The following is a 72,089-nucleotide window of genomic DNA, read 5'->3' on the forward strand; positions in this document are numbered from 1 at the left end:
TACATATTTTTGGAAATACTATTGTTGGTCAATTTATTGGCATAAACCAAACTTTCACATATTATAGTAATCTAAACCTTCATTTTAAGTAATTCAACTTTTAACATTTTATTAGATCATAAGAACAACTCAATGCTTAGTGCAGCAAAGCTATAAAGTTGATTTGACATTGTAGATTTATTAACTAGCTTTGATTCTCATTCTTATTTCTTCTTGGAAACATTGCTTCCAAACAATTTCAAATGTATCTACTGTAAAACACAAAACATGAATCGAAACCTTCATTCCTTTCAACAGTAAACTGAATTTCATAAATGACTTATAACAATTTCATCTTCTCGAATACAATTAGGCATTAATCATACGGATCTAACCTATAGGTCTCATTTAACATTATTAAACCATATAAACCTACACATAATGATCAGTTAGCACCACATACCAACAACATGTTTGAGATTTGCATTATACCTCCTACTAGAATCGGAAATAGGGAGAACTAGGGAGATTTCGACAATTTTATTGGGAACAACCCTGTTTCAATTTTCTTGAATTCAAAACGTTTGAAAAGCCTCTTAGGGAAAGGAATCCAAGATAGAAAACCCATACCTTACTGTACAATTGAATCTATGAAGATCACCTCCTACTTTGCACGATAAGTCTTGAAGATCTGCCTTGAATCGCCTATGAAGAACTTTCTTACGTTTGTTACTATTTTTGGAGTCGTGAGGTTTCTACTGATTAATCGTGAGTCTAAGTATTAGGAACTTATATTGACTAATTCAACTTAGGAAAATCAACTTAAATAAATAAATAAATTATCTAATTACCAAAACGCCGCTCCTAAATTGACTAAAAATAGGAGAGTATTTGACTTAGCCAAATTTTAAATTTTCCTAAGTGTTTCGATTTTGACTAGGATTTTTAATTAATTAATTAAGTTGCTAATTTAATTAATAAAGTGACCTAGGGTTAATACTAAATTAAATTAACCCTAAGTTACTAGGACCGTAACCAACCTCTTTGGACCATCCTAGGTTAGGTACTAGGATGTTTCTTTAGTTAGTTACCCGGCTACTTTCACCCGGTTAGGTTATTGGATTTTGGGTATACTAGTTAGTTTATTTTGGTTAGTCCTAGGTTTTTTTAGCTACTTAGGTAAGATATTTAGAGCCTAGGACTTCTTATCATGCTAGGCCCCATGTGGCTTCACATGCACGCGCGCCTGCCCCCTAACCGCCCTAACCGAATTCGATTGGGGCTTGGTCGCTTGGTCTCTTGCACATGTTTTGCTGCACATTTCTTGTCCAAGGACCCTCACTATGTCCTTGGGTACTTCTTAATCTACATGATCATGTGCTATGGTACCTAGGCTTGACACTTGAATGCCTCGTACTTAATATGTACAACTAAGATTAGCATAGGTTCTTCATTGCATTTACAATTCTTAAACAAGCTTCAATTGAAGTATTTTAACATCAAATTATATCTATGTTATTGGCTAACACTCTTAAGCCAATATTCTCTAATATGCCCAACTCAATATTGGGCGTTGAGATGCCTATGTACCTTAATACATATTCTTAAAAACCTTTTCACTAAACAAGTACATTTTGGAATGTTACACTTGCCAATGGGACCAGTGCTACAGATGGTGGAGTAGACCAGGAGGAACTGTGTGCTCTACTAGCGGCATTGGCGGACTCGGTCGGGTGGTATCAGTAGGCTCTGACCCTTGGTCTAACTCTACCGTGTCCATCAAGTTCTCATTTATAGGCTATAACTCAACCATGGCCCCTCTCCGCGGTGCCGCTACATTGGCCTCATCCCTAATGAGACCTATATCAATAGTGCCACCCGGAGTTTGGAGTGTATCACAGTGCCAAATGGGCACTCCGGCATTCCTACATAGATGGAAGATCAGACACGCAAATGGTTAAGTAGTGGAAGATTTGAAAGCCCTCTCATGTATCACCGTGATCAACAGCTTTGCAAAGTTTATCTCCAAATCTGCCACCAAGGATTCTACCAGCACCGCTCTATCCCAAGTAAGAATATTATCTCCAATTGTCATAAATAGGAGGTGGCGGACTAACAACAAGAATAACTTGTCTATGAAAGTGAGGTTGGCCTTTTTGATCATCCCTTTGGGGTCAAACACCCAATCAGCCCCCTCACTGTCAAGCCACCTCTTACCTGCCTCTCTATGCTCCATGGTCCTCTGAAACTGGACACTTTTGACCATCTCCCACTTGTAATCAAACTCCACAGTCAAGGGGACACGATTAATATCCGTGGCGGTGCCATACATGAAACGACGAATGGCGATCAAAGAAATATCCACCCAGCAGCCCCAAACTAGCACTGTGGTGAGCGGGTCCTATTTGGTGGGTATCGCTCACCTATTCAAGGAACCTTTTAGATTCGTCACATAGGAGTAGTAGAACTCTCGAACAATTTCTTTGCTTTACGTCCCTAGACTCCTAGCCATCCACTCGAGCCTGTGGCGGGTGAACAATCTCTGCTTATCTGGGACTGTGTGAAAACTCCCTATAAGAATTTTACGCTCCACCATCACCAGCGGGTCATCACCCCCTTTTCATTTAGCACCTTGGCGTCCTTATAGACCTGATACTGACAATCTACGCACCACCGATTTGTTTCCTGTTTAACTAGTGTAGGGATATCTACCTGGAGTGCCGGAGCAGACTTTGAGCTTGTAGCCTCATCAGACGAGACTCGGCGGGCAGGTTCCTCTGATTGAGTGGCTCTATGTTATATGGAACCGTAGGTAGTGGTCTCATTCAACCCCGAAGAGTGGGTAGACTCGGAATCTGATGCAGACCAAGACGGTGTGCCGGTAAGTGTGCGCTCCTCATAAGACTGAAAGGCAGTGACTACGCCAGAAACCACCTTCTAGGGGTACCCCAAGTGACTCATGCAGCTGGTGTAGGGGTGTTCGTGCTTGTGGGGATATACTCATGATCCCTCTCATCTTGGAAGTGCCAATCATCTCATGGGATGGTGCCACAGACTTGGACCATACCCTGGAATAAATATGTCCGGCTTGGGGACCATATGTACCTGCAAAGAAGTTGTTAGTCTCATAGAAATCTTACTGTACACTCGAAACAAACAAAACAAAGAAAGGAGTCAAAAAGCACCTCATTGAGGGGAACTATCGACGGGCTGTCGATAGGGTCCGTCGTTACACACATGGAATCTATACTGCTTACTTCTTCAGACCTCTCAGTTCGATACAACAGACATGCAGAATGTCCAATCGATTAATCTCTAAACCGTAGTCCGCTTCCGTCGTCTAGCACTTAGAATAATTTTTAAAATCTATTACAACAGGGTCTCTGAATGAAATGACAGACATAAAGAATAGCCCGTCGATAAATCTACAGACCGTAGTCCACTTTAGTCGTCTAAGGCTTAAACAAATTAAGGATGAGTCGATCGATGGACCCCATAAACGGCCCGTCGATCCATCGACAGTCTGTCGACAGGGTCTCCTGCTGTTGGCCTGAGATAATTTTCAGGCCTTCTTTCCAATTTCCCATTTTTACACCTCTAAAGACCCACACAATTTTACCCAACACATAACAACAATCAAAAGATAGTTACTTCATTCATAGGATTTCAATTTCACAAGATTCATGCTTTAATTCATTGATGCTACAAAACCCTCAGTCAGAAAGCCTATCATTACTATCATAAACAAATTTTAAAAAGATTACGCCACAAACCACTCACTTTCTATCATTCTAAGGGACATTTTGTACTAGTTTCAACAAGCAAAAGCAACCAATTTGTGTCCCTAAGTCAAGACCCACTTTCTAATTTTTGTTTCCAACCGTGTATAAATAAGAAATCATAAATAAAAGGGATCAAAATACATGATAATCGTAGTGGATTGATTTGGGAGGGTGATCCTTGCAAGAACCTACGTTCCCGAGTTGAACACCGATTGGAGAAATCAATGGGAACAACTGGGAATTTTTCGAAATAAGAGGGTTTTGGGAATTTGGGGGATTTGGGAACTTTGAAGGAATCTAGATATTATGGAAGAAAGAAATATGATGTTTGATGAAAAGGGAAGGAAATAAGGGAGGAGAAATTGTTGGGTAAGAATTTGAAAAGATTTTGGAGGTTAATGAATGATTTTAACTTTTAATATTACCGAGAGGTTGGGTCGGGTCACTAGAAATTTGGACCAATGAAACCCTGTCGACGGTCTATATGTTAGTCACACCATCTACTGGACCGTCGATTGCAACAAGACTTAGAAAAATTTTGATACATATTTGGGATCTAAGAATGCCATTGACTGTCCGTCGATTAAACAGCGGTCCGTCAATGAGGTCTTGCCTTTTCGAAATTCCTCCATCTCTTTGGCACTTATCACATGACTTGGCAAACTCATGAGCATTTTGGTGAATGTTGGACAATAGTACCCACACTGCAAAATCTTATTGGCAATCCAGATACCGCTATGGTGCCCACCCACAAGCGAGGAGTGACATGCCTAAAAAACACTTAACATCTCAACTTCCGATACACAACGGTGACTAAGCCCATGAGCACAACTCTGTTATAAGTAAGGCTCATCCCAAAAAAAAATCACATCATACATGAACTTCTTCCTCTGATTGAAGGACAAGTCTGATGGGACAATATCACTAGCCACATAATTTGCAAAATAGGCGAACCATGGAATCGAATGATGAGAAGCGGCCAATACATGTTCATAAGGTAAGGTATCATCAATTTCACCCTTTTCACCCAATTCTCCCATAGCTTCATCCTCTAATCTAGACAGGAGATCATCAACTTGATTTTCGGTCCCTTTTCTATTTTTTACCTCAAAATCAAATTATTGCAATAATAGCACCCATCTAATCAATCGTGGCTTCACATCCTTGTTTGCCATCAAGTATCTTAAAGCGGAGAGGTCAGTATGCACTATGACCCTTATGCCAAGAAAATAGAAGTGACATTTTTCGAACGCAAATACCACCGCAAGAAGCTCTTGTTCAGTCCCAGTATAGTTCTTTTGGACATTCAGCGCCATGCTTGCATTATAAATGGGGTGAAGTATTTTATCCCTTCTCTTTCCCAATACCACGCCAAGAGCAACCCACTAGCATCACACATCGCCTCAAATGTCTCACTCCAATCTGGGGAAATAATAATGAGCGCGGACACCAACTTCTCCTTCAACTCTCCAAATGATTTCAGACAAGATTCATCAAAATAGAATGTTATTAAACTTAAGTAATGTTATTAAGGTTAATATTAAAGCCACTTCCTCGGCAGCGGCTTAATTTGATAAGCTCAAACTACATGTCCCTAAAGAAGTATAAGTGGTCGTATCAAGTAAAAAAGCCAACTATTAGGTTGGGGTCGATCCCACGAGAATAATGGTTTAGACTTAACTTTAATGTACAATTACTTCTATTTAGTCAAGTTCTATCCAAAAGAAACAAGTAACTAAATGTGGGGTTTTTTTAAACAAACTTCACTAATATCTCTAAGTAAATCAAGTAACAGGATAAAAGATTTAGTTTTGATCAAGTTGTGAGAGAAACTAGGGCATATGTGTTCCCTATAGGTTCATAACGTCGTATTCCTAGCTATAACAATTCTTCCATAGTATTTTTCATGCAAAGTGATAAGTTAGGTATCTCTAATTCCTTGGTCCGGCATTTAGAGAATTTCACCCCGTACCTTGGTCTGCCTACTGTGTATTACTTCATATTAAGAATTATATTCGATGTATGGCTTAGTTATTACTTTGCATCAATCCAGACTAGCCTATTTGACAGTATCCCACTAAATCTATGTTGATAATTCTTTTCTAATTAACTACCTCCTTGGTTCGGCGAGTAGAAACAAGGCGAGTTCTAATGTGTGCACTCGTTAAAAAGACTTCTAAATTAATGAATTATCAATACATGCAATAAACTATTTGAGAATTGTTATTAAGCTATGTTTACTTTGTTAATCACCCATGGTTCCCACAACCCTACTTGTGGATTTAGTTACCCATGCATATAAGAACACAATTCATAGTTTTTAAACAATAAAACATGAACTTACTTTGACAATTCAAAGAAAATGCAGAAAATCAACTTCAAATAACAAGATAACACTTGAAAACCAAATTCGGAAATTGAATTATTGCAAAAGTTGCAAAACCCAATCTCTAAACACAAAGTAAGAACAATAACAATAATGTCACCCCAAAATGAGGTTTTACACCCTATTTATATGAAACATTATCCTAAATTAAAATGAATTAAAGTAAGGAAAGTTGTCCAAACATGCGACTGTAATTGACGATCCCTATAGATGGACCGTCTATGAAATGACGGACCGCTGGCTGCCTTCTTCAGTCTAGAATGACAATAATATTTCGTCCTTGATATGGCATCATCTCTGAATCAATCGGCAGACCAATTGCACGATTTGTCGATGCATTTGCGAGTCGTCGATGCCTTCTGTTGCTCCATCCATAGAATTTGTCCAACTTCGGGTACTGGGACTATCTCTGATTTCATCGACGGACCATTAATCATCCCCATGGTCCCACACTTGTCATATTTTCCCGAGTTTATCCAATGGACTGACCTTTAATCTACGGTCACCATCTACACACCATCGATGGAATGATGGACCGTCGATGGCCTTCGTGGGTCGCTTGTGCACTTTATTTCAGTTACCTTCTTCATCTTATTTCTGGACATCTTTCCTACAAAATAAACATAAAAACATGTTAAAACTACTATAAAAAGGCTCTAGACACTCACAACTCTTAAAAAAAGCATTGAAAACACCATGAAACCACGATACATCACTAAGCTACACAAATATGTAATTATGGACTGCCACTTTGTACTATATATCTCTTTTATCTGTTTTACCTTTTAATCATGTATACATATTTAGTAAATTTTTCTGAGTAAGCAGTTGTCACGTGACACCCCGTGACTATTCTTAAATCCGCCCCTGCCCATACTACGTGGTCGATCTGATCGCCACTCTGTAGATACTATCTGTCCATACTCCATATAATATGGATCAAAACGTTACCTTTAGTTGCTGAAGAATAAGTATATTTGTAACCTTTCAGATTTCTCCACTATAACTCATCACTACCAAGAATGATAGGAAAAACCAAAGAATCATATCTATTTTGAGGGCAAGGGTGTCCATATGGGCTTTACTTACCAAGTCTGTTGGTATGTATTATGAAACGCCATCTGTTCATATGCATTATGAAACGCTAAAATAATTTTAGAAGTATGTATATGATATGTAAGAATATATTTAAAAATTTGTTTTATGTGTTATGGTGTTGTATAGGCTGATTGTTATACTGTTGAAAATTCATTGATATCTATTTGAAGATTTCCTTGGTTGGCACAATTTGATGTAGAAGGTGCAAAATTAATGACAACGAAAAAAATTACTATAATTTGCTTAGTTGATTGTTCCACTAATACATGGGGTTTTCTTGTATTTAGAGTCTTATTTAATTGTTGGTACATTTAGGATATTTTGAGAATTTTTTTCAAATACGGTTTTCCTGTAGTCATTAGGATTCTTCTCTTAGAAGTTCTTTTATTTGTGTCTTAGGAATATATGGCAGTTAGAATCTAAACCATGAATGATATCATTAATTCAGGATGATTTAGAGAATATGGTATTGTGTTTAATGATTCCCTTCAATATGGTGGGGATTGATTGCTATATCTAGTTGAGTGTAGATTACTGATTATAGAACTGGCATTTCTTGATTTGTTTTGTCTTGGACAGAAGTATCAACATCAGTTTTCATTTGGTTTTGTACATTAACAATGTTGGATATGAAATTATATTCCTTATAAGCCAAGTGAGTTGGAGATTATGTGATAATGCTTTTGTTAATTTGATGTGATAATGAATGATCTTGCCAAAACTTGTGGGGATCGGATCTCAATATCTGGTAAAACTTATATATGTGTAGTCAGTCTGTATAGTGCAAAGTAAACATATTTTGATTCTGATTAACTGAGAAATGAAGTTACTTTTCAAGTTTACTATTGAGAAATTTATTATTCACATTATGCAGATCTTATCATGTCTTAACATTGTGAATTATTGGCAAGTGTCTGGTTTCTTCTCTTTTCAGAAAAAGAAAAATGATGTTCAAAGTTGTTAGCAATAGCATCTGTGTTTTGTTGTGGATGTCTAAGCATTTGCTTTTGTTTTGTAGGGAGATGATCCAGCACCGATCATACACCCTGAAAGTTGATGTTTATAGTTTTGACATTACTCTGTGGGAGCTCATAACAGGGTTTCTTCCTTATCGGAGCATGACTGCTGTCCAAGCTGCTTTTGTTGTTGTCAACAAAGGCGCTCGTCCAAAAATCCTGAATGATTGATTGCATGTCTTATCTGAAATCATGACATGCTGTTGGGATTCGGATCCCTATAAGCGACCAACTTTCTCTCAGGTAGTTAAGATGCTTGAGGCGGCTGAGACAGAAATGATGACTAATGTCAGAAGGGCACGTTTACAGTGTTTTCCTCATCCTACAGATTCTGGGAAAGTTTTAATTTTAGGCAAAAGATGTTGAATAGAAAAACTGATTTTGAGTCTGCCATGTGTCTCTGTCCGGCACAATCTCATTTCAGATAGAAAAAGGGTTATAGTTATTAGAAAAAAGTAAACATTTCTCTGTTGTATTTTGTTTCTTTCATTAAACTGTGGATTTAGAAAGCGACTTGTTGTTAATACAGGATATCTGATGTACATCTATGCATGTCAGCTTTTTTTCTACATTTGCTGAATTTGTTCAAAGTTATATCAGGTTCAGAATTATATGAAATGCTCATCTACGCCTGCAGCCTCGTTTTTTGTGTTTGACTCTGGTAGTTGTATTAGTGCATAAAAATTGTCTTGTGTTGCAGTAAGGCACTTCTAAGCCTCTGGTAATTGTGCAAATTTGTAGTATTTGCTTTATTGAAGTGATGGTAACTTTTCAGATTGTATTGGATTGATTTCGGGGACCATAACTTCCTCAAACACTTTTTGAAGGATGTATAGCTATTTTTCAGCCCTTGTTCTAGAGTGTAAATTTTCACAAGTTAAGGATACTATTTGTGGAGTTCCGCTTGTGGTATTTGAAACTCCAGGACAATGACTATTTTACAATTACAAGGGTTAGAAAGTTCCTCTTATCCTACTTTCTTATCCTTCGATCTTATTATCTTCGGACATCTATTCTTCTTCTATTTTTTTGCTTCGGTTATTGTTATTTGTTGTGACTATGATTTATTTGAGTGAAAGTTCTATAGGGAACAATCTCTCTATTTTCACAATGCAGTGATAAGGTTGTGTACGTACCACCCTTATTAGACTGTGAATTTTTTGTGGGTATGTTGAAGGATTGGAAAATAGTTGTTTTTACCCCAAACTAATATATAAATCTCCAGTTTAGAATGAAATCTCAGGATATGCTTAGGTAGAACATTTTTGTTTGAAGAATATTGAAGTGGATAAAATAACTTGGAACTTTAAGATTTTTTATTCGTGGGTTGGTATCCAACTTTTTCAAAAATGGTTGAAAATAAATAATACTCATATTACCCATTTAAAGGTGGGTAGTTAAATAAAAAAAAGGAGTAAAAATAATGTTCATTCAAAAAAAATGATAAGGGGTGGGGTGGTAAAAAAGGTTTTTTTTAAAAAAAAAAATAGTTTTTTTTTACATTTTTTTGAGATGAAGGGGGGGGGGGGTAGGGGGTAGAGGTTGATAAAAGAAATTCTTTTTTACTTTTTGGGAGGGACAGGGGGTGGGTAGGAGGTGGGGTGGTAAAAGAGATTTCTAATTTCTTTTTTAAAAAAATAAATGGAATGGGGGGGGGGGGGGGAGCATATGGGGGCTGGTAGGGAAAGGGTGGATTGTCAGGAAGGGTGAAAAACAAACTTCTTAAGAAAAGGGTCAAATATGCTCTTAAATTATTCGAAAAGATCTAGAGATACCCCGTTTAAAGTTTGGCTCACTCATGCCCTCATTGTCCAGCTTTTCGCCCAGATATGCCCTTATGGGCGTTAGTTTATATGTTGGGCATATCCAACTCATTTTTCATTTCTTTAAATGCCACATAAAATTGTCATGTAATTTTTACCCAACAACATGGCATTTAATTGAAAATGGAAAGTGATTCGGACCTATAAACACCTAAACTAACCCATAAATCAACCCCCCCCCCCCCCCCGCCCTTTTAAATGAACTATCTGTCTCCTTTTTAACATTTTTTTTAATTTTTATCGGTAAATCCCGAAAATAAGTAATTGATTGATAAAAAATAGAAAAAATATATAAGAAATTAATGCCAAAAATTCACAAATAAATATAGTAACCTTAAATTCAATAATTTTTCAAAAAAATCGGTAAATCCCGAAAATGAGTAACTGATTAATAAAAATATGAAAAGTATGAAAAAAAATATAAAATTAATGTCAAAGTTCAAAAATAAATACAGTAATAAGTTCAACATTTTTTTTAATTTTATTTTTTCGACCAATTCCGAAAATGATCAATTTATTAATTAAAAAGGGAAATATGAAGAAAAAAATACAAAATTTATGCCAAAAATTCACAAATAAGTATAGTAACCTTAAATTCAAATAAAAATTCCAGTAAATCTCAAAAATGAGCAAATGATTATTAAGAAAATAGAAAAATATGAAAAAAACTATTAAATTAACGTCAAAGAATCACAAATGAATATAGTAACCTAAATTCAATAAATTCAGCAATTTTTTTATTTTATTATTTTTCATATTTTCCTATATTTTATTAAACAATTACTCATTTTTTGGGATTTACCTGAAAAAATAAAAATTGTTGAAATTGTTGAATTTAAGGTTACTATATACATTTGTGAATTTTGGCGTAAATGTTCTATTTTTTTCAAATTTAGTTTTATTTTTTATCACTCCCTCCGTCCCATTTTGACACCATCACATTTCCTTATATGGTAAATATTTTACGATACAATTCTTCTTTTACCCTTGTTGGTTCCATTTAATTTTAAGCATAGTACTCTAATACATTTATGAGGAGAGAGAAAAATGGATTTACTTTTTTAAAAGGTAATTTGGTAAACATTTTAAAGTATTCATTATTTCTTAAACTCCGTGCCCGGTCAAATATTGTCATATAAAATGTGACGAGGGAGTAATAAATTACTCATTTTCCAGATTTGCCGAAAAAAATTTAAATTAAAAAATTATTGAATTTAAGGTTACTAAATTTATTTGTGAATGGCGCCAATTTTTTATTTTTTTCATATTTCTATTAATCAATTACTCATTTTCGGGAATTATTGAAAGAAACAAAAATTTGAAAAAAGTGTTCAAATTGTTGAATTTAAGATCACTATATTTTATTGTGAATTTTTTGGGTTAATTTTATATTTTTTCATAATTTTTCTATTTTTTATTAATCAATTACTCATTTTTGGAATTTATCAAAAAAATAAAAATTAAACCAAATTATTGAAAATGGGTCGGATAGTTTATTTAAATGGGGATTGATTTATGGGTTTAATAAGGTGTTTATGTGTCCAATTTTTTAGGGGCATAATTGATCTCTTTCTATTTTCATATAAATGTCATGTGGTAAGGTCAAAATGACATGACAATTCCATGTGGCATTTAAAGAAATAAAAAATGAGTTGGATATTTCCAGCATACCAACTAGCACTCATAAGGGCATATCTGGGCGAAAATTTGGACGGCGAGGGTATGAGTGAACTAAACTTTAAATGGAGTGTATATCTAGATCTTTTCGAATAGTTTAAGGGCATATTTTACCCTTTTTCCTTCTCAAATATTATTTTTTTTTTGGGGAGGGGGAGCTGGTAGGGAGGGTAGAGTGATAACAAAAATACCAAAAAGATTTTATTCGTAAAGCTTTTAAAAAGATCTCTACTATAATATGGGTATTCATATTTATCCATACTCTCCATTGGATAACTCATTTTTACCCACTGAAAATGTGGGTTGAATCGAGTCGAGTTCATTCATTTTTATTTAATTTGTTTTTGATTGACTCATATTTGAGTCGACTCTCTCGTTTTTCACTCCTAAATGTCATCATATTTCCTTTTGTTGAATGATATAATATTTTTCACTTGTTAGTACTCTAAACTCCTATCTATATTTTGTTCAGCTACTTTGTGTTAGTTCGTTCTTTTTTAAAGGGAGTGAAACAACAAATACAAGGATATCTATTTACTAAAGAGTTGAACATGTTTTACTCTAGTCAATATATAAGATATATGTCAAAGGATTATCGTAATTGGTATCAAAATTTTCCAAATCAATAAAAACATCACTAGGTGGTTAAAATATAGGATTCTTGTCTAAGTCTTGATCACAAAATGAATCTATGATTTCAGATTCACTAGATGATTTCGAGAAATCTAAACAAGGTGGCTATAAGAGCATCTACAAGACCTACAACTCATTCTATCAGTGCGCAAAAATTGAATATCACCCTATTCAACAGAATAAGTTAGCTAATAAGGTAAGAAATTCGCAAGACCTACAACTCATTCTATCAGTTAACATGGGACAATTTAATATAGGTCGAATAAAAATATTGGATGTGCATGCATGTGCTGCTAATTATGTATGTTTGCTTCTGTCCGTATGAAACTGAATTAAAATTTCTTTATTCGAGGAAGAAGAGGAAGATATTCCAATTGACCTAATGTAATCGAGGAAGATATTCCAGTTAACCTTCAAACTAATGTTAATTAAATTGAGCAAGGTAAATAAACATCTTAACTGGATTATTAGCTACTAATTGAATTTGTTTAGTAGTCATTTTTTTTGGATACCTATTTCTAGAAATAAGTGAAGGCTAGGAGCACGACCAACAACCCAAAATTGGTACTGGTAAAACCAAAAGATTGTTAGACTTTTTAAACTAATTAAGGTTCGAGACTTGTATATCAGCGCAAATATAGATTATAAGTAAGATCCTTAATCTATCATAAAAACAAGTAGCTACTCCAATATTTAAAATTATTTCCTAAAAATTGTATAGACGCATATAGTTAAAAAAAAATGAAAATGAAGCTCATTGTTAAAACTAGTGACCAAAGATAAACATGTCCTGACGTTGATATATGTGGCCATAAGACAATTAAAACTTGTGGTCTTAATACTCCATAACATTTTGTAGGAATCATAATGTTGTTGTTGTTATACTTATATCAAGTTGTTGCAGATCAAGAGGTTGGAGAAGCTAATAGTAGAAGTGAAAAAGTAGATCCAAAGAATAGCAGTCGATACAACTTGGTGAACTTAAACAGTAACAATCCGTATTTTGAAATGGTTTGTACATTGTGTTCTCATATTTGCTAGATTTTCATTCCTTTAAATACTAATTGTTTTTCCGAAAAATTTAATGGTTTGTTTGATGAATATGTTTATTAGACTATCCCGATGAGATTCTCCCAAAGTACAGATATAATCAACATGAAGGATATGAGGTTGATTAATGAAGAAGGAATAGAATGGCGAGTGGAAATATAGTATAATAGGAGTATGGTTATTATAAAAAGAGGATGGATTGCATTTCGAAAACATAACAAGATAGCTAATGGTGAAAATTGTGGCTTCAAGTTAATTTGGGGCCATATTACAAATATTTTGCAGGTTCAAAAGATTCCAACACCCCCTGTTACTTGTAATAGATTAGTTACAATTTATTTGTATTGCATTCTTGATATTTTAGTTTGTCTCATAAAGATGCTAGGCAGATGTTATATTTGTTTGCTTTAAAAAGAGAGACAAACATGCACTTCATTTGCTAGGGTACATAACTTCAGATAAATTTCTGCATAAATTGTCTTCTTATAACTGAAAGTATATTCATAAGCGCTCTAGTAAGCATTTTATTGTAAACATTATGGAACGTTACTCTTGGTTAGTTTTGGCTTATGTATGTTAAAATCTTTTTTTTCAATCGTCAATTATTTACTAGCAAAGGAATTACTATTATGCAGCTTTGTGAATAGCTATAAGTCATGATAAAAGAAGAGAAAGAAAATCTACTTTATCACTTACCTTAATATCGCCTTCTTTCTATAATAGTTATCGCATTTCGTTTCTCAAGACCTAAATCCACTAGCTCCACCAGATAAAGGAGGATTGGAACTAAGCCAGGATTGACAGACCAAAAGAGAAAGAAAAGTCTTTCAAAATCTTATCCCCTTCAAGATGAAATCACCTAACAAGGCCCAAAGCATTGTAAGAAATATGATCGTGGATGAGCAGCACTCAAGCCTTAATAGGGATGAAAAACAAAAATATAAGAAACTACCACAGGAGGATGAAGAAAAAATAAAAATTTGTAAACCATGGTTTACTTAATTTCATGAGTTATATAAAAGAGACATTGATTGTGTTGTGGAAAATAATTGAAAAAGACCGTCAAATCACACACTTTGAGAGAAATGGAACTCTAACAACCCTGGCGAGTCTACTCCAAAGTTTGAGCAAGAAGAAAGGGATTGGGCACATCTTCGCTAATTTAGATGATGACTATTATATAATAAAATTTTATAAAGAGGAAAATTTGCGGCGGATTCTACAAGGACCTTGATTCATCAGCATATAAATTCATATGTCAAAAAGTGGGATTCAAATTTTGTTGCCGCTAAAGCCTGAGAAAATTTTCACCTTACGTATTCTAATAATTTCACCTTTCTTCCCATTTACAAATCTTCCCACTTAGAAAGGATACACTGCCCCCTTGAAATCTGTAGGTGTTTGATTTGTAGTCTGAGAAAGAAATTGTGTTCGCCTATCATGCTCATTTCAAATTCATTGCTCATCAAAGTTCTGGTCATATTTCCACATCATCTTTTTTATGTCCTCTTTTGATTAGTAAATATATTGGCGTTGAAAAATAAAGGAAAAAAGATGCTAATAAAAAAAGAAGGAGAAAATGAAAATGAAAATGATAGAAAGCATCCAACAATATCATACATGATTGTTATTTATAGGTTGATACAAGAATTAGGTAGAAGGGAATTAAGGAGACATGTAATTAAGTAAGAATACAAAAGGATGGAGGTTTTATATAACTCATGAAATTTAATTAGATGTAATATTTTGTTGATTATCAAACAAAATATTAATGAAAATAATGAAGTAAGAAATTCAAAATAATATAACATAAAAGATAGTAATAATTTTCAAGATCATAGAGAGGTGTCACACATCACCTCATTTATACATAGCTTTATAATTATGTACATAGTTTATGGTTGTTTTTTATCCTTATGAGGGGGAAGATGAAGTTAAATTTCTTCTCCCATATATTCTATAAATGTGTTGGAATTATTTCTAATTAAATCTTTTGACTCCTATTTTATATCAGAAGAGCTTGTTAAATTCAAAAGAATATACCTAAATTAAATGATTCTTAAGGACATTGTCATCAACACACCTCAAATTGTGAATATTTCCTTAAATGAGGTCATATAAGATTGACCTACACTTATAATTCAAACTAGACGTGTTCGAAAATTCAAACCAACGAGATCTATCCAAAGGTCATATATAGAACCATGAGAACTGCAAAGTGTCATGAGTGATATTCCCATTTGGGCATATATTTTAAAGTTGAAATTTAAAAATTTAAGTTTATGAAGTTGTCGTATTTTTTAAATTTAAATTTATATTTGAACATTCATTTTACTTGGAAAGAAATTGAATTGTTGGGAGTGAAAGTGAAAAATTCTCCCAAAGAGTGATCTAAACCAAATTTTGAAACTTGAAAATTTTCAAATATATATTTTAAAAATTTAATTCAAAGTTTATGATCAAATAGTAAATTTCATTTCTAATTTATTAAGGAAAAATCTTAGGTCTCATCTTTTGTCACGTGAATCATGATGGCAAAGTTAATTTGTCCAATAAAACTTTATTGTGTGCCTAAACATAGTAGTTGTATATTTGCACCTAGAGCTGTCAATATGGGTTTGTCAATCCCATCCGGTCTAATCCATACATGCTTTGCAATTTGACGGGTAAGGTCAGACTAGCCTATTTTATGTGGGCTAGAAAATAATTGGCTCAACCCACAAGTGTGTGGGCTACAGGCTTTGCCGGGTCATCCCTCTGTTCTTTAAAGTATTTTTTTTATGATTTTTTAAATTAAATTATAATTTTAAAATATTATCATAAATATTTACAAGACAATATTACGTGGGGTTAGTGTTACCATTTTTTAATCAAATACACAAATAAATACGTCTACATATTTATTAAATTAGATTTCAAGTAAAAATAAATAGCTAAATAGATATATTAACCTAATTATTTTCAGATGATATAAGAAAATACAAAAACTATTATAATATTCCATATGTTATGACCTATGTCGTGATTTCCTAAAAATTTAAAATAGGTCGAATAATAATACTGTGTCCATTGTCAGGTATGTAGTCCTGCCTCTGTCTTCTTGTCAAAGGTGCCTTAAGTCATTAAAAAACTCTATTCTTGATGGAGGACAAGCAGAGGATGATACTGCAGTTGGCTTTCAAACTAATGTAATCCGAGTTTGAAGAGTCTCAAGGTAAGAAAACATCTTATCTGATTTATTAGCTATGAACATAATGAAATTTGTTATCTCGTTTCATTAGAATTTAGTAGTAATACAACTTGTATCTAATCCTAGGAAGAGAGTAATTTTATATCCTCATTCAAATATAAACTAACTTTTAAATTCCATCCTCATTCTAAACAAAAATTATACAGCTTAAAAGTTAACTGGCTATTGTTAGAAATCCAGTATGGTCATTTTAAATAGGGGTTGTTTGGTACGGTATAGTAAAAAGCATTTTCAATAAAAAGTTCTATATTTTTTCAGCGTTTTGTTGGTCAAAATCTTGTTAAAATATTTTCTGTAGAAAACCAAATACCTTCCAAATTACCAAAAAAAAAAACAAACAATTTCACCGAATAGGTAAACCAAGTTCCATGGATTAATTGTTTCCTCCCCTACCCTTCACAGTCATCTACACCACTCCCACACCCCAGCCCTGTAGTGTTTACCTACATTAAATACAAATGTTTTTGCTTACTTACAAAACTGTCATAAAGTAAGTAAAACATCCACTTATTTTACGCGGAAATTTCCTTCACACATTAGAAAAGGCTGATTAATAATGGGTCACTGGTTCAGTGACAAGTTACAGATGCATAGAAAACCCTCACCAGATAATTCAGGGATTTAACTCTTTAAGACTAAATTGAATGTTATTACGTAAGAATTTCACAAACTGTTTCTAGCTCTGGCAAAGCAGAGCTCCAAACATCTGTATTTAGTTGGAAGACATAAATTTAATACTTTTAGCAATGTAGGACAACTCCAGCTTTGATTATAAAATAGACCTAAATCTTTATCTTTAACGAAACAAAACAATGATAATGTTTCTATGAAGTCTAGTTACCTTACCAGTACATAACGATTCCAAGCACCATTTTGGTGTGGGTAGAAGGCAAAACAACAAACATCTCACCTTAACTAGGACTCCCAAGTTCCAAAAAATAAAATCTCTAGCAAAATCAGACAATAAAAATCGATCAGAAGTTGAGCCTTAAATTATGACATAAGCAACTGAACATAATGGCATGATTATCATAAAACTTCTACCACTTGATCACTGGCAAAGTTGTTCAACTGCAGTAACAATCTGGGGAGGTTGGACAACAGTCCAATTCTCTAACGTCCCAGCATAAGGGGTTGGCACATCCTGTGACGACAGACATACGATTGGGGCATCTAGATAGTCGTGAAAGTTCTCAGTTATAGCGGCTGTCAAGCTGGCCCCAATACCTCCTGTGCGCATGCATTCCTCGACAATGAGCACACGATGAGTCTTTTTCACTGACTTCCCGATGGTGTAAAGATCAAATGGTTTCAGAGACCTAATATCAATGACCTCGGGATCATAACCCTTGTTCACAAGTGTCTTGGCAGCCTGCATTACATGATACCTCATCCTGGAATAAGTTAGAATGGTTACATGCTCCCCAGGTCGTACCATCTCTGCTTCTTCAAGATTCAGCACATACTCTTCATCTGGAATTCTTTCCTTGAGGTTGTAGAGCAAAACATGCTCAAACAGAATCACAGGGTTATCACTTTTGATAGCTGCCTTCATCAAGCCCTTAGCATTGTAGGGGGTTGAACAGGCGACCATCTGGATTCCAGGAATTGACTGGAAGTATGACTCAAGGCGTTGAGAGTGCTCTGCTCCAAGCTGTCGACCAACTCCACCAGGACCTCGGATGACAACTGGTATCTTAAACTGGCCACCAGATGTGTAGTGGAGCATACCGCAGTTGTTAGATATCTGGTTGAAGGCCAGAAGAAGAAATCCCATGTTCATTCCCTCAATAACTGGACGCAAGCCAGTCATTGCAGCTCCAATGCCCATACCAGTGAAAGAGTTCTCAGCAATAGGAGTATCAAGAACCCTGAGATCACCATATTTTGGGGCAAGGCCTTTAGTCACCTTGTACGAACCTCCGTAATGACCGACATCTTCACCCATTACACAAACAGTGGGATCTCTGTCCATCTCTTCTTCCAGGCCTTCGCGGAGGGCCTCAAAGAGCAACAGTTCATGCCTAAAGATGTACATTCAATCAAACAACTGGTGAGATCAAGTAATAAGCAAGCTGGATAAAGTACAATCAGCACGCGAGCAGTTGGGCAGTAATTAATATAGTTCACACCGTGATCGACGATTAAAAAATTGAATAAAGGTGTATATCCAACCAGCCAACAGAGATCTATTCAATGATGCAAGTTTAATGCTTTCTTTTTTGTGAAGTAAGATAGATTCTTTTTAAGGCATCAACAAGATGCTAGCATTACAAGGAGAGAGCAGTTAAGCTCACAAAAAAGGATTTGTAGCCTCTTTTTAAACTATAGAGCTAACAAAATCCAAGAATAGGTCTAAATTATTTACATGGGTCAATTTGGACAGCTAAAAAGGCTAACTAGACATCTGCCTCGCAAAAGATTTCTAGAAGTGGAAATTCCATCAAAACATCTTCTGTTCCACTTTCCATAAATACCAAAAGAGAGTACCAGGGATCATCATCGACATACACTTGATTGCGTTGTCAACTTACCGTGAACTCCAACTTTCTAAGGCATCCCTGACCCAGGATAGACCAAAAAAACAACATAACATATTCCAGAGGTCTGAAGCAACAGGGCAGTGCAGTAGCAAGTGGTTGACGCTAAAGTTTAATGATTAAACAAGCACAATCACAGAAAATTCTTTTGAACATGAACATAATCATCCCCATTAATTAGGAAGACCCCATCAAAGAAGCAAAGGTAACTCATTTACATCCAAAGATAATAATTGTTATGACTGCCATCAGAACTATATGAGCTCTCTACTAGCTTCTGGTGGCCCAAATAATTCAATGTAATTAGAACCTCAAAATCCGATAAAGCAGAAAGAAAATATCAAAGTTCCAAAGAGTTGAAGTATGAAAGGGAGCCAAATTCCCTATATAAGATGTAAGCCTTCCTTCTGAACAACTCCGCTCGACAAGAGTAAAGACATCGATGACAATCTTCAGAGGGACCTCTGATGGTAAAAATTAAGATTGCTTAACCAGTTATTGTATGAACATAGATCACGACACTCACAGGGTAACTTTTCCTCTGTCATACACTCATGGAATTCTAACTTCAGTTAATAGACATACCTTTGGTTCAGCTCATTGTTTCCAAATAATAAATTTTTGTTCTCCACAACTATCACATAATTGTGTTTCTACATTAACTGCCGTGATTCAAAGGTAAAGTTCTGATTCCTATGCTTATTTTGTTAACTCTGTCATACACTAATGGAATTCTAACTTCAGTCAATAGACTTATAAACACAAACCTTTGGTTCAGCCCTGAGCCCATTGTTTTTCAAACAATGAATTTTAGTTCTCCACAACTATCACATAATTGTGTTTCTACAATAACTGCCCTGATTCAAAGGTAAAGTTCTGATTCATATGCTTCTTTTGTTCCTCCTAGCAGCATACTTGTTCTAGTGTGTTTGCATGCCCCATTCGGACATTTCTATTTTTCCGCTTAGCATATTCTCCCATACAAAGAGAACATTCACTGACGGAAGTACCAAAGCAACACCCATGCCCCAGGCTTAGTTACTGCTCTAGTTCCCATCTCAGAGAGCACTCTTCTGACCCATTTGGCCATAGATTTCCCATGTAAAATTTGGGGGCAAATTTGGCAAATAGTGTTTGTCCATACAATTTGTCATTATTTGGCAAATAACCCAAATTCCCAAATACTAGAAAAAACTAGTATTGGGTCAAATCTCATTATTTGGAATCTTTTAAAAATTTAAATTCTATACCAAACTTTATCGTTTACAAAAACACCCTCTACAGTAGTTGTTGCGCTATATTTACATAATTTTTCCGTAAACACCCAAGCAGTGATAGAATATTCCGTGAATATGAAAGTAATGATATGACTATTGATGAAATGATGAACAATCGGCTAAGGGTAATAATGTCATGTGCTCTGTCTACTTCACAATGTATGGAATGATACTTGTTGAACTAACTCACTCTGAACTACCATATTGCTCTAATGTCCTGGACACTACTTGTTATTTGTTGGAACAAAGATCCAATTTATTTGTACTACAAACCTATGGTTAGTTTTGATATGGGTATAAATCATATCTCCTAAAAAAGTTAAATATGTTTCCCAAAAACAATGGTCAAACACATGTTGAAATTTCACCCAAATTTTGACCCAAATAATATGTCAAAATATGTGGAAATCTTATGGCCAAACGCTAGCTTCATCTCATACACATATCTTATGGCCAAACGCTAGCTTCATCTCATACACATACAGTGGCACCAAACTTTTCAAGGCTCAGCACTAACCCTAACCATTTGTAGCAGTATACAGAACTGCTTGGTCCCCCCTTTCAGATCAAATAATTGGTAAACACTTCTTCACAGAACTGCAAAAAGTATTTGATTTCAGCTCAGCATCATTGGTAAAAGGAACAGAGGCCTCCATCATATCATAAATCTCTATTTTACATTACACCAAGAAAGCATATCTCAAAGCACCTTTCTTAATGATACTTCTGAGTACATCTTCCATATGGATGATCAACTCGCCATTTTGCTTTATGTTGTTATAATTCCTAAATGTCTTTGACCCAAATTGAACTGATATGGTGTTGACGTGTAAATCAGGTAATTCACCTACATGACAAGGCCAAACTCCATCGACCAACAATGGTGAATCATCATATTTGAATTGGAATAGATGAGTTTCTTTCTTAGAGGTATGCTACACACAAAAAAAGAGATAAGACTAATGGAAGTTCTTGCGGTTTTTTGTTTTCTATTTTGTGTCAACTTTAGGAGTACAAAACCTCAATTGCCATTTCTACAAGAATTACTAGATATTAGAAAAAGCTTGCATAAAAATGAAGTCACATCAAGACAAGAAATACTTGGGCACAATTTTATTGCAAGTACACATAACAATCACTACACATATGATGTGTACAAGTACAATAATACATATTGTCTTATAGTTCATTTATGTATGTGCATTATGTACATACTGTAAAATCTCGAACAAATAAAACAAGTAGGCAATAAGTTGGCCTTTAAGTACAGATCTAAAATAAATTAGGGTAACACTAACAAAGTGTTATTGACCTACATCCCCATACGTAAAAGTAGATTTGTGTTGGAGTTATAGCTCGGTAAGAAGTTACAAATAAAACAAAAAGGCAATAACTTGGCCTTTAAGTAAGGATCTAAAATAAACAAGGGTTGACAAACACTATTAGCAAGGGCCTCTATGAATCCATATAAAGTTGAAGAGAATTTGTTTTATCATTAAGAATAGGAGACGATGAGATCCCAAAAGTGAGACACATTTTATGTTGGTCTCAGGTGTTTCTCTCTGAGATCCTATAGTTGCATTCTTTCTCTTCTTTTTGTGAGCCAGTCACATGACAAGATCCAAGCAGCAAGCAGTAAAATGGAGTGCAAGGTACAATGCATTTTAAGAATTCAATATAGTTGTGCCCTTATGGTAGCTGTCTAGTCAGGGGTGGATCTACTAAGGTTCGTGGGGGTGATACACCTCCCACGGGCTTCGACGGAAACTCTAATATATATAGGTATATATCGACAATATAATTACAAATATTAAACGTGCCACCCAGGGAACCAAAAGTCCTTGTGGCGTGGCTGGCTAAGGGTCATATTCTAATACGGAGATCGCGAGGTCGAATCTCGCTGAGGCCCTAGGAGTTTTTTAATTTGCAACTTTAACTTGCTCGCTGACGGCCCTTTGCAATTTTAACTTGCTTCCTTAATATGATAGCGACACATTATTTTTTTTGTTTGTTTCTAATAGTTGTTTTAATATGGAGTAGTAATTTATAAGTATATTGGACTAGCGTGTTACATAAAACGTGATCCATTTATAAATATACGCATTGATATTGTCATTGATCGTTTTCAAAATGTAAAAACTTGTCGAGTACAATTATAAATGAATGATGAATATTTATGATATTTATAGTATAATTGAAAGTTTTAACTTTCTTTACTTTATGATCTCAATCAAATGTGGGGTGAAAATTTGTATTTTTATATGGAGGTAGGGAAGGGAAGGGAAAATGGTAAGGTGAGAGTTCAAATAGTCAAACAATTGAGCTAAAGTGATTTTTCCCAAATATAAGTGAGAAAAAAAATCTTCCGTTGTCGATCTTGAATTCGACTTTCAACAAGAGCATCTAAAATTAAAATGATAAACTTTTGCTTTGTTGGAGACATCTAATAAAATTGAAATAATGCGGAGAAGATTAGCATGACCCATGCTTAAAGAATTTGTAGTATATATAATACAAAAATTGTCATCTCATTATTGTTCATATTTCATAGACCGGAAAGATGAATAATTCGATTGAAGCCTAAAATTAATTTAACTGATTAACCTACTTGGCACCAAGAGACTCGAAATCATCGATTCGCCTCTGTGTCTAGTGTATATGAAATAAAATAAATGATAAGGACACTCTAAAATTCCGTCAGATACTTACAAGCTAGAAATACGAATTAATCTTCGTAAAATAGTTGTATAGTTGCAGGCTCGCAGCAACATCTTAGGTTTATTTTTTATCTTTTTGGATAGTCAATCTCTTAGAGTTGGATAGTCAAATCAGTCTATAAGCGCTCTCTGATTGCTCTCCTTCTAAAGAACTCACACTAGGGCTAAAGGTGCACCATGCCTATGTCTTCCCATCCTTCTTCTGAAAGTCTAGTTGCACAACAAATTCATTGATGTGCCCAACGTTGTCCATGGCATTTTGGACCAGTTCACAACCATTAACTACAACTAGTAGCAGCAGCACACTGCAATAGGAGATGGTCCACATCTTCTTGACAAACACAAATTGACAGACAATCTTTTCTGCCTTGGATCTTCAGATGTCAAACATTACCTCTCTTGTTTCTAGGCAAGAAGAGAAACACATCTTTCCTTCCTAGGATTTCAGGTTGATAAGTGTGGAAAGTCAGAGTCCTCCCTCACAAATATATAGTGAGTGTATGACTTAACTTAGAAAACTCCACCTATCACAACCTCTAAATCCGAAGTCCAGGCTAGCATGTGGTGTACATTATTTTGTTGGGCACTTCAATCATACATCGCAATTCTTTTAACCAAAGTGATGGACGAATTGACGTGGCGTATTTAAGGGGTGGCATCTTGATGTATGTTATTCGCAAATGACATAGTATCGATCTGTATTGATATCTATGAGACGCGTGGTGGAGTTAATGATAGAGTAGTTTGGCAAACAGACCCTAGAATCTAAAGGTTTCAGGTTAAGCAAACGTAGGATTAAAATAGAGTAACTGGCAGTGGCGGAACCAGAAGGGTGTCCAGAAATAGCACAACAAAAGCTCGTTTCAAAAAGTAGAACTAGTGAGATTCGAACACACGAACACTTCCCCATTCAAAGGAGGTGAAAATACTGGGCATTAACAGCATGTTATCTCAAGGGTGTCCAAAAAATGTTATTTAATCATTTCATGTATCATTTTCTTGTATATACTTACTTGTATGTACTATGTACGATATTTTTTTTTCCAACGAAGGGTATACAACCATGTGGCTACGCCAATGGACCTGGACTGCAAGTTCAATCACACAATGCCTATAGTGGAGGAGGGGATGGAAGTGAAGATTGATAGACAAGTCATACCCAAGGGAGAGTTTCAAGTATATTGGGTCTATAATCCAAGGAAATGGGAAGATTAACAATGAAATGGGCACTTGTATCCAGAGTACTGTGTGACAAAATGTTTCACCAAGACTTAAAAAGGTAAGTTCTACTGAGTGATAGTTAAACCTAGACTGTAGTGCGAGGTAAAGGGTTGGCCAGTCAAGAATGCACACATACAGAAGATGAAGATAGCATAAATGAGGATGCCCAAATGGATATGCAGGCATACTAGGAGAGATGAGATTAGGAATGAATATACACAGGACAAGGCGAAAGTGGCCTCCGTGAAGGATAAGATTAGAGAAGTGAGACAGAGGTGGTTCAGACAGGTGAAGAGGAAATGTGAGAGTTTGGTTGGAGGGTTAATCTCGAGGGTTAATCTCCTCGACTCATCCTCTCCTTAATTAGTAATCACATCTAGTATTTGCATAGTTCTTATTCTCCATTTTTTCTACTACATATTACTTCATGTGTTTCATTTATCTTGCTATTTTGCAGTGGTTATTTTCTTTTATATCATGCTTTAATGACACTACTTTTGAGTCGAGAGTCTATTGGAAACAACCTCTCTACTAAAAGATAGAGAGAAGGTATGCGTACATTTGCCCTCCCAGACCCACTTGTGGAATTACACTGGGTATGTTGTCATTGTAATCTCTTACGGGTCACTTGGTATGAGGGATAGATGATAATAATCCCAGGATAAACAACAAGGCTATTTTATCATTCTTTTTGTTAGGGATATTAATTAGTCTTTGGAATTATTTATCCTACCATTTATACAGCAACGATGGGATAAGTTTTCTCATACATATATAGATATATATCCCATCCCCAACACCAAACGATATGACTCGAAAAAAGTTTAATTATATACTTATCAAAAGAAGTATTATTGGAATGGCTATGGAAATCATTTCTTTTGACCATAAACATAGCAAAAAATTACAACAAATAAGAACCTTCAAAATTTTTGAGCAAATAATAAATTAATAATTGGAAGTACCAGAAGAAGAAAGTGAAAAAAGAGTAACTCGTTTTTTCAAGTCTACGGGAGACCTGTGTAGCTTAAATATAAGATATACTAAAAATGAATTTCTCTATGTAAGCCTACTTTTGGTTGGTAAGAGGGGTTGAACTTTTGTTCACTATGTAGCCCATCCTTTCTTTCTTTCTTTTCTTTTCTTTTTTATTTATATCCCCAGTACGCCAGTACTAATCCAAACAAAAAAGAACACATCACTCCCACCATCACTCTTTCTTTTGTTTCTGCTATCAAAATTCAGAACAAGGAGGAGAACTAGACATGTTTATCACAGGATGAATTAGCATAATCTGAAGCAAAACAGCAACTTCTATTGACTTCTCTATTTCCTTTGACAACACCATCGAGATTAGCAGCTGAATTTAATCATACAATAAAAGAAAACCATAATCCTACCAGCCAACCTCTTTACAAGACAAGAATGTAACCTTGCCCAACTTAATCAAGATATTTTTAAAGAAAAAAACTAATCTCACCTGCTGACAAGCCACCACGCGTACATAAAGTTTCAGATAAGGAGAGACAAATGAAGTGGCAACCAGAAGGAAGCAATTTAAACTGTCAAGATATGCAAGTACAACTTAGAGAAGTAGTAAATATACCCTGGCTTGAATGAAGTAGAAGCTGCAGCAGCATCTTCTTTTGCCTGTAAAAGAATTACATGCAACACCAAATCTCAAAGTCTAAAAGAAAACAAAATTTGCTAATTTAAGCACATTTCTACTAGTAAATAATCAATCATATGCGTCACAATTATAATGAGAGAGTAAAGAATACTAACAGCAACAGCATTAGTGATTAATTGTTCAGCTCTTCCTCCACGTCCATTCAAACCACTGCTTAAACGCCCATCAGATCTAGCCACAAATAACCTTCCTTTCCTCTCTGCAAACCAATGGAAGATAAATGACTGAAATTTGGAGAGTAAACAAGCACTAACTGGAAAATAAAACATTCTTTTAGTGGACCAATTAATACTTCCGATCAAAAACAACCGTAAGACACAAAGATTAGATAAACCCTGAATCAGAAAAGAGAACCAAACAAACATAATCAACAAAAAAAGAACATAAATTTAAGCAATACTAACAAAACCCAATTTCGAATACTAGCTAAAAGACTAATAAATTGCAACAAACCTGACAAAGATCTGCGAGAATTAGCGAAAAGTGACTTCTTGGTATCCAAAGAATTGGCTGATGTTAGTGCAGTAGCAGCACCAATTCCTTGTATAATAGCAGCCATCTAGTAAACCCCACAAAGAAAATTAGCTTCTTGATTCGAACAAACGAAGAGAAAATGCAGATCAGAATGATGATTCAAATGACCCTTACAACTATAAATATATTCTCAGTGAATAGAGAAAAAAATGAGTTGCGGCGAAGAAAACAAAGTGCTCAAGGAGGTTGTGGCGATTTAATCTAAGGAAAGATTAGAAAAGAGCAAAAGACAGGGAAGAAAGTATGAAGTGAGAAGCTTTGAGCCACATGTTGGACATTGTACTTGTTGTACAGACTGATTCTCTACTTGCTCACTCATTGTAATATCATGCTTCTCTCTAATGAGAAGCTGACACGTGCGATACTAACGGTGAAAGTGTATTTTCATTGGCGTGATTTAAAAAGAGTATCTTTAACGGCAAACATAAAAAATCATATGTTATAGTTATACTTTGCATAACTCTGTTCCATAAAAAAACATATATATTTATATTTTGTTGTATATATATAAAAAAATAGTTAAATAATTCGTTATATATATACAAAGAAATTAGTTGTATAATTCGCTACATATATAAAAAAAAAGCAATTGTATACAAAAGAACAATTGTACAATTTGTGTTTATATAAAACGAGAAAGAGAGAAATACAAAATAAAATTGGATAGGAGAATATTTGTATTATATAATTATAAGTGTGTAGGACAACAAAATATATGTATTTGCATGTGTATATACAATTTTCTCTCGTCTTATTCATTTTATACATTTCGTTTCTGTTAATATATATATATATATATATATATATATATATATATATATATATATATATATATATATATTCTCGTTTTATACAAACACAAATGAATTTTATACATTTTTGTGTTTGTATAAAAGCGAGAGTGGCGAGCGAGAGTTTGAGGGAGAGAGACAACTGACAAATAGTTTGCTATAGTGCACAATTAAATCCAATTATGGTTAAAACATTTAATTTGATTTATTAATTGTCATTATATACAATTTTCCCATTAAATAACTCTTAACTTGTCCTCAAGTTTCATTTCGGCACTTTACTTTATTTTATTTCATTTAATTCTCTATTCTCATTTCTATATATCATTTAAATACAAAATACTATGTTTTATGATTATTACTTTTTGAATTATACTCTTCCACTAAAATTTTATATTTTTAAAATTGACATCTATTTACAACAAATTTTCATTAATGGTGAAAATTAACTGCAAGCAATAACTAAACGAAAAATGTGATTTATATTTAATTGTGTGAGTACAATCTTGTTGTTTACTTGATTCTTCTTAACCAAAACTTCTCCAAGGTTCAAGGGTCTTCGAATCGTAGGATGATGTAGACCTCCTTGAGATGTGGTTAATCTCTAGGAACGTCGGGAAGCGTTTTGTCGTTTCAAATCGATCTCCTGGAAGAACTCTATCGACCACACCTTCAAAGAGTTATGTAGTTTGTGTTGTAACTTTCTCAAATCCTTGCAGAATGTTTGCTGAAGAGTTTTCAGAATGTCCCTTAGAATGTCATGTTTATTCCTTATTTATAGTTGTAGGGGGTGGACATAATTGTTTATGATTGGTAAAGGATGTCATTTTTACACTTGACGGACTGTGATTGGTTCATAAATTTGACTGGGACTATCACCTCATTTATTTTGGACATGTGGTACCATTTTGTGGGTCTTGAATGTCTTGTCACTATGACAAGTGACATGAATTTGAGCTTCAAGGTAGAATAAACGTTGCACTTGAACTCAATAGAGTGGACTTAATAATTTGTAAAGCCCAAATTATTCATTTAACCCAAATGCACATGAATATAATTCAAATTTCGTATGAATCTTAATGTAATAAAATTTATGTGACTATAAACGCCCCTTACTTCGAGATAGGGGTGGTAATTTCAGTCCATACTAATGAAATGAGTACAATTTACTCATATTTAATGACTTGGAGCTATTTTAAGGGATCCTACAAATAAAGTCAAAATGGGTAAATATGAGTATCCATATAGACTCATAATAGATCACTCACTTCTCACTTCTACTCAAATTATAAATTGTGCTAAATATTAATTTTTAATTTTCAAAAATATTAATTTATTTTTCAAAAAAATTGGAGTATGGGTGGGGCTGAGAAGAGAGGAATGAGGGCGGGGGAGGCAAGAGGGCGGATTTTTTTTCTAAAAAAAAGGGGTAGGTTGTGTGGAGGGTGGGGGTTCCTGGAGGGAGAGGGGTGGCTAAGGGGTAAAATAAGTTAACTTTGATTTAATATTTTTTTGGCTTCAAGAGATTAAGGTGGTTACAAGCATTTTACCTAAACCATATTTGAACAATTCATATTTACCCATGTTTTATATGGGTGGATTATGATCCAATCCATTCCCACTCAATCCATCAAAATCCAATCCAAACCACCCATTTTCCACCCTTACTTCGATATTTGTTAACATATAGGCTTGGCGAAACTTGATGACGAGATTTGAAGTATTCATAAGTGTGTTTTGATTTAGACTTTTCAATGTATAGGCTTGCCGAATTTGATGAAGAAAGTTAGTCTTTCTGAATGTCTATCATTTTTGAGACTTCTCGACGTGTAGCCTTGCCAAAACTTGACGTTGAGACTTGAAGTATTCATGAATGTGTTTTCATTTTTATATAGATTTGTTGACGTGCAAGCTTTCCAAATTTGACGACGAGAGTTGAAGTCTTCATAATTGTGTTTTCATTTTTGAGACTTCTCGATGTGTAGGCTTTTCGAAACTAGACAAAGAAGTTGAAATCTCAGTATTTTCTTAGACTTTAAAAATATTTGATTCTTGTCATCACAATCTAAATAATTTACTACAAATGATTTGTTTGTAGTCATTCCAATATTTTTCATAGAAATATTCTTGCTCGACAACAATGTGACCCCTCTATATTGATTCGAAATAGATGGGTCTAGTGAGCACCTACATTTTTTCCATGTGATGTTTGTCGCAAGGAATCAAAAACAAGAAAATTGATGATAATTTTCAACCAAATAAAAAGAAATTAACTTTCCTTCGGTACCAAAATAAATTGATTAGAATTTTCTCCTAAATAAAAAGAAAATTAACTTTCCTTTGGTATCCAAGTAAATTAATGAACCTAAATTAAGGTATTCTTCTTTCATTCACTGTTTGTTTCATCCTTTCCATATTGATGCAGTTAAAAAATAGGCGATGAATTAATCAACCCAATCAAATGTTCTTCTTCCAAATTCACCTTAAGTTTCCTGTGAAAGGATTAGAAATCTCTCATAAAATTCTCTATATAATCCTCTCTAATGCACAAATAATTTGTATCATATCAAATTTTGAACGTTGCAAAGACAAGTCGTACGAGTGTGCTTGACAATTCGATTGTGACGCTGATTGATTTTATCAAATCAAGAGGCGTAGCCTCCATTATATATCAAAAACTTCGAGCAAAAGTACTCTTCGCACTTTCTCGTGGTAACTTTAAAAATATAGTTTAGCTATAACCCATTTTTATGGTTCAAGTTTGCGCATTTGTAGTATAAAAATCATATGTCATTGAAGAAAAATTAAATCGCAAGTCGTTTGATTTTTCAAAATTAGAAACATGGAACTACAACATAGACAAGATCTACCGCCAAATTCTTCTTCCATTTCTACAGTTTTTATTTTCAATATAGAGACTATTTTTGATGGTCAAATTACGCATATGTAGTGTAAGATTCATATCTTATTATAGAAAATTAAAATCGCAACACATTTAATTTTTTGAAACATGATGATACAACATAGAAAAGATTTGTGGTCAAATTCATTTTCCAATGCTATAGTTTTGATTTTTAATATAGAACCTGTTCCTGACAGTCAGATTTGCGTGTTTGTAGTGTAAATTCATATCTCATTGTAAAAAAAATTGAAATCTTGATCAGCTTGATTTTTTTAGAATAGAAACACTAAACTAAATATAACAACGATTTGAAGCCAAATTTCTCTTCCATTACTACAATTTTGAATTTTTTACTGTGGAACTCAACTTTTGATTTTTTTGTCTTTTGATTTCTCCAATTGTGTTTTCACCAAACTAACAACCCTTTTTTCAGATCCGATTTTGTAATCTTGATTTCTAGCAGTGATGATGGATTTTAGTGATCGAGAGGTGTCATATCCTTTCCTTGATATTGCGGAGAAAAAACAACATTCATGTGCCAAAGTTCTCACCTTGAAAGTTCATCTTCTGGTGATTGGTACCTTTCCACTTGTTAAAAAATTGTTGAACACTTCTCATCATCTCCAATGTGGCAGTCTAGAGAAACTAAGGACATTAAGCACAACTTCTTTGGCAAAGTCACAAGTGAAAATTTTCTTTCTCTTGAAGTCTTCCACTCATCAAAATGTTGTTGTCATGCCTTCTCGACATGATGAGAATCTTAACAGTTGGCATGTTCCTCCTTTCAGGTTTGGTGAGGTTTCCTATATGTCTATCTATTTGGAGTGGGTAAAAGATGTGCTTGTCTGTTGCAAGGAGACTTCGAACAATATCAAGACTTATGATGCTATCATTGCTTCAATGTTCACATATGACCATAACGAAAAATATTTTCCACGCCTTTTGTGAGAATCAACATCCATCCACCAATTTGATCTCTATCTTTGTCGGATATTTATCTATTTCTTAATGGGGTTAGAGAATCACTGATGGTCTTCACGTTTATGATTCCTTTTGTGAAGAAGTTATACCCTCGACTAAGGAGTTTGACACATGAAGATGACCAAGAAAAGTATTTTCTCCCAAAAAGCTGCTCCTACTTATTTTTGGCATTCTACTGACTTACAAAAGGTGTCATCGACGAAGTCTCCTTTTCAGAATAGACAAAATCTGATTTAGAGGAACAAGAAAATATATTGACCCTTCAACAAGGAAGTTTAAGAGTTGCACAAAACTAGGGATGAATCATGATCTTTCTAGAAATATTGACATTAATTTTTTACCACGAACTGGAGAGGAGAATACTCCGTTTATCGAGCTAAGTGTGAAAAAATCACTCTGAGTTGAGACTTCTTTGGCAACTTTTCTTGCATATTGGCTTTAAAGGTTTGTGCTTCCTAATAAAAAAAAGTTGATTACCTTTGTGCTAGAGTCTTCAAAGTTGCAAGTTTGATACCTTATAGGGAAAAAATTCTTTGGCAGTTTCAATCCTTACAAACATCTATCACGGTCTCAGAAATATATCCTCTTCTTCAAATTTTTTGCTTGCAACGTGCTACTTCCCATTAAATATCACTACTAAAACCTACTGAATAATGATGTTCAAAAATGACGGACTGCGTCACTTTTTTGGTCAAATTCGACAGAAAAGCAATGCAGTCATGTTCACCGCTTTTTGGGACAACACTTTTTAAAAAGCGATGGACAACGTCACTTCTGATTTATTTTTTGAACTTTTTTGATTATCGATGGATCATGTTGCTTTTTTTATTTGTATTTTTTAATTTCCAAAAAGTGACACAATCCATTGCTTTTCTAGAAATTTATATTTTGAAAATCGTAGAAAAGTGACGGACTAAAGGACCCTATCCATCTTTTCTGAAATTTTTTTTTTTGAAAAACCCAGAAACGCGACGCACTAAAGGACCCTGTCTGTCGCTTTTCTGGGTTTATTTGAAAGAATTATGCAAAAAAGTGATGGAAAAAACCACCCTGTCCGTCGATTTTTTTTTGCATTTTTTATAGCAAAAACTGGCAGTTTCTTCTGCCCACCTACAAAATAAATCAATTAATTTCAAATTTAATCATCCCAATCAAACAAAATACAATCTAAACATCTCACACAAGATATAAAATAATAAAATTAAATCAATGTTAAAAAATATCTAAATCACAATACAAAAACTTGTAAAGTCATTCAAAGTTCATTTCAAAATTTCATAAACAAAAGCAATAAAAGATAATCAAGGAGTGCAGTCTATCTAATCATCATCATCCTAACTGTCATCATCAGTGCCCTTGACAGGGGACGATGTAGATGTAGGTCAACGAGCGAGTTTCAACACTTGTTCCTTGATTTGTTGAACTGTCACACTCATGCTTTCTTGTTCAACTACTATTTTTCGCTCAAACTCTTGCAGTGCTGCTCTAAAATTTTCTATATGTGCCGACATAGCAGCGATCAAAACATCGTCAATTGTCTCGGCTTGACGTGACGATCCAATACCTTCTAAGGCTGAAAGAAGTTATTGTACATCATTTCAAGAGTCTCAACCATAGAATCTACCCTTGTGTGTCCCCTTACCACTTTTTCTAGTCGAAATTTGACTGGACAAATATTTTTTGTACCAAACTATCTAGATTTTCATTTACGTATTGGTGATACACACGTTGTATAGTAAAAATAAAACTTACAAAAGTTCGTTCGGTCCTTTCATCCATCCACACATCCGGATTTAACTCATTTTCTTTCTTCTTCACATGAATCTTCTTGAAAGCCTCTGGAAGAAGGGGAGTGCGCCCCATTTATTTTTCTTGTAAACAAAAATGAAATTTATATTATAACAATGTTAATAGTCTAATTATTTATTTAACAGTCTGAACTAGAACTTATCATCTCTCTTGTTATTGTTACAATGCTCTTTGATCCTTCAGTGTGTAATGAGTCACCCTTAAGGCTGCCTCTAGTCTTTTTGGCTTGTTTGAACATTGTCTTGAATTTATCTGTGTTTCAATATTGGCGCAAGTCATGAAACGCATGAGGCAACATCTAACTCATATACTGATCAATATCCCGAGCTTTTTTTAGCCAGCTAGACAGTCTCGCGGAAGTGCTCTCCTCAAATGTGGTCGCAATGACCATATTAAACCTCGGTTCCCGAGTACACCTAGTCTAACAAAAATGAATATTGTTAGATAATTAATAAAAAGTAAAGGATACTAAAATTAATAAACTTAACTAAAACATAATTTACCTTAAATTCATTAAGCATCACCTGACATATATTGTTTGGGGTCTTACTCCATGAGTGATAAGACTATGTAATAACCCTTCTCACAAAGTCTTTTAAAGCTCGGGCAACATCCTTTGCAGGATACTACCTACAAAACACATAATAAACATGTTAGTTCATGAATAATATATTAAAGATTGTCAAATAAGTAAAATAAAGTAACAAATAGATAACAAAATAAACTTATGATGATCCATCCGGCTCAATTATGACTTTGCCAATTCTGTCCCTCTGTCCCAATGCTAGATCAGACGTCTCATCTCTTGTAGGTGTAGATGATACACAAGGATGCATATAATGTTGAGTCAATGGAAATGTACCGACCATAACATTTGACTGCTCACTACTAGAATCTCTAATCCTCATGTATGATAGCTCAAATGTACATGTGCGAGATTGAGAGAGGGATGGAGTATGACTAGGTGATAACCTACTTGCTGATAAGGGTTGAGGTAGGTTCTCATAGAATCATGGAGACAGTGACTGTGAAGTAGAGGAAGCACCGACTGATCGACCATAATTAGTATAATATGCCCCAGGATCCGCCGTACCAAATGGAACATCCAATAAATAAGTATAATGAGTAATGCGCTCCGACTCAAAATAAAGGACATCTGGAATTTCATCAGAATCTATTGGTCTTCTAGACTTCTTCTTTTTAGTCTTATTAGGCTCGCTAACTCCAAGATATTCGCGAGATCTTTCACCTCACTTCTGATGACATTTTCATGAAAATTTACATGGATATTATCTAAAAATCATAAATTAAATAAAATTAGTATTAGCAAAATAATAACTTACATACTAGCTATATGGTCCATCATTCTACTTTTATTCCTCCTTGCTTGTTTCATTTTCATCACTCTCTCATTCTTCCTCCTTAGTTATTTCATTTTTCATTGTCATATTCTTCATCATCAAATGAATAATCTTGTCCGCACTCATTTATTTCTTCCTCAATATTTATCATTGTCTCATCATCAAATACTTCTTCTAAAATGTGTTGATGATGTTCTAGTGTGGTTTCCAATTCAACATCAACTTGTTGTTGAACAATTGCAATCTTATTTTGGTATGCTACATCTAAGACATTGTCGATTTAAATTCTTCCCAGAGGCTTAGTCTTTATAACAACCCACCAATCAGCTTTGTATCTATGCAATAGATATGAAGCGTAATACACTTGTTTAACATTATGTGCAATGATGAAGATAATAACTTCTATATTTTCATGTGTTCGTAACTTTAGTTATATTATGTTGTTGGTATATTTTGATGTCTTTATGTTATTGGTTAAACCACTTACATCGAAATAATATGATCTTTTTTAGGACAACCTGAATATCGTACTTCAATGATCTCATGAATAACACCATCATATTCAATAACTTGGCCAGTACCATCAACATCACTTTGTATGCAGACACCGTTATTATTTGTTTTCTTATTCCTAAAACTTCTTTAGTTTGAAACTTAAAACCATTGACACAATACTTATTCATTGTCTGAATTTGAGATTCAGGTCCAAGTACAACTTCTCTTACTAATTACATATGTTCGACATTAGAACATTCATCGTTAACCTATATATTGTTATTTAAAATATATAATTTTGTATAACGTGAATACATTGATAAATACTTATTTAACCAATGTAAGCTTGCACACTTACACATTCGGTTAGCCATTTGAAGAATTCTGTATAGATGACTTCATTACCCTATGTATTTAAAAACAAGATGATCATGGTACATTGAACTATTTCGTTAGTTAATGAACACTTATTAGTATGCATGTAATTTGATAACATCTTTTTAACACTTTCTTGAAATAATTATTGAATCTTTGGACGATAAATAAAAATATGTGTCATAACTGATTGCATTATCATACTAGTGAAGCTTCGTTTGTCAAGCTTTTTAGATCCTTGATCATTTTGATTAAAAATTGGCCTAAGGTATTCCCAGCACCTTAAAGCTGTCCGCATAATTCAGTTAGACACCTTATCTAAGGTTTGTTTCAATTGAACACCTTTATTAGTTAAAATATATTCCTATTAAACATTTTATGACAATCAATTAAAAATAGAGAGTGAGTGACATACACTCGCGGATGATGTGGTACAATAACCAATAAAAAAAGACATATGGCATTGACCCTTTAATAACAATTAAAAAAATAAATTAGAAAAAATAAATAAAATAAAACTACTTTTTTAGCCAAAAAAATAAATAAAATAGAAATATGAAAAGAACCTTTCTTCTTTGTTTCTTCTTTGCATAGCAGTAACCCTACCACATCAACTCCATACGCGTTACACACTTCAATAATAATGGTAACTCCACTTTTCCTCTCACAATTCACACAAGGATTTTGTTTCCCACTAATACACCTGCCCCGTCTCCTTTATTCTAAAATTCATCAGCATTGTTGTGCTATTTCTCCAAATCTCACCTCTTTTTTTTTAAAACTTTAATTCAGATTCACATATTTTTTTAATTCCTCTATTAGGGTTTATTAATTTTTTTAACAATTTTAAGAAAATAACTTCAGATTCGTATTAGTCTTGCCGGAAAAAATGGTGTTTCACCGAAATTATTTTTGACACAATTTGATTATTATTATTTATTTTTGAAATTCTCTTCTAAAACTCCAAGATAATGCTGATGATATCGAGAATGACTAAACAATGCTAGAAAGAAAGTATATGGGGAAGGGGTGAGGCGGAGGATGGTGGCTTAGGAATTTGGCCGGTAAAAATTCAGTTTCTCTTAAAAAAAATTGGAACCAAAACAAAGCGGAACCAAAACAAAGTGTCAAAGATCTTCTAAAGATTGAAGAAGACATAGTGCTCTAAAGAAGAAGATTGTTGAAGGATAATGGGTTTTGTTTTCCTTTTTTTAATTAAGAGATCCTTGTTGAACTAAATTATTAATATTAGTTATTTAATAATATATCTAAGTTTCAAGAAATTACAAAATCAACTTAAAAAAATTAAAAATAATCATATTGGGATCTATTCACGCGCTCAAGGACAATGAATTACACTTATCTTGCCACATAAGCATTTTGTGTTTAATGGGTATATGTTTTGAACAATTTAAGTGTTCAATTGAAACATGTCCTAGTTGAGGTGTCTAAGTGAATTATGCGGACAACTTCAAGGGGCTGCCTATGACTTAAGCCTTAAAAATTTATGTGGGTGGAAATAAAGGATCAATATCACCTTCATAATTCCCAAACTAATTAGAATAAAAATCAACAGTTTCTCTACCAATATGAACCCAAAAAACGATTCCTTTGATCTTTTCCCTTTGTTTAATTATTTGCTTTGAACGGTTCTTGATCTTTTCCCTTTGCTTAATTGTTTGCTTTGAATGGTCCTGTGTGTGGGGTGTGGTTGTGTGTGTGTTAAAAAAGGTTAAAAAACTTCGTGGTTATATATAAGTTAGTGTATATTTCAATGTTATCTCTCGAATGGATACATCCATCTTATTTGAACTGGACCTTCGAGACGACCCTTTTGTACAAGGTTAACCGGAAGATGCTCTATCACATCAAAGAAATCACATGGAAAGATCTTCTCCAACAACTTTCCATTTGGTCCAAACTACTCTCCAACAACTTTCCATAACACAAATTTTTAACAAAATCACTTCTCTTTATGATTGGTTTCCGTATTCTTTCTATTAGATGAATAAAAGTTATAGGAATTAAAGTTTCCATGAAATACATGACAATCATGACTTTTCACTCCTATCGATTTTCCTTCATTTATATCTGCCCGCTTTCCTAATTTCAAGGCATAGCCCTCCAGCATCCTCAATTTTTTAACCCACTCACAAATTTCACGTTTCTCACCAAATGTGAATGAAAAACTGGTTTTGGACTTAACTATTTTACCTTTTTTTAGTTCATGCAGCCATAACTCTCTTCTCCTTCAATATTCCTTTATGTTTATTCTATCTTTTTGATTGTCTTTTGTCTTGACCTTAACATCCATCATTGTGTTAAACTAATTTTCAAAATAATTTTTTTTTCAATATGCATCATATCAAGATTATGTTATAGAAGATTATATTTTCCAATACAGCAACTCCCAAAATATGCTTTATTTGATCCAATTATGTTCAACACCATATCCAAAAAGTGTACAAGGTGTGTAACTTTAATTGACAAACTCTCTCCCAAATTTAATGCCCTATGAGTAATGAAGGTGTGGAAGGGGAGGTCGCTTTCAATTTTATTTTTCTTGAATGATTTTTTAAATCTTTCTAAACTCATGGTCCATTGGCAAGAACTGGTGATGACAATTAAATCATGTATTTTTTCTGCCATGCTTTAAAGTTAATGCCTTATTATATTCCATTGAATACGAACATGCTATCTTTTCAGCGCACTGATACGCTCAAACTATACGTCCCTAAAGAAGTATAAGCGGTCGTATCAAGTAAAGAACCCAAATGTTAGGTTGGGGTCCATCGCACGAGGAAATTAATTTAGACTTAACTTTAATCTGCAATTACTTCTATTTAGTCAAGCCTTTTCCGGAAACAAACAATTAAAGGGGAGATTTTGTGTAACAAAAGTAATTAATTAAGTTTAAGTAAACAAGTAGCTAGTTCAAATATTTGATGTTTATCAAATGATTAGAGAAACTAGGGTGTAAGTGTTTCCCATAGGTTCATAACGCAGTAACCCTAGCTATAACAACTCTTTCCTACTATCTTGCATGCAAAGTGGTAAGTTATGTATCCCTAATTCCTTGATCTGGTAACTAGTGAATTTCACTCCGCATCTTGATCCAGCTACGCCTGTGTACTTTACTAAATCTTACCTTTTACCTCATATTAAGCATTATAATTGATGTATGGCTTAGTTATTACTTCGCACCAATCGAAACTAGCCTATTAGATAGTATATACTAAATCTACGTTGATAATTCTTTTCTTATTATCTACCTCCTTGGTCTGGCAAGTAGCAACAAGGCGAGTTATAATGCGTGCACTCATTAAAAAGACTTCTAAAAGAAATAATTACCAATACATGCAAGAAACTATTCTAGAATTGTTATTTTAGCTAGTTTTACTTTGTTAATCACCCATGGTTCCCACAACCCTAGTTATGAATTTAGCCTATTCATAATTACACAATTCATATTAATTAAACAAGAATTCATGTACTTAATTTGATGATATTGAAGAAAATCACTTGAATTCGAGAAAATAGTTTAATTAACAATTTCGAAAAAATAAAGTATTTTGCAAAACCCAATATTCAATAACCAATACTACGAATCAGAAAAATAACCAAGAGTCTAACCCCAAACACGAGGTTATCGGTCCTATTTATAATAAAAGAATCCTAAACATAAAGGGAAATCTAAAGAAGGAAAATCTGTCCAAAAACGTGTCTCGCATCGACGACCTGACCGACGGACCGTCGACACCTCGATCGGTCCATACTTCAACTCTATATTCAGTTGCTTTCTTCTCTAACTCTCTTTTATCATCGACGGACCAAGACGACGATCCGTTGATAGGACGAAGGTCCGTCGATGGCCTTTTCTCCACACTTAAAATATTTTCAAATCGGGTACTGAGGCTACATTCTGTTAACACCAACGAATCACCAGGTTGGTCCGTCCATGAGACGATGGATCGTCATCCCCTCTGTATCCTCACACTTTGTCAGAATTCCCCGATCTTTACTTGGTAGCATAAAATCTTCATGGCGACGGTTGCCACCTACGGACCGTCGATGGCTCGGTCGGTCATCTTTTCTGAAATTTTAAGCACATCTTCAATATTGTCATTCTGGACAATTTTTCTTACAAACACAAAGAAAAGTACATTAAAACTACTTCAAAGAGGCCTTAGACACACACTAAATTTAAGGAAAAAGCATTGAAAGTATCGTGAAATTACGGTACATCAACACCCTCAACTTAAATTCGTTGTTTGTCCTCAAGCGACACACTATGACTCACAACAAAAACCTTTGTACAAAAGTATCCTTATTTTAGCTTTCAGAATCATCTATCTATCAATACCTATTATTTTCATTATGCTCATGCATGATATCACTATTAGGCTCGCTCATGTGGATCAGACCATGACACAGACTCACTACGCACCGACACCTCTCCTCTTTTACTTCTCACCAAGGTGTCAACTTTCCAGTATTGCAACTAGTGTCCTTTCTTTAAAAACAATATCCTCCTTTTTCACACAGTGATTTCAGTTTGAGTATAAGGATTATTTTTTTCAACACTCACTCTCAGAACAACTTCTCACCTAATTGGTACTTATCGTTATAGGCTTGCCCTTATTTTCACTGCTTTAAGTTCAAAGTATTAGACTCTTAGGATCACGATAGGACTTTCTTAGACTGTAACGTAGGCTCAGGGTCAGGTAGGGTACATTTTGATGTATTTTGGTGACTTGTTGTCCTCCTTGACATAACAACTAAGCATTCTACCTTTTCATGGTTTATTCCGCCCTATTTCTTAATTTTCTTATATTCTTTTGCCTTGCTTTTCTCATTTCTTTCTCCCTTTGTGTAAGTGACTCTTCTTTTATTTTTTGTATTTTCTTTTACTTTCACATTTTGCAATTTTTCACTTGATTGAAACTTTGCTTGAGTCACTTTTTTTTCTTCTTTCTCTCTCTTTATTCTTTCAGCCCCACTTTCCGGAGCATTCATCATAATAGCCACCCTCAACTCATGGCTTTGCCATGAGTCAAGGTACACAAAACCCAAGGTTGAGTCAGGGCCAGGACAAGGTTGTTTTCTGCATTAGCCACCCTCAACTTATGCTTTTTGCATAAGCTGAGGTGCACATGTCCAAGGAGGGACCAGGGCCAACACATTGTTCCCAGAAGATAAGTTGGGGTAGAAAAAAGATTCATTTTAATCTCAAATCATTTGGATCAAGAAGGAATTAATTTCATTCGGTTTTATTATATCTAGGCTAAAGGTTGGCTATCTTGAACAAGGGTCTATGATTCTTTCCTAATTGTCTATTGCAGATTACTTTTAGCAGGACTAACCGGGCATGTTCTAGCTCAGTATCAATGGTGGTCTATTCAACTTTCTCACACTCACTTAACACCTCATTACCCTACAAGATTATCAGACACTTCATTCGAGCTTAAGATTGAGGGTCATGCAGGGGTGTATCTCTATGTTATACTTAGAGCCACACATTCATCATTCACTATGCCTAATCATGCAAGCATTTTCTTTAAATTAGGATATCATTTTATTTAGCCATCATGCTTCATATTTCATATCAATACTATGTACAAGATAATAACGTGCCGCTTCAACAGTAAAGTAAACAGTTTCTTGGGAAAAAAGAACACAGGCAAGAAAAACCCAAGAGAGGATAGTAAGTTGGGCTATTCAGACATCACCCTAGCACTCATTTTCCATTTACCCCACCCCCAACAAAAGAGCATGCAGTTGTCCCCAATTCATAAAAAAAAAATATAAAAATGAGTGGTAGGTGAAGCAAACCTAAAGCGCATAGCGCCGATGATAAAAAATATGGGGGTTTCGGTTTCCCGGAACCTGCTCCGTCTTTAGTAGGGATACCATCAGTAGTGTCCGCAGCAATAATAACACCCTCAGTAGTGCTCTTCTCAACATCAACAATCCTGGAGCTAGACGCCCCAACAACCACCTGCTGAGACCTCATCTGCCAGGCCTCCTCATCAATCAACGAGGTCCTCGCAGCCTCCAACTCAAGACGCTCTCTCTTCCTATCTCGAATCTCATCATCTTCTCTAGATCTGTGCCTCTTGGTTTGCTCACGGGGTTGAGGTGAAGGATCAACACTGGTGGAGAACAGTGCAACCATTACCGTATCCTCAGCAGACTCCGCAGATGGGACCTCAGACTCTGGCATTCGGGCCTCCAGTATGGCATCCATATCTGATCTCAGACTCGCCACAACAGCCTGGAGAGTCGTCAAATCTATAGTAGGGGCTGGCCAGGCGAGAACCCTCAACTCAAATGCGTGAAGGCGCTGGTGGACCTCCATAATCTGCCTTTCAGTCCAGTGGGCCATCTTATTCTTGATTTCCTCTTCCGCCTCAGCAATGGACTTCTACATCCAAAACTGGATATGATGCAGAATTGTGGCCATTCAGGCCTCTAACTTTTGGACCCTAGCGATCGGGACCAGTGTTGCAGATGGGGTGGAGAGGGAGGAGCTCGGAGTTGTGCTAGTACTCGGGATAGACTCAATCGGGGTGGTGTCGATAGGCTCTGATGTAGCCTGATGATCCCCTTGGGCTTGCTTAACCGTGGCTGCTAATCACTCACCTAGCTGTTGCACCTCTGCTTGGGGCTCTCTATTGGGAGCCAACTCATTAACCTCATCCCAGATGAGACTGATATCTACTATGCCAGTCGGGGTCTTGAGCACATCAATATGCCACATGGGCACTCCAACAGACCTACACAATGCAAAAATCATGCAAGGGAAGGTGTAAGTAGTGGTGGCCTTAAAGTCCCTCTCATGAATGACCACCTGTAACAGCCACACAAAATCCACCTCAAACCCAGCAACCATGATAGCTATCAGCAGTGCTCTATTCCATGTAACAATATTATCAACAGCAGTGGGGGAGAAGCAATGACGGACCAAGAGCCACAAGATTTTGGCCATGAATGTGAGGTTGGACTTCTTTATACCTCAATTGAGCTCCAACACCCAATCAGCACCCTCGCCATCCACGAAGATGTTCTGTGCTATCCACCTCTTGGTGTTCTCTCTCACGGTGGAAACGACCGTCTTTTACCAGCTTTCACCGACACTCAAATTCGGCAGTGTGGCAGCACCATATAAAAATTTTTGAATGGCGGGCAAAGAGATATCCACCCGTTTTCCACGGATATGAACATGCTCAAGTGGTGCGTGTTTGGCGGGGTTAGCCTGCCTGTCCAAACTATCCCTGAGAGTCGCCACATAAGTGGCGTAGAACTCTTGCACCTTCTCCTCGCTGTGATGACCTAAACTCCTAGCCGTCCACTCTAGCCGATGGCGGGTGAAAAGGTCATGTATAGATAGCATCGTAGGAAGACTCCCAGTAAGAACTCACCTCTTGACTAACAGAGTCCGAGTCATGACCCTCTTGTCATTGAGAATCTTCGCATCCCTGTATATTTTACCTTGTCCCTCGACACACCACCGGTTGGGCTGATAAGCAACCGGTGCGGGGACGTCGGTCAGGGGTGCTGGAGTAGAATCCGCACTATCAGCCTCCTCAGACGGGGCAGAGTGGGCCGATGTAGCTGAAACAGTGGCCCCCTTTGAAGATGAAGCTTCCTTAGACCCTGAAGCCTCTATAGAGACAGACGCTCCCTTAGAAACTGCAGCTGACCCAGACGGTTTGTCGGTCAGTGTGCGCTCCTCATCAGACTGGGAAGCAGTGACTACGCCAGACACTACCCTTATGGGTATGCTTCGAGAGGTCCTAGTAGCACGTGACGGTGCCTGGGGGCACGTATTCGGGGTTGCGTTCATCGTCAGATGACTCAATCACCAACCGACGGGAAAGGGTGACAGACTTGGAACTTCCTCGAGAGTAGACTAAATCTTGTTTGGGTGCCATGTGTACCTATATACTGTAGTGTAGGGAATTAGTATATGAATTCTTGCAAGTATGAAACACCAAAGAGAGACCTTGAACACCGAACGGGCAGAAGACAGATGAAGATGAAAAATTGGGGAAGAGAAGGGATTTGGGAAACTGATGGAGATTTGGGGAAGAGGAGAATCTGACTGATAGAAATGGGAGTTAACGTATTTTTTCTGTCATGCTTTAAAGTGAATGACAATTAAATCATGTATTTTTTCTGCCATGCTTTAAAGTGAATGCCTTATTATAATCCATTGAATACGAACATGCTATCTTTTTAGCGCGCTGATAAGCTCAAACTATACTTCCCTAAAGAAGTAAGCGGTTGTATCAAGTAAAGAACCCAAATATTAGGTTGGGGTCGATCCCACGAGGAAAATGGTTTAGACTTACCTTTAATCTACAATTACTTCTATTTAGTCAAGTCTTTTCCAGAAACAAACAATTAAAGGGAGGGATTTTGTGTAACAAAAGTAATTAATTAAGTCTAAGTAAGCAAGTAGCTAGTTCAAATATTTGATGTTTATCAAATGATGAGAGAAACTAGGGTGTAAGTGTTCCACATAGGTTCATAACGCGTAACCCTAGCTATAACAACTCTTTACTATTATCTTGCATGCAAAGTGGTAAGTTATGTATCCCTAATTCCTTGATACGGCAACTAGTGAATTTCACTCCGCACCTTGATCCGGCTACGCGTGTATACTTTATTAAACCTTACTTTTTACCTCATAGTAAGCATTATAATCGATGTGTGACTTAATTATTACTTCTCACCAATCGACACTAGCCTATTAGATAGTATATACTAAATCTACGTTGATAATTCTTTTCATATTATCTACCTCCTTGGTCCGGCAAGTAGCAAGAAGGCGAGTTCTAACAGTTGCACTCGTTAAAAAGACTTCTAAATGAAAGAATTATCAATACATGCAAGAAACTATTCTAGAATTGTTGTTTTAGTTAGTTTTACTTTGTTTTACCCATGGTTCCCACAACCCTAGTAGATTTAGAAACCCTTGTTCATAATTACACAATTTATATTATTTAGACAAGATTCATGTACTTACTTTGATGATATTGAAGAAAATCCAGAAATTCACTTGAATTCGAGAAAATAGTTTAATAAACGATTCAGGAAAAATGAAGTATTTTTCAAAACCCAATATTCAACAACCAATATTACATATCAGAAAAATAAAAAGAGTCTAACCTCAAAAATGAGGTTTTTGGTCCTATTTATAATAAAAGAATCCTAAACATACAGGGAAACCTAAATAAGGAAAATCTGTCCAAAAACGCATTCCGCGTCGACGACCTAATCGACGGACCGTCGAGGTAACAACGAATCATCGACACCTCCGTCGGTCCATACTTCAACTCTATTTTCAGTTGCTTTCTTCTCTAACTCTATATTACCATCGACGGACCAAGACGACGGTCCGTCGATGGCCTTTGTTGCTCCACACTTAGAATTTTTCAAATCGGGTATTGAGGCTACATTCAGGTAACACCAACGGATCACCAAGATGGTCCGTGGATGAAACGATGGACCATCATACCTTCCGTAGCCTCACACTTGGTCAGAATTCCCCTATCTTTTCTTGGCAACATAACATCTTCATGGGGATGGTTGCCACCTACAGACCGTCGATGGCTCCGTAGGTCATCTTTTCTGTAATTTTCAGCACATCTTAAACATTTTTATTCTGGATAGTTTTTCCTGCAAACACAAAGAAAAATACATTAAAACTACTTCAAAGAGGCCTTAGACATACACTAAACTTAAGAAAAAAGCATTGAAAGTACCGTAAAATCACGGTACATCACGTGCGGTCATCTAACCAGACAACATTTCGTATTAAAGAAAATCCTTAATATTCCACATTAAAGAAGCACACATAGCAAAATTCTGCTTATTTGATATATCATAAGTCAAAACACCATCAAACCACAATTGTTTGAGCTCCTATATCAATGTTTGTAGATAGAGAACCACCAAACCTTTTAGATTACGAAGACCAAAAGTAACACAACTTATAAAAGATGTAGGGACTGGTCATGCACATTTTAGAAGGAAGATTTTACAAGGTATGAAATACCGGCCAACAATAATAAGGAGCAACATTAGAGAATGGTGTGAAACCCACTACACACAATCCCAATCTAGAATTTATTGGTTCACTGTTAAGATCAAGATATACATTATCAAAATACTTTCATGTTTCACTATCACATGGATGAGATATGACACCCGACGACCTTTTATATACACGATAACATTTCATATGTGGGGCAGACCTCATCGATGCATAAAACCTCTTTAACATAGTAATAAGAGGTAGATAATTCATCGCCTTAATTGGTAAAATCTTTTCAACCGGAGTCCTCTTATAACGAGCATGTACTCAATAACTTATAATTTTCTAATCAGTATCAATCTGGTAAAACAACATACAACCATTAAGAAAACAATGAATTCTATCATACGTTAATTCTAACTTGGAAACCAAAAGTTTTCGCTGATAGAACTTAGGTATGTTAAACTTCAAATTAACTAGTTCACCCAAAAGATCAACAATTGAGTCTATAGCTGCATTAGGAACAATCTAATCCGATGTAATATTCATTAATCTAATGCGGACTCGCTTCACGTAGTGGACGACTTAACTCTTCTAATTGATCGTATAAGTATTTTTCTTTTTCATTAGGAGATTCATCAAAATACTGTTTGGATTCCATTCCACCTTGAACTCCGAAAAAATCAATAATCATTTTATGAACCTTATCATGTTCAACCCTAATTTGACCTTGTGGTGTGAGGATATTATATTCACCACTGTCATCGAATTATAAATTATATCGTTCAATCCATCTCTTTCTCCATGATCAATCCATACAAAATATCTAGACTTAAATCCATTACGGTATAAATGAACTATGATTGTATCTCGTTAAAAAAAATTTAAGCACTTACATGGAGTACAAGAACACCTAACCAATCCATTATTCTTGAAAATATCAAGTGTTATTGTATGTTCAATAAAATCTCTCAGAACGTCAATAAACTCAAATTTAAAATGATCACTTGTTTTGTAATTCATATTATACATCCTCAAACGGTGATCCATCTAATAAAATATAGATATTCAATTATACTATTAATTTAAGAATAATTTTACTACATCAAACTAATTTATATTGTTAATATATATACTACATTTCAAGATCTACAAATTTAAAGTTTAAATAATTAACGAATACTAATTAATTAAGTTCAGATTAAGTTCAAGTTCTATTTAAGTTCAAAATTAAGTTTATATTGCTAATTAATTTTCCAAGTTATTATAAATTAATTAAATTCAATAAAATTCTAATTAATATATTCTAATTAATATATTTTCAAATTAATTAAGGTCAATACGATTTCAAGTACTTCCAAATTCTAATTAAGTTCAAATAAAATCCAAGTTCTAATAAAGTTAAAAATTAAGTTCTAATTAATTAAGGACAGCGAGATTTATGTTCATATTCAAGTTATATAAATTCAAGTAAAATAATTAGTTTAAATTATAATTAAGTTGTAGTTCAAATCCCTAAAATTCCAAATTTAAATTAGCGAGTCCTAAAATCTCAAATTCAAACTCTTAGTCCTAAAATCTCAAATATAATTCAAACAAGTCCTAAATTCCAAATATAAACTAGTATTAAAATCATAATTCAAACTAGACATAGAATCCCAAAATCAAACTAGTGCAAAAATTCCAAATTCAAACTATTAGTCCTAAAATCTCAAATATAATTCAAAGTAGTCCTAAATTCTAAATTCAAACTAGTCTTAAAATCACAAATTCAAACTAGTCGTAAGATCCCAAAATCAAACTATTAATAAAATCTCAAATTCAAATAAGTCATTAAATATCATATTTCAAACTAGTCCCAAAATCTCAAATTTAAACTAACAAGTTCTAAAATCTGAAAATCAAACTAACACAAGAAATACTCAAACTAAAACAAGCTCTTAAATACCCTAATTCAAACTAGTCCTAAAATCCCATATATCTTGAGTTGAGTACCGCTTAGTTGAGTATCATATATTTGACTCGATCATCTTATTCTTGAGTTGAGTTGAGTTGAGTGAGTTCAGAAGAGGTAACTACGTTTTCTTTTTACAAGTTCAAGCCCTATATTTATGCTTTAGAATTGCCCTTACATACTCATACATTCCACGCACTGAGCCATTTGGCATGTATCATTTCATGATGCAGATACAGGTATTCGGTGTCATCAACAATAGCTTCATTGATACCACATGGAGTTCAAGTTACCTATGGTGAGACTCTTTGCTTCCGGAGGGTTCCACTTGTACTTTTAGTTATATTGGTTGTTAGAATGTCGTGAGTCTTGTCCCGACTTCCATATTTGTTAGTTAGATGTTTCATAAATAGACAGTAGAGTTTCTGAAGTCTGTTTGATTTATCTTGTTGAATGTTTTAAAGACTTGAGTTGCCTAGTTTTGGCTAGTTAAATATACAATTATATTATCATTTAATTATTTTAGTTTTAGTGAATTTTATTCTATTTTAATCTTTGTATGCTTAAATAAATCTTCATCTTGTAACCAGTCAGGATAAGGGTTCACTTGGGGACCAATAATGGTTTCTCAAGTTTCGGTCACGTCCAAGGTGTAGGCTTGGATCGTGACTGTAGGTGTGTTTGGCAGTTATTATTTAAGTGTATTTGAGTCTTTTCCTACAAATTTAAGGCATATACTATTTCATTGTGACCCTAGTTCTAAGTCATATAACTACCCTTCACCCTTTGAAAAAATCTCCGACTCCCTCATTTAATCAAATTCCTATATTTTCTCTAATGTCTTCGCCAAAATACTCTCTAGATCAAGGAAGAAGAAACTAGGGTTCTTCAAGATCAAGTCTCTTTGTTCACCATTGATTCTAGGTCTTTAAGATCAAGATATTTAGGGAGTTCATCATTGGATTTTATTCACCCATTGAGTCCCTACAAGTATTTATTCTCTAATTCAATTCAATTGGTTAAGTTTTCATTCAATTTCTCATGGGTTCTATTTTTATGGATTCACTTGTTTGATTTTAATAATATTATGTCTTTCTAGATTCAATTACAAGTTATCCAATCAATTTTATGTGAACCCATGCATTGATAATGATTTTGACTACGAATCCAAATTACATGAATTTGAAGAAAAACTATGAATTTATGAATATGTCTTCATGGACTTATGAATGATTTATAATCTAGGTTGCTTCTTTAAAATTATGAAATGTTTTCTCTACATGAATTGTGAAAGGTTTTCTTACATACTAAATAAACATGAATCTGAAATGTTTTCTCACATATTGTTTAAGGAGATACTCTATGATTATTTTAGCTTGGACTAACATATTAATAGTATTTTTCTATGGATGATGATGATTTTATATTTATAATCATTTTTAGGAATAGTAAATCAGGTAAGAGGATATATACCAAAATTAGCAGAATACCTAAAACCATTACATAAAAAACTTAGGAAAGATAATAATGGTTTAATAATCATCTCGTCTGGTCACTACTACAACTTTTTTCTTTGATCAGTTACCCTAACAGTGCCTCAACTTTGTTTAATTAAGAGTGAGAGAGATGTAGAGGAAAGGGATGATTTTATTATGAGGGAAAACCCTCTATTTATACAAGAAAACTCAACACTTTGGCCAAATGGCCGACACTCCTTTTCATACTACTTTATACCTGGCCTATTTATATTCGGCCAACACAAGAAAACAAAACACATAATAGGCCTTTATTTTTTATATGGCCGACATACTATTCACTACTATTTACTTTACGACTTTAAAATAAAAACATTACAAATAGCCGCTATACATTGGCTAACAAAAAGTAAATCTTATCTTCAAAGGAATCTTATCTTTGAAACATCCTATCTTTTGCTTTTACATTTCAACAATTCTTATCTCGTTGTTGGCCATCTTCTTTATGTCTTTTTCTTCTTTTGTTTTGTCATCATAGCTTGCTTATCTCTTTCGCTTTTTACTCCAAATCAACATCTGGTATAACATTATCTTCTCCGTTGCATTTGGAACATCTGTGATCTGGGTATTTTTGTCCAATAAGTTTACAATATCTGATTAATAACTCTTCTGAAATAAATTCCTTTTTAATGCTCTTGTTGTGTGTTGTTCCTCTGGTTTTAATAATGATAAAATCCATCGCTGGACTTCATCCATATCTGCTCTTCTTAATTCTTTGGAGTTTGAATATATCATAACTTTGTCTCTTGCATAGTAACTCCAAATAGCATTGCCGTTTAAATAATTGTTAGCTAGTTCTTGTAGAATTATTGATATACCAATTATCCTTTTATTTGCATAAAAGTTTGGTATTTCTATCTTTGGTATTTCAGCTTGTTCTTCTATATCTTCTGGTATTATCATATCCTTGGTCAAACCTATCTTTATAACTTGAATTGGTTACTTGATTTCTCCATATAATATCTCAGCTGGTGCTGTATAAAACTTAATATAAAATAAATTTCCTTTGGTAACTCTTTTGTATATGACGAACGCTTTGTATAATTCTGGTATTCCACTTATTTCTTCTCCATCATATGTTTATACGGTACTTAGTAATCCATAACTGTAACATGTTTTAACTAAGTTTGAACTAGTTTTTGGTTGTGCAATCAATCTATTATATCCTTGTAGTTTTTGGGTTATATAATCATCATTTAGGTTTTTGGTTTGTGTGGATCTAAGGTTTAAATTTAAATACGTTTGGATCTTATATATGTTTTCGATATATGATTGTGTATTGTAATTGTATCTCTTTTTATCACTTTGTATGCTAACTGCATATGTAGAGGTTTGTGATTCTGCGGGTATTTGTTTTTGTGTATTTTGGGTAAATGGTTTTATAAATAACTGGTTTAAGTTTGTATTTCGTGATTTCTCACTAACTCTTCTGCTTGTACCTTCAGCTGTATTTAAACAAACATTATGGGTTTTAGGGAGTTTCCCATCGTCTCCTTTTATCTCTGGAATTTTACCGCCTTCGATTGACGTAGCTCCGCATTTTTATAGTCATGATGCTGACTTATATTAGCTTTAGACCTCAGGTTATCTTCATTAGTCTTTAGCTTTTGTATCTCATTGTCCATTCTGTCCACTTTAGTACAAAGTGTAGTAATGGCTTTGAGTAATTCTTAATTGTATCTTCGCTTTTGTTCTCAGTGTGAGTAGCTTTGTCTTGATAAGTAGTCTGCAACACCATTCTTATTAGTCTTTGTTACTTCAATTGTAAATGTAAAGTTTAATATATTTAATACCAATCTTCTTATTTCTTTAGTTGTAACTGAATCTTGTAATTTTCCAGTAATCCATCATTTAACTTGTGTATTATCTGTTCTCACAATAAATTCATTGTAAACTATATATGGTTCAAATGCTAATAAACATTTATATAATGCAAATAACTCTTTCCTATTTATTTCCCATTTTAATTGTGCGTCTGTATATGACCCTAAGTAATATCTACAATGATGTTCAGTTTGTTCATTATCATATATGTACTTTAAAACTCCTCCATAACTATAATTACTTGAGTTTGTTTCTAATATATATAAAAATCATTTTTCTTCATCTGAAAATATAATTTTGGTAATTTTTTGCATAAATTCTTGATATGTCTTATATGTTCTTTATCTTTATTATCAAAATAATATTCAACATCTTTCCTAAGTTTTTTATGTAATGGTTTTAGGTATTCTGCTAATTTTGGTATATATTCTCTTACCTGATTTACTATTCCTAAAAATGATTGTAATTTCTATTTTGTATCTATTTTTTCATTACTATTAACAATTTTTTGTACTATGTGTGTTTGCATTTTTATTCCATTTTTGTCTATTTGTATTCCTAGAAATTCTATCTGTGGTTTCATAATTTCTACTTTCTTTTTACTTAAGCTTATACCAGAACATTTAATTATATGTATAAATTTTTCTAATAATCTAATATGTTCATCTTGTGTTTTTGAATATAATAATATATCATCTATATAAACAATGCAATTTTCTAATTGATTAAAATAATTGTCCATAAAGTGTTGGTATCTACCTGGTGCATTTTTATATCCAAATGGTAGAACATTCCATTCATAAAATCCTTGTGGTACAGTAAATGTTGTTAATTGTTTAGATTCTTCTTCTAGTTTCAAGTGATAAAATCCCGATTTACAATCAAATTTACTGAAATAATTATATCCTTGTATTTGTCTTATTTTTAGTATCTTATTTGGTATTGGGTAATTATATGTTTTAGTTTTAGCATTCAGGTTGCGATAATCTATAACCATTCTACTTTTTCCTCATTTTTGTTCACTATGTTTATTAACTATAAATGCTAGACTTGTATGTTTACTATTGCTTTCTTGTATATAATTATTCTTTAATAGTTCATCTATATGTATTTTGAATTCTTCTAAATCATCAAAATTATATTTTAATGATTTGTGTTATTATACTATTTTCATCTATTAATTCAATTTTTACTTTCATCTTATGTTTTTCCCATTCTTGTAATGGATTTTCACTATATAATAATTCTAGTTGTTTGTTAATTATTTTAACTTTATCTATTGGAAATATGAAAATTTCTAATTGTGTTATTTGATTTTTATTTATATTTTCCATTTCTTGGTTTATCTTTTCACTTCCTTTTATCCATTCTATAGGTTTACGTTGTTTATTATTTACTCTTTTTGCTCTTTTCTTATTTCCGCATGGTGTAGTAAACCACCAATGTGTTTTTTTATAATATGCGGGTAAGATCTTTCTAGAAATGGCATTCTTAATAATATATCTTTTGTTGTAAATTCAAAATTATACATTTCTTCTATTGTTAGTATTTTATCCCATATTTGTATTTTAATATTTTTTCCTTTATATGTAATCATACTTCCTTCATTATTAAACCCCGTTACTACCATAGGTGTTTTTAATTTTTCCCATTTATCTTCTGGCAAACAATTATATTTACATATATTTGCTTCTGCTCCTGTATCTATCATAGGGGTATAATATCTGTTGTGGTATCCTTCTACTATAATTTTTGCAAGTATATATATTTTCATCATTCATTTTGTTCTTTTAATAATTATTTTCTTATTTTGACAAGTTATTGTTAATTGTTTGTTTTCTATATTATATGGTTTAACTTTTTCTAACCATTTTATTCCTAAAGTAATATTCTCGTTTCCTTGATAAATTTTAAATGTTATTATTAATGGTATTCCTCCTATAATTATTTCTTTTTCTGTTATCTCTTCAGTTGTAGTTACTATCTCACTAGGTAATCCAGGGCATAAGTGTCCTGTTTTTATAATTTCTGTTTCTAATACTAATTCTCTTGTTATATAATTTTCTTCTTGTCCTGTATTTATCAAAATTTTATATTTTCTTTGATCTATTATTCCTGTTATAAAATAATGGTATGGTGTTATTTCTTCTTTATCTAATAAATTTTTTGAGATTTCATAGTTCCTTTTAGATGTGCTCATTCTTGATGAGGTAGCTCTCGTTAATGTATTTGGTACACTTGAAGTACTCAATCTTTCTTTTACAATTTCTAAGACTTCTACTATATCAATTTGTTTGTAACTATAGTCATTATTGTCTATTACCGTAATTATTTTTTTCAAAAGAATTTTCTATCTTTATTTTATCTATTTTATTTCTTGCTGTTACTTTATGTTTTGTTGTTAGTATATATAAATTTTTACATCTTGCTGTAAATATTTTACTGTCTGGTGCTAGTTCTATTTCAGACATTTTCCAATATAAAACTAATGATTTATATATATTTCTATCTGTTAATGCTAGTAGTTGGCACTTATTATGAATTTAAATTTTTGGTATATTAAGTTTCCTTTTACTGCACCGATTACGCTTTTTTCTATAGGGTGTATAATTCTATCATCTGCTAAATATGTTTCAATAGGTGTATCTATTCCTTCTCTAAAAGAAGTTTTTATCAATATTTCTGTTCCTCCTAAATCTACGTATTTTATGAGTTTTTAGCTTTTATATCTTGTATTTCTTTATTTATTATCCTTTTATTTAGTATAGGTATTTGTGCTTTTCCTTTTGTATATTTACAATCTATGAAGTGTTCTTTCTGACTAACTACATAATATTCATCTTTTTGTCTCTTGAACCAATTTCTTATTACAGGTATTTCAAGTATTTTTTTCAACACTTTAGTCTAATTCTTTTCCTTTTATTTGTTCAAAAATTGTATTATCAAATATAATTTTTTGTTCTGATAATTCTTCATTTTGATAGTCTTCTTTTGATATTATTTTTATGTCATCCTCAGACATTAGATTTCCTCTTCATTATATAGATCAATATTTTCTTCTTCATTTTCAATTTCTATATCTGATACTTCATATATACTATCATTTTCACTTAATTCATACTCTATATATTCAATTTGCATGTATTCATCATCATCTATAATTACTTCTGCAATTTGTTTTCTTTTTGGATCCTTGTGTAACTTACAATCTCTAGCTAAATGTCCTATCTTTCCGCAGTTATAACAAGTACATTCTAATAGTTTTCTCTTTGGTCTATACGGTCTTTTTATTTTATAATTTTTTACATAATATCTTTGTCTTGATTTTTTGTATTTATATCTAGTTTTGTTTTTTCTATAATTTTTGTGTCGTTTAGGTCTTTGTTTTTTATAATAATTATTTGTACATCCAAATTGTGGTGCTGTTTTATTTTTACAATAGGCTAGATTTTTAATTAGTACTTTTTCCATTTTTATTTTTTCTTTTTGGTTTTCGCATAATTGTACAAACCATTGATGTAAAAATCTTATTCTAGCTCCTAAAGTATCTGTTAATCCTTCATTGTTCCAGTCTTTAATTATTTTTGTACTAAATGGTTCTGGTAGTTTTGTAAAATATTGTAGTCTTATTTCTTTTGCTTCATTTATATCATATCTTGCTTTGTAATAATATTCTTTGAATGCGCATGTGTATTCTTCTATATAACACATTTTACATATAGCTAATTTTGTCATAAGTTGTCTATTTATTGTTTTTTCTCTATTTTGTTCTTTTATTTCTGCGGTCATACCTCCAAATTCATTCTGTATTGCTAATTCGTATTTATCTAGTATATCTATATTTGTTGTTGATGGAGATCCATCTATTTTCTTGTCACTTCTAAGTGTTTCTAGACAATCTGGGGGCAAATTTCCTATCCATAATTTTGTTGTCCCAACAAATGTTCTTTCTATATATCCTGGTGTTTCTTTTGTTGTTATTTTGTTATCAATTAATTGTTTAGATATATTTCCTACCCATAGTAATATTGTTTTATTTATATATCTGTAACACAATCTAGATCTAAAAAGTTATATTGTTCAGTTATTGGTCTAGGCGTCCATTTTTTATTTAACCTGCTATTCCATATTGCATTTGTTCTATCTGATCATTCATAATTATCTGTATAATAAGTTGGTGCTGTCCACCTGGGACTACTTCTAGGACTATTATCAGGGGTTTTAACTCTTAATGTACTAGGTTGATTTATATCTCCTGTATTTATTTCTAATTTTTTTGGGTTATTTACCTGTTCTAAAATTTCTGTGTATGTTTCGCTTATGTCACTTATTTCTGATTTTTTATCATTCGTTGTATCTGATTCATTTATTTCGTCTATTTCAAGGTTTTGATTTAATTTTTGTTTCATCTTATTTATTTCATTAGTCAATTCAAGTTCTTTATCTTTTTCTATTTGTTTTTCTTTTTGTTTTGTTTCATATAATAATTTTAGCTTAGCTAATTCTTTTTCTAATTCACTTATTTTTGTATTTTTTATTTCTTCTAGTTGTTGTACTTCCTGCTTTGCTTGTGTTTTTATTTTCTCAATCTCTTTTGATTTATCTATTTCTTCATTTTCCTTCGTTATTCTTACCATAGCTGTCAAACGATCTTCTAATTTTGCTGTTTCTTTTTCTAACATTAAATATAAGTTATTTCCTATTTTTTATATCGTCTTCCTAAATTTGAAAATATTATTATTATTATTACTAAGCCATCTTGATTTTCATATCTTTTCTTCTACTGCAAATTCTTCTTTATTCATTATAGTTTATGACTTATATTATGTTGTAATTTATATTCAAGGCAATCTATTTGTATGTTCAGCATATATATAACTTTTCTTTGTGCTAATATTGATTTATTACATACTCTTGCTAATATATTTTCTTCTAATCTTTCTTTATTGTGTTTTAACTCTTGTCTTTTTTCAATTATTTTCTCTATCAGTTGTTGCTTATATATTTCTTTGTTCATATTGTTTTTTCAGATAGCGAACATAAGTTGTAATAATTCATATTCTATGTATAAGGTTTTTAACTTTTTCTGTGTCTTTCGTACTTTTCTTTCTATTTTAGTTTTTGTTATAGTAGTTACTTCATTTGATGTTTGATTATTCTTCATAGTTTTAATAAAATATTTTTTCATAATATTCTTTTTAAAGTAGATCTAATCATTGTATTTCATTAGCGTTGTTTGCAATATATTCTAAATATTTATTTTCTATAGTTCTCAAATATTTGTATAAGTTTTCAATTAGTAATTTTTCAAGTAGTTCTATTTCTTCTTTAGTTTCTTTCAAGAATTGTAAGTATAAATAATCTATCATTGATCTATGAATAATTCTATACCATCATATAAATCTATGTCAAAATCATCTGGTATGATTAATTCTGCCCAACCTTGGGTTGTTTCTTCTATTATCTCATACATCAATAATTTTTCATAAATTTCCCTTTTGTATCGGTATTAAGACTTTTTAATATATAAAGTATTAATATCTTGTAATTAACATCATCTTCTAATAAATAGGATTTCATTTTATCATATTTTCGCTAAAATTTTATTCCTTCTAACCTCTTAATAGATTATACTTATTTATTATGTAATAATATTGGTTTAATAATCATTTCGTTTGGTCACTACTACATCTTTTTTCTTTGATCAGTTACCCTAACAAAGCCTCAACTTTGTTTACTCCCCTAAACGTCTTCTTTCCTACCGGTTTCAACCTTAGGATGACATAGTCTGGGCATACTTACTCGCAGAATATTTTTGTAGCAAACTTTCTAAAGATGGTTATTATAACATTATTAAAACATTATAAACAATTATAATCAACAAGGGATTATTAGGAATAAAGCAGTTTAGATACTCATGAATATAAATGAGCTCTGATACCAATTTAAGGTGGAAGCGGAATTAAGAGTGAGAGAGATGTTGAGGAAAGGGATGATTTTATTATGAGGGAAAGCCCTCTATTTATACAGTTTGGTTTTTTACTTAGCACTAAGAGAATATTGAGATGGGGGGATCCCGTTACTAGAGTCAGTTCTCTAGTAGCAATTTCCTTGTCCCTAAATATGTTCCCCATAGGTTCTATTAAGTTACATAGCTAGTTGATCCACCTAAGCTAGAAGTTTAAGTTTGTTTTTTTAGAATGCAATGTCGTCTCTTTTCAGTCTGGGAGCAAGACATTGAATTCCATGTTATAGCCACATGATCTATGTCAGTTAATAGTAAATATTCACAAATGAAATAAGTTGCTTTCAAATGTTTTATGAATCTTCCTCCTATGTTTCAAGATGCATTGACCATGTTTATGATTATGATTTTGTTTAATGTTGTTTTACTATTTTATCTTGGTCATATATATCATGTTTGTCATTATGTCCCTTTATGATTATGTCTCATATTTTATTGCATTTCCCTCATACTTAGTACACCCTACATTGATGAAACAATGTAGGCACATGTATGTATTAGTACATAACATATACTAATACATATTTGTACCTACATTATTTTATTAATGTACGGTTTGTCGACTCTTCTCCCTCCATTCATGGCTATAGTGAGCACTTGTTGAGTCCTCATAATTCGAGGGCAATGCCTATTTATTGATTTCCTTATGTTTTTAGTTTCAGAAATTGTATGTGGTGTACGGGTTATGTCCTGACCACTCTTTTGATAAAATTAATGGCTTGTTTAGACTTTGATGAACTTCTACTTATGGAAAACTCTTTATGTGATTTCTTGTTTTTCTTTGTTATGTTGTGTATATGTATGTTCGTGGCTTGTGTAGGGCCTTTCAAGTTCTTATACAATGCATCACGTCGAGGATGTACTTTTTTGTATCGCAACAACATCAAAGTCAAAGTGAAATGTCAATCAATTCAGAAGTTAATAGGTAAACAAGTCAAAATCCAAACAAGTTACATGGATGCCAAATTTTAAATCTATGCTTAAATTGTCATTTTGAGCTCATTTAGATTATTATATAATTAATTAAATGATTTTCGGATTTTTGTTAAATTTCCCAATTTCACATCTAAATTTGTAGATGAAACCAATATTTGAAGCCTGTGAAACAAAGCTCCCAAGGTCTTTAAATACTCAAATGGACCTTAGCAATGTTGATGAACCTGAAACCGTGTTGCCACACTATCTGCACTTGGTTAGTGTTGACCATACTGTCGCCAACACCCGGTCTAAGTTGGTTGCACTATTAATTGTTATAGTGATACAAAATTTCTATACTTGATTCATTTATATCGTGATTCATCTGAGTCCCTCGTATTCCAACTCAAATTATAAGTCTCTAATCGTACCAACAAGTGTGTCAAATGATATGAATAAGTTTCAAAATATAATTTTAAGCACAAACATTCAGGAAAAAAAAGAAAAAAAGAATTGAATTGTTACAAAAAGTATGAGACTAAGAATAATCAACATTAAAAATTATAAATAGACAATTGGACCATCATTGATAGATGTTGAAAAGGTCAATAACATATATGGTTTGAAATTTTAATGTTGTGTTAATTTGCATGTTGAGTGTTTGAATTGGGTGTTATATACTTCCACCCTTAGTCTACTTTGAGTAATCTCATTAAGAATGTTCTCAAGGAGGATATTGTAACACAGATTTAAAAGAGCTAAAATAGAAAGAACTAAATCAGAAATAATAAAATCTAAAATTTTGCAAGTTATGCATGAGTTAGGAGTTTTGGTTCAACTTCAAACGACCTTAACTTTTAATATAGGATAAGTTAGGTGGCTCAAAAGATTTCAGATGAAAGGTCTTGAAATCCTATTTTCAACACCACTGAGTTTTCTAATTTTCGAGCTCATATGAGGAGTATTTTTGTCTTTTCCTTACCCTTTTAGATTTAAGCATTTTTAGTAAATAATTAGGGGTCTAAACTTATTTCGTTCAGTTTTTTCAAATCAACTTAGTCTTAGGGTTTTGAGAGGAGTTCAAGAAGAGGAGAAAAGGAGAAAAGTTCAAGACGTTCGTCAAGGTTCTCGAGTTTTGTTGCAGATTTTGTCAAGGGTTTGATCCCTAAGAGGTATGTGAGTCAGTGTTGGTTTTGTTCACACACATGTCAATCATATCATCTAGTGCAATTTTATTCTCAAAGTTGAAGGATTAGAATATTTTATTAATGTTCTTGAAGTTTTGCTTTCGTTCTTAAATTAGGATGGGTTAGATAAGTTCTTGTAATAATTGTATAGAGTTTAAAATTTTGAGTATATTCTTGTGTACTTGTATTGGGTAATTTAATCTAAGGATAAATTGAGAAAAAAAATGATTCTAGTCAAATCAAGTCAAAAAACTCGTTGAAATTGCTTGAGCAGGGGCTGAGGCGGCACCCCACGCCAGAGATGGAATTCTAAAACTTTTGGGCCTGACGCCTCGTGCCAGCAGTGCGCTAGGGTCGCCTTGCCCCACTCTTTTATGTCGTTTAACCTGTTTAGATTTTCTTACTGTGTACATTCACTCCCTATTAATTTTAACTACTCTAAACTACTTGTAAATATCTAGAAATTACTGACAATGTGAATCATAACTTTGAATTCATAATTCAAATTCAAGGTAGATCTAAGAGTCAAGTCTTGAGAGTTCTTCGAGTCATTTTAAGATGTATTTTTACAAATTAGTTTTAAACTTGTTTTAAGACTTGAATATTTGGTTGAGTAAGAGTAAGAGTTGCGTTCATTTTCTTTAGAATGATACATGGGAACTAAATGTTCCCAAAAGAAATGCTATTACATTTAAGAAAAGGGGAATATCGATTTCCAAAGAAGTTCATGAGAAGTGTAAAGTACTATCTATTTTCAAAGAAAACCTTTTAAGTAATAATTTCAAAGTTAAGGAAGGGAAAAAATTTAAAAAAATGAGTTTAGATTATATTTTCAGAATAGTATTAAGCACCGATATGACGAGAGTTCTAACAACTAACAGTCCTATAAACCATGTAGCCAATGTGGGTAAAAAGGGTCATACTTCTTAGATGATTCCTTATTGTTTTTTAGCAAAGACTAGTGGATCCACTGAGTTAAGTATCTCTATACCCCGATAAAGTTTAGAACAATTCTGGCATCGTAGGTTAGACGTCGTATCATCACATAGATCATAGTAATGATTATCGATTCGAGAATCTCCCAAACATAGTTATTTTGTATTTCTGCATACAAACATAGTTTATATTATATTTTCAAATACATTGAGTTGCTATCTACTATTATAAAATTTTTCCTTATACTTCAATGTTCCTATTTATTTATATTGAAATGAATTGAGTTGAGTTGAGATGATATAAGTGTTTCTTCAGTTCCAGTTCAAGGCTTATATCATGTTTTAAATTTCCCCTCACATGCTTGTACATTTCATGTACTGACACCATTTGACATACATCTTTTATGATGCATATACAAGTAACCAGGATCCACATCTAGCGTTTTGTTGATCCAATTGAGCTCTAGAATTGTTGGTGAGCCTCATTGCTTTCAAAAGATCCATTGTTTACTTTCAGTCATTTTATTTGCTTATTAGAATGTCGTGGGTCTTGTGTCGACGTCCATCTTAATTAGTAGAGGCTTCATTGATAGATAGACATTAGTTCGCGTGAGGCTTGTTCTTTTATGTTGTTATATTGTAGACTTGAGTTTCCCTTGAGGCCACTTTGAATGTTTATTTCTAAATATTCTAAGTTTGCTTTTGAGATATGAAGTAAAGTTATATTTTGACTTCTTTTAAATGTTAAGTAAAGAATACCGTTAAGAGTTAAGACAGGTCAAGGATTTGCTTGTGGTTTTCAATGGTTCTTGAGTGCGGCCACATCCAGAGTGTAGGCTCGCAACGTGGCATTTATGATCCTTAGGTTGGAAAGGATTTTTTAGAATATAGTATATTAGGATTATATTCTGCTATGGGCTTTCTAATCCCAGATCAGCTTCAAGATATTCTAAATTAACATCATCTATTTATATAAAAGAGAATCCTAGGCCCGCCTATGTGGCGCTACCAAAAGCAAGAATTTCCTTTTAAATTTATTTATTTACAGAACTAGCCTTCCTCTTTCATGAAAGATGTGACTTTTATGAAAAGTTGTCGCTTTAATAAAGAGTTTACTTTTACCAAAAATTGGTGTCTTTTATCAAATGTTTTGACTTTTATGAAAAGTTGTGACTTAGATGAAGAGTTGCGACTTTTATGAAAAGTTGCGACTTTTCATGAAAAGTTGCGACTTTTCATGAAAAGTTGCGACTTTTCATGAAAAGTTGCGACTTTGATGAAAGGTTGTGACTTTATGAAAAGTTGTGACTTTTATGTAAGATTGTGAACTTTTCGAAGGGTTGCAACTTCACCAAATAGCTGTAACCTTTCTGACAAGGGACAATAAATAATTGTTCGCACTACCTTTGTTGTCTAAAAATAGAGAATTTCCTCTCATTTTGAAACAACAAAAAAATTTAATCTTCTTCTTCTACTTCCACAAAATTTAATATTCGTGTACTTTATTCATATTGAGTGACTTACTGACACTACCTTTTTTATATCAATAAGTTGGTGAATAAATTGTTCCATCATGAGAGGATGTAAATCTTTAAACCTCTGGTAGGAGGAAATTATTTTCTCAAGAGGATATTGTGCATTCAGTGGTTCCTTTCTATTTCATTCTATTTTTATATATCATGGTATAATTTTTTACATTCATTAATTTATGCTTTTTATACATGTTTTAAATTCTGTTTTTTGTTCTACAAAGTTATTGTTTCTGGTTATATTGAACATATACGCATATCTTACGTATTGTGTAGAAAATATCTATTGTTTTTCAATTCCAAGAATTTACGTTTTGATACTCTATATTAAATTTTATAACTTAAAGGGATAATGCGCAAGTGCCCCCTCAACCTATGCCCGAAATTTCAGAGACACACTTATACTATAGTAAAATCCTATTACGCCCCCTAAACTTAGTTTATTAATAATTTCTACCTCTTTTCGGCCTACGTGACACTATCTTGTGGGTCTAATGCTGGTTGGCTTTTTTTATTTCAAGCTAGTGCCACGTAGGCCGAAAAGGGATGGAAAATTACTTATAAAATGAGTTCAAGGGGGTAATAGGACCTTAGTATAGTATAAGTGTGTCTCTGAGATTTCGGGCATAGGTTGAGGGGGTACTTGTGCATTTTCCCTAACTTAAAAGTACTATATATAAGCTTACATATTGTCTATTTTTACATAGATATGAAATTTCTCACTTATAATCTATGCAACTTAAATGTTTCTTTATATTACGAAATGTCTTTGTATATATATTCTTATTTTCTTATTTATTTTTCTTTTAATATTGATTAAAGAACCAATGATTTATTATTTCATGAATAATTCATTCATTAGAGGTTTCTTCAGTTATGTGATAATGACAAATAACCAAATTTATGTTGGAATATTGCTAATATTTTTTTGAGAACCTATTTTCCCATTATTTTCAATGTATGGATATTAGTAAAAAGTTAATTGCAAATTCAATGCAATTATTATTAATAATCATGCGGAGCACGAACAAATTACCTAATTTAATAAATATATCCCTTTTAATTTTTGGAGTTATGATTGAAGCGGCGGTAGATGGAGGAGTAGACATAGAACTTGGATGTCCAATTTTCAATCTTATATATAATTCAATTAATATTTATTCAAATCTATAAATTTCTGTCTCCATTCCAAACAACAATAAATATATTTGTTTGATCATTCAACACCACAAACAAAAATATACCAATATATGAGTCAATGAGCACAAAATTTTCAATTGTTGTATACATCCTGAAATTTAATTTTTGAATCAAGTAACTTGGTAAGGAAAAAATTATTTCAAATTCAAAAATATATGTTTTAATTACAAAAAAATAAATATGTGTGAGACTCTAAACCTATTTATCAAGTAACAGAACAAAGTATGTGGAGTCTATTTTAAGAATTAAGAATATTAGTCATAACCCATAACCAATGAACATCTCCAAACTTAATTCCCCAAACTCTTTTTTTCATTATCTAACTTTAATCAAACATCAAATATTATTATCTTACTTTTATATTTTGATTTTAAAAAGAAGAAAGCTTGAAGTTTATTGTTGGGCTGGCTGCTTTGAAAGGATTATGTGATTTTTTAAAGGAAAAAATCGCAAAAATACAATAGTTTAAAAGGTTTTAAAAAACAAATAAGTTAAAAAATTAAATGACATAGGAAAAGTTAAAAATAAAAAAATAAAGAAAACCATAGCACCCACGAGTGCTTTTATCCAATGGGTGCTTATTTATATGTAATATCCTCATTTTCATTCTCTCTCTCTCTCTCTCTCTCTCTCTCTCTATATATATATATATATATATATATATATATATATATATATATATATTTCGAGCACCCAAAACCATCTACGTTGGTCTGCCCCTGGTGACATAGCTTAGTTGATTCACCTTAACTAGAAGTTTATAAGGTTTGTTGCTTTGGCAAGCAATGACATTTCTTTTCGGTATAGGAGCAAGACACCGAATTTCATGTTATAGCTCACATGTTTATGTCGGTTAATAATAAATATCCGAGAAAACTAAGTTGCTTTCAAATTTTTTATGAAGCTTATGATTTCAAGATGCATTAACCATGTTTATGATTATGATTCTATATAAAGATTTTCTGTTTACTAGGCTAACTTGGTCATATATATCATGTCTTCCATTATGTCCCTTTATGACAATGTCTCATTTTGTATTACATTTTTCTTATATTTAGTACATTTCATGTACTAATACATATTTGTGCCTACATTGTTTCATTAATGTAGGGTTTGACGACTCTTCTCCCTCCGTTTGTGGCTATAGTGAGCACTTAATGATTTTGAAGACTTAGGTGAGTCCTCATTCTTCTAGGATAATGTTCCATTTATTGTTTTCCTTATGTTTTTACACATTGTTTGTGGTGTATGGATTATGTCCTGACCACTCTTTTGATGTAATAAATGGCTTGTCTAGACTTTGATGTAATTTCGCTAATGCCAAATTCTTTACTTCTCATGAGTTTTTTTTTTATCTATTATGTTGTGTATATATATGTCAAGTGGCTTGTATAGGGACTTTCTGTAGGTTATGTAGTAAGAATTAATGGGAAATGGGGGAAGATAAAAAGAGAGGAACTTGAAGAGTTAGGAACTTGAAAAGTCCTCTTATGCTTTAATGAAAAGGCATTTGTCCCTCATCGGTGGTGGAAAGAAAAATAGGAGAGTTTAAATATAGAAACACTCCTATCAATTGTTAAAAATATTGGAAGAGAGACCCCCCTCGCATCATTGTCGTTGCTAGCTCGGCTCGACTACATTTTCATCTTTAGAAATTGATCGAGAGATAATTTTTTTGGACAAATTAAATTAAATGGACAAAAGGTTTTAATTAATTAATTGATAACAGAAATATTTCCAATTATTTAGTTTAGATTAACTAAAACGTTTCAACTTTTTAGTTAATTTAACCCGACTCGACTCGGATCTGCGCGACAAAGGATTGCAGCAACGAGACTGAAAAAAATCATGATTATTGAAGCATGGAAACAGACAGACTTCCTATGTAAGGGCTACATTCTTAGTGATTTAGAGGATGACTTATATAATGCCTATAGTGCAATGACATCTCAAAAGAGTTGTGGGATGCACTTGATAAGAAATATAAGACAGAAAATGCATGCTTGAAAAAGTTTGTGGTCGCAAAGTTTTAGAATATAAAATGGTAGATAGTAAAATTGTTGGATTGCAAGTACAGGAACTTCAACTTATTTTTCATGATCTGATTGTTGAAGATATAGTAGTAAATGAAACTTTTCAAGTGGCTGCAATGATCTAGAAGTTACCTCCTTCGTGGAACGACTTCAAGAATTATCTTAAGCACAAGCATAAGGAAATGAATCTTGAAGATCTTGTGATTTGACCCAAGATTGAGGAAGATAATAAACCATTGAAAATAAGTCTCGTAAGAGTTCGACAATAATTGGAGTTAATATTGTTGAAGAAGCTCCTACCAAAGATAAAAAAAAAAAAAGTCCAACGGACAGAAGTCAGAACAGGCCAAGAAAAAATTCAAGGGCAACTGTTACAATTGTGGTAAGACTTTTCATAAGTCTTCTGACTATCGTGCTCCAATAAAGAACAAAGACAAAGACAAAGACAAAGGCAAAAGTCAAGCAAACATCATGGAAGAGACGGAAGATGCAAATGATATGTGTGCAATGATCTCGGTGTGTAACTTAGTTGAAAATCTCAAAGAGTGAGTTCTCGACTCAGGTGTCACTCGACATATTTGCTCTACTAAACAAGTATTTTCAACATACGCTCCTGCTGAGTATGATGAGGAATTGTTCTTGGGAAACACAACAACATCAAGGATTGCCTGAACTGGGAAAATAATGTTCAAAATGATATCCCGCAGGGTGTTGACTTTGAACAGTGTTTTGCATGTCCCTACTACTAGGAAGAATTTAGTTTCTGCTGCACTATTCGTTAAGATGGGTTTTAATATGTCCTATTTAGTGATAGAATTGTAATAAATAAGAATGAGATGTTCATAGAAAGTCTACCTCAATGAGGGCCTTTTCAAATTGAATGTAATGGTTGTTGACAGTATTAATAAGAATTCTGCTTCTCTTATTGGAGTCAAATGATTTATGGCATGCCTCTTTGGGACATGTAAATTATAAAGCCTTGCAAAAATTGGTTACTCTAGAAGTATTGCTTGATCTTAAATGCGAAAAATTGAAATGTGAAATTTGCGTGGAAAGTAAGTTTGTTAAACATCCTTACAAGTCTGTTGAAAGAAATTCAAAACCTTCAGATTGAATTCACACAGATATATGCGATATGAATTTGATACCATCTCGTGGTGGAAAAAAGTATTTTATAACTTATATTGATGATTGCACTCAATTTTGTTATGTATATTTGCTTAATAATAAAGATGAAATAATTGATGCATTTAAGCAATACAAATATGAAGTGGAGAACCAATTGAATCTAAAGATAAAAATGATTCAAAGTCATAGGGGTGGAGAATACAAATCTCTTTTTGCAGAGATATGTTTGAAATACGGTATTATTCATCAAACTACTACCCCCTATACACCACAATCAAATGGTTTGACAGAACAGAAAAAAAGAACACTAAAGAAAATTATGAATGTCTCAATGATCAATTCTGGTTCATCGCAAAACCTTTGGGAGGAAGTCATCCTTACAACTAATAAGATATTTAATAGGGTTCCCCGTAGCAAAACACAATCAATTCCATATAAGTTGTGGAAAGGAAGGAAATCCAACTTGAAATATTTTCAAAGTGTGGGTTTTTTTAGCTATGGTAGAGGTTCCTTTACCCAAAAGGGTGAAAATATGACCCAAAACGGTAGATTGTGTATTTATTGAATATGATGTGAATGATAAGGCCTGTCGATTTTTGGTTCACAAATCTGATAATCCTGAGTTTTATGTTAATACTATAATTGAGTCAGATAACGCAGAGTTCTTTGAACACATTTATTCATATAAAACTGAATGTGAATCGAAAGTGAAAGACCTAAACGACCACAAGAAGAATCATGGAAAATACACTACCTAGTGAGGATCCTAGGCATATCACTCGCAAATGGAAAGCCACTTATTTCAGACCAGATTTTGTGACATTGTTGCTTGAAAATGAGCTTCAAACATTTAAAACAGTTATGTCTTCATCCGAGTCAACTTATCGGAATGAAGCTGTCAATAGTGAGATCAAATCAATTTTAAGTAATCATACATTGAAATTGGTTGATCTTCCTCCAGGATATAAACCTTTAGGATAAATTGGATCTTTAAAAGGAAAATGAAAACTGATGAAACTATTGACAAATATAAGGCTAGACTTGTAGCCAAAGGAACAGATAAAAAGAAGGTCTGGACTACTTTGATACATACTCTCAAGTAACAAGGATAACATCAATTAGGATGTTAATACCACTAGCGGCAGTGTATGATCTTAAAATTTACCAAATGGATGTAAAGATAACCTTCTTAAATGGATAGTTGGTGGAAGAAATTTACATGGAACAACCTGAAGGGTTTATAATTCTTGCTAAAAAAGAGAAAGTGCAAACTTGTGAAGTCACTTTATGGGATCAAGCAAGCACCTAAATAATGGCATGCTAAATTCGACAAACAATGTTGGCAAATGGATTCAAAATTAACGAATGTGATAAGTGTGTATACATTAAAAAATTTCGAATCATGAAGTCATTGTTTGTTTGTATGTTGATGACATATTAAAAATGATTAAAGATATTGACGATATAAGTGCTACTAAGCGCATGATGTCCAACAAATTTGATATGAAGGACTTAGGAGTTGCTGATTTGATCTTAGGGATTAGGATTCTCAAAACTCCTCAGAGACTAGTATTACCTCAATCTCATTATATTGAAAGAGTACTGGAAAAGTTCAAGTACTTGAATTTCATTGTTTTCAAAACTCCAATTGATTTAAGCTATACATTTCAAAAGAATGAAGGTGAAAGTGACTCTCAATCGGAATATGCTAGAGAGTTGGGAAGTTTGATGTATATTATGAATTTATGCGACCGATATAACATGTGCTATACCAAACTGAGTCGGTTCACTAGTAATCCCAATCAAACTCACTGGATGCCAATGAAATGTGTGTTGGGGTATCTTAAACATACACAACACTATGTTTTGCATTATAATGAATATCCTGCTCTGATTCAAGGATATAATGATGCGAGTTGGATCACCGAGTCAAATGAAGTAAAATTCACAAGTGGTTATGTGTTTACACTTAGTGGAGAAGAAGTCTCTTAGAAATCGTGCAAACAGACATGTATCTCTCGCTCCACAATAGAATCTGAATTTCTTGTTTTAGATAAGGTTGGTGAAGAAGCTAAATGGATCCAGAATATCCTAGAGGATATTCCATTTTGACCCAAATCTGTGGGACCTATTTACATACATTGCGATAGTAAAAAAGCAATAGGCAGGACAGGGAGCGTCATGTACAATGGTAAGTCTCGTCACGTACGACGGAGACATAACATCGTAAGACAACTGTTCTCTAGTGAAATTATCACAATTGACTATGTGACGTCAAGCGATAATGTGTCAGATCCACTAACGAAAGGCCTAGTGACAGAGGTAGTTGAAAGTTCGATATTGTCAATAAACTCAATCCATTCTCTTAATGAAGACAATGTTCAAGAACAAGGTTAAGACTTTAAGGCTTGTTAATGAGTTAATGAAGCTTAAGATTTTTAATGATTTACTAAGTTTGAATTATTTGATCAAATAGTGTATCTACGAGATGACACAGTTAGAAATCACCTATGTGAGTGTGAAGTGTAAGTCACTTCAAAGATAATTTTGTGTCAAAAGCCTATTCTCTATACACTCATGAAATCAGGAGGTGTTCATGGCTGAAACGAACACAACCGTAAGAACCATAAACAATGAAGGGTTAATTGTGTGAGATATGGTTGTCTAGATATACACCAAAGCTCGAAGGTTCAAACATATCACATTCACCGATTGACCGAGTATATCCAATATATGTTCACTACGGAAAGTCCAAGGAGAAACCTACTTATCCATATGCAATTAATCCTTGCCTGTAAAGTACAGATTTGTCCATGCATTTCTATGTTATAACAATTCCCCATTAATGTAGGGGATTGTTGGGTATGTAGCAAGAATTAATAGAAGATGGAGGAAAGATGAAAAGAGAGCAACTTTAAAAGTTGGGAACTTGAAAAGTCCTCTTAAACTTTAGTGAAAAGGTATTTGTCCCTCATCGGTGCTGTAAAGAAAAATAGGAGAGTTTAAATATAGAAACACTCCTATTAATTGTTAAAAGAGTTGGAAAGAGAAACCCCCCTTCCGCCATCATCGCTCGCTCGGCTCGGCTATGGCTACAACTTTGTCTTTGACTTTGGAAAAAGATCGATTTAGAGAATTATCTTTTGGATAAAGTTTGTTTAAATTATTTATTTATTTATTTAATCAAATTAAATTAAATTAAATGGTCAAAACATTTTCAATTAAATTAGTTGATAACAGAAAGGTTTTCAATTATATAGTTGAGATTAACCGAAATGTTTTAGCTTTTTAGTTGATTAACCTGACTGGACTCGGATCTGCGCGATCCATTTTATCTCAAATCTTTCCCGAGTTTTTTAAATTTCCCACCGTTTGGAAATGATTGTTCGGAAATGTTGCAACTTTCAGGAACAAGCATGATTATTTGAAAGGTTGCAAACTTTCATTAATGGTCGTATGGATTCTGAATGAGTTGCAACTTTCTGAACCTGTTCCTCTTGCCTATAAATACCATTCATTCTTTAGAATTTTAACTTACGAATTTTTCTGATTTTCTTCTTATTCTTCTGCCCAAAAAAAAGTTTCTTCGTGTACTTTATTGATATTGAGTGGTTCGCTGACACTAGAATTTTTGGTATCTATACGCTAGTGAGTGAGGGGAATAATTTCCTTAAGGGGACACTATTTATTCAGTGGTCTTGATTTTTTTTTCTGTTCTAAGTTCCCAGATTTTGGTATATTTACAGATTTTAATTTTCTGAATTAATTTCTGTTCATCTTTCTTACTTGTTCAATAATCTTTGATTAATTCGTGTTTCTGCAAAGTTTTGTAGAAATCAGTAATTCTATTTTTCAAACACAGATTGACAATAATTTCGAGGTCTTACACATAATGTCACATCTATGGTGTACTTTGGATCGTGACAACTTCGAAGTCAGAGTCAACTCTCAATCAATTCAAAAGTCGGTGAACAAAATAAAATCCGAACCAATTATATGGATGCCAAATTTTTAATCTATGCTTAAATTTCCATTTGAGCTCATTTAGGTGATTATATAATTTGTTTAATGATTTTAGAGTTATGCTAAATTTCTCAATTTCATATCCAATCTGCAGATAAAAACGATATTTGAAGCCTCTCAAACTAAAATCCCTAAGTCTTTCGCTACTCGAACGGACCTTAGCTATATTGATGGCTGAAACCATGTTGGCCACACTGTCGCCAACACTCGATCTAAGCTTGGTGAATTGTTATAGTGTAACAAAAATTTTCAACTTGATTCAGGTATACCGTGATTCATCATAATCCCTCATATTCCGACTCAAATTATACGAACAAGTATCAAATCATACCAACAACTGCATCAAATGATATGAAGAAGTTTCAAAATATTTTTAAGCATAAACGTTTAAAAAGAAAAGAAAATAGAAAAAGAATTGAATCGTTACAAAAAGAATGAATCTAAGAAAAAATAACATAAAAAATCACAAATAAACAATGGGGACATTGTTAATAGACGTTGGAAAAGGTCAATAACATATATTGTTCAAAATTTATATGAATGACCGGCCTGACGGATATTACTTAATCGTAGTTACCAACCAATCGATTAACTTTTAGCATATGGCATCAATTACCAATTGGGATGTATGAGCCTTAATTAATTTGAACATTGAAAGAAGAAAGTGTTCCTTCAAATCTTATTTATGAGATTTCATTAAATATATTATTGAAATACCCAGAAAATGCTAATTTTTGAGTGCGCATTGAATAAATTGTTTAAGTAGAAAGAAACAAAAAAGAGACAAATATAATTTATGAGATTTGTAATTAGCTTATGGTAACCTCTATAAAAGGACATCATGTAGTATACTTATAATAATCAATTATTCTTTGTGTAATTTGTGTGTGTCCGTTGAAACATTTGAGTGAAGATTCGCGCAAGCTATCGAATGGCAGGGGTACTAATGTCCTCGGTTTTGACCTTCTTTGCACATTTATTGTTCATAGCAATCACAACCTTACTCTTGGTTTGGCTACTACACTTCAGAGAGGGACTTTCTTTTACTTCAACCAACAAGAACAAGCTTTTCAATGTAAGTGTCTGCTCATTTATTGTATGGAACGCAAAATTGTTATCTTACATATTCCATGAAATTTTTCTTAAGAAATTAGTGACGGACAAAATTTTGTAGCTAAACAGTAAAATTCTCATTTAGGTACGGATTATAAAAAATTCAATAAGCTAGAAGACTTTTAATTTTCAGTATGGATTAGCTGGTAATATCGAAATATTCTGTAGCTAATTTCATATTTTTGTAGTAAAGAAATTGTGTTTGCGGATCAGAGGTGCAATATTCAAAGCTCTCCAAGACAACATAGTCATCAACTGATTTTGTTGAGTTCTAGTGCTCAATGAGTATATATAAATGCAGATAGAGTTCATGTTCTCTAGTCTCTACCATAAAAAGAAGAATTAATTAGAGTTCAAGGAAATTAGAGGCACTTGAATTGACAAGGATGAAATTAATTGATAAAATTGTTATCTAAGAAGTTTTAGGTCCACCACTTAATTTTGTGTAGCAACCAAATTTTTACAGACAAAATTTTAGAAAAAGACGACGTACAATAATACTAATTGTAGACGTCCCACACATAAATCATACTTAAATATTTGGATATATTTTACTTGAGCTGAATAGTATGAGCATTGAGGCCATGCACCTTGATGCTTGTCAATATTTTCAGGCTTGCAATAGTGATGTTAACTTTACTCCCTCTGTATGCATGCACTCATGCAGCTTCATCCATTCTTTATGGTCATTGGATTTGTCCTAGTTCCCGGAGAAGGTATATTGTTTTTATTTTGTTTTATATACAAAACGTAACTTCTTTTTACTCATGGATTATGTTTTCATGCACTCTTTATCTTACCCTTAGCTTGTATTGGTTTTAAAATTTCAATAGGTTTAGACTAAATTATTTATGAATGTGCTTTTATTATTTACAGCTATAATGACATTTACCACTATCCCAGCAAGAAGGAGGACAAGAAAATACTTTCACATGTTTCTGCATTTCATTGGTCTTGGTTGTAGCATTGTTAGCCTATTTGCTATTTTCAAATTTCAGCATGATACTCGAAAAGTTGACCTTCTTACCTTGCATTCCTGGATTGGCATTTCACTGCCTTATTAATTCTTCTATTTGGGATCTCTGTTGGTCTGGTCGTTCTTCTCCCAGTTTCATATTAGTAGTTTGATCCTTTTGTTAATATTTTTGTTATTTGTATTTTGAAATAAGGTAGGTATTTTTAGAGAATAGTTTATCAAGTTACTGATATTGTATGAATGAATAATCATGTTAACAATGCAGAGAGATTAGAGAGAACTG

General features: G+C 33.2%; 1 protein-coding gene, 1 non-coding gene and 1 pseudogene across 2 annotated transcripts; 1 reads left to right on the top strand and 2 right to left on the bottom strand.

Annotated features, from left to right (window-relative positions):
• Window positions 1-17,458: 17,458 nt before the first annotated feature.
• Window positions 17,459-26,930, bottom strand: LOC101268205 (pyruvate dehydrogenase E1 component subunit beta-3, chloroplastic-like). Its single transcript, XM_004244760.5, has 5 exons — window positions 26,788-26,930; window positions 26,593-26,698; window positions 26,235-26,338; window positions 26,056-26,099; window positions 17,459-18,718 (listed from the first exon to the last, which is right to left on the bottom strand). Exons 2-5 carry the CDS (start codon window positions 26,696-26,698, stop codon window positions 17,746-17,748), a joined length of 1,227 nt encoding a protein of 408 aa, XP_004244808.1. The 5' UTR covers window positions 26,788-26,930; the 3' UTR covers window positions 17,459-17,745.
• LOC112940001 (U6 spliceosomal RNA) lies at window positions 22,939-23,036 on the top strand. Its single transcript, XR_003247967.1, has one exon. It is a non-coding gene; the product is annotated as a U6 spliceosomal RNA (small nuclear RNA).
• A 5,718-nt stretch (window positions 26,931-32,648) lies between the features above and the next one.
• Window positions 32,649-41,772, bottom strand: LOC138337812 (uncharacterized; annotated as a pseudogene).
• Between the last annotated feature and the right edge of the window lie 30,317 nt (window positions 41,773-72,089).

Source organism: Solanum lycopersicum, chromosome 8, assembly GCF_036512215.1.
Source record: "Solanum lycopersicum chromosome 8, SLM_r2.1".
In the NCBI taxonomy this organism is placed as follows: Eukaryota; Viridiplantae; Streptophyta; class Magnoliopsida; order Solanales; family Solanaceae; genus Solanum; species Solanum lycopersicum.

What these genes read in the sequence shown, in the direction of transcription:
- LOC101268205 (XM_004244760.5), bottom strand. Translation starts at nt 26,698, where the DNA reads ATGGCTGCTATTATACAAGGAATTGGTGCTGCTACTGCACTAACATCA. An exon ending in TTCTCGCAGATCTTTGTCAG is followed by an intron (nt 26,339 to 26,592) that starts GTTTGTTGCAAT and finishes ATTGGTTTGCAG; the next exon opens with AGAGGAAAGGAAGGTTATTT. An exon ending in TAATCACTAATGCTGTTGCT is followed by an intron (nt 26,100 to 26,234) that starts GTTAGTATTCTT and finishes ATTCTTTTACAG; the next exon opens with GCAAAAGAAGATGCTGCTGC.